We start from the raw sequence: 72,089 nt of genomic DNA, 5'->3' as shown, positions 1-72,089 counted from the left end.
GTTAGTAGAGAAAGATGCGTAACTTCATATTAATGAATTTCAAAAATTAATGTTTAATTGTCGAATCCATGATGAAGGACACTTGATGATGTTTAATATAACTTTGAAAGGACGAGCTGTAGTATGGTATCATAGTCTAGAGGTTAGAACCATAACTACAATTGATTTATTCTTTGTGGCCTTTTAAAGAGAGTTTGCCCCTGAAAGAGGAGGTCAATATTGTGTACATGCTCTCAAAGTAACACATCAAGGACCTCACAAGAACGTTTGAGGCTATGCCAAGAAACTAAAGGAAGTATTTCGTAAGTTACAATCCTATATTCCCATTCTAGCTGCTGCTCAGCTACAATACTTTTTGCATAGGCTAGACTTTAAATTCCAAGTGCAGTTGAGCAGTGTTGCTCTTGATTGCTAACATTGATACAACTATTACATGAGTAGAGGAGGTAGAGTCATGATTACAAGCGGTCTATACCTCTAGAAAAAACTAGAATCCGAGTTTGCGTGCTGGAAATACTTGCCACCTACTACGAATGAAGGTCAAGGGACACCCATGAGTACTTCTAATGGGAGAGGAAGCATGATTCAAAGTGTTCACATGTTGTCAGCTCCTCCAATTATAGTTAGATGGCTATGCCTATGGGTAGTTAGATGGCTCAACCAATTGTTGAAGGCCAAACAATAAATCCACCAATTTCCAATCAAGTGGTTAGAACAATGGAATCATAGGTAGACAATCGTGGCCATGAGTCAAGTACCTCGAATGTCCTTGGTGAATATAATTATAGGATGAAGCACTATACTAACATGATCAATGAATAATATGGCCAAATAGCTATTGATGTCAATTTTCTTAAGAAGCAGCAAAATTTGATAGGGAGTGGATGCCCTGAAGAGGGTGCCCCCTCCTCAAGATTCAATTGTAAGTGGTGTGGTAACCAACACTTCCCTAGAAATTATCCAAATGTTAAATGTAGCATATATGGAAAGTTTGACCACTAAGCTAGTAGCTCTTAGAGCAAGATTAGGGGAGCTACCTAGTGGCAGTGGAGTTAGTCTTATTGAAGCTGTATGTGTCAATGGCACTAAAGATTCTAACCTATGGGTCATTACAAGAGATCAAAAGGGTAAAGATGGTGATAAAGATAAGGTAAAACCTATCGAGGAAAACCCTAAGCAAGATGATAAGGAGACGTAATTCCTTAATCTTGACACAGAAAGTGGACCTCTAAAAGTCATTGATGGTAAAGCTGATGCCAAGAAGGATAAGGAATTGCTAAAGAAGAAGAAAAAATCCAAGAAAGAGGCACCAAAACCTATTCAAAGACCAAAGAAGAGAATATTTTGCAAGTTCTCTTTTGTGAAGTTAAGCTAGATGTAAACCTCTTGTAGTTGATTAAGTTTTCTCCAAGAGTGCGTAAGGAATTCAAAAAAAATTTGTGCACTAAATGTATTATGGAGCCCTTCGAAATAGCGTGGGTAGGGGATGATTGGTTTGAGCATGCTAAAAAGCACTGTCCAATGGTGGCAGTATATGTTGATGGCATATTAGTGGATCATGCTATTGTAGACACAAGATCCTCCGTCAACATTATGAGTTCAGACTTGATGGAGAAGCTAGGGTTAGAAATTTTTAAAAATGTCTCCATGATTCTCCGAATGGCTGATGACAGTTTAAGACAACGTGAAGGGTTCATTACTAAAGTCCACGTGACTGTCACAAATGTAAAAGCATTCTGGACTTTAGGGTGATAAGGTTCGCGGGGCGGCCTAGTTATCAAGTATTACTAGGTAGGCCATGGATCTTACAAGTGGATTGTCAGGTTTATATACCTGCTAGTTGATTGACTTTTTGTAGAGATGCAAGATATGTAGTAGTAGATGCCTATCCTGAATCACCTCAAAGTGAGAGGGTTGCTTTATCCTCTACAAAGATATATACATTGGAGGATGCAACTAGTAGTAAAACATCATCAAGTGACAAATCCAATGAGGGATCTACTATATACGATATCTGTCAAGTAACTTTCAATGAACTAATAGAGGCCCAGGAGAGGATAAGAGATGTGGACGTAATTGAGTTGGACCTTGGGACGATGAATGATTCAGGGAGAATAAAATTAGGGTCCATGCTTAGTTTGGAAGAGAGAAAGGACTATGTGTCCTTGATTCAGGAATTCTATGACATCTTTGATTCGAGTTATGAGTGAGGAGCTAAGAGGTATTCCTCCCAACCCAATTGTTCATACCGTTCCCTTAAAGGAAGATAGCCACCCTATGTGACAAAAAGTAAGGCGTATGCCTTTTGAGCTAAGGGACATGCTATTTGAGGAATTGATAAAATTGTGGAAAGTTGGCATGATATTTTCAGTACAACACATAGAGTGGTGTTCACCAGTTGTTATTAGGAAGAATAATAATAATTAAATTCAGCTTTGCGTAGATTTTCAAGAGCTTAATAAGTAGACAGTTAAGGATTACTATCCATTACCATTTATTGATCAGATTTTAGATCAACTAGCGGGTAGAAAAAACTATTCATTTATGGATTGATTTGCTGGATACAACTAAATGGCTATTGCAGAGGGAGATAAGCTAAAAATAAGACATTTATCATTGTCTTTGGTTTGGTACCATTGCATATCATGTGATGGCCTTTGGGTTAAGCAATGCACCTAGTTCTTGACAATGTACAACTGATAAGACTAACTGATAAGACTTTTGGTGACATCTTCCCAGAAGGTTTGATTATGAGATTAGGAGTAAGCCACCGAAGCTACAAGGCGGCATTGTGGAATATCTTGTCAATTTTTGGGAGCCAAAGGAAATTATGGCTTAAGGAAGTGACATGGAAGGTTTATTCAAGATTGATACACCTTCCATTGATCCTTCCTAATATGTAGCTATAATGCATTATCTATCTATAGGAGAGATTGGGGCTAGTTGGTTTATCAAAGTTTGAGGAGAGAAGATTAAGAAGGAAAGCTCTATGCTTTTCGATTATAGCGGGTGTCTTATATTGAAAATATGTGGATGACATTTATTGTTGATGTGTAGTACCTGATGAGGTACCATTCATTCTTGAGGAATGCCATGATTCAGTATGTGGAGGACATATTATTGGATGGCTTATTTCTTGGAAAGCTCTCCTTGTTGGATATTGGTAGCTATTGATTTTTTAGGATGCTTTTAGTTATGTTAAGCATTGTGATGTCTACCAAAGAGATGATACCGGGGAGAATTATAAGTGGCCACTGAACCCTATTTTAGTTATTTTACCCTTTAAAAAATGAGGTATCAATTTTATTGGACTAATATACCCTTTATCGAGACCATGCAAAAGCATTACATTATTGTAGCAATGGACTACTTTACAAAGTGGACTAAAGCTCGAGAAATGATGAAGGATAATGCTAGGTAGATGGTTAGCTTTATTATGGAATAGATTATTTGCCATTTTGGTCCAGCTAAGGATATAATGTCTGATCAAGGGACACACTTCTTGAATGAGGTTATAGTAGCCTTGATAGAAGCTTTGAAGATTAAAAACAATAAAGTAGGGATCTTACCCAAAATAAGGCTGAAAGTAAATGAGATTGGGATAAGAAATAGTATGTGGAAGTTTGGGCTTACAATATGACATCAAGAGAGATATAGGCCACACCCCGTTCAGCTAGTATATGGGGAAGAGTGTCTTACCATTGAAAATAGAGATGCCCACTATGCGATTTTCTCTCAATCATTCATTGGGTGAGGGAAAAGCATTGCAGGAAATATTTATTTCTCTTGTGCATCTTGATGAAATTCGATTGCAAGACTTATTACATCAAGAGGTAGGGAAGAAGAGAATGAAAATACTGCATGATCTTCAAGCAAAGAAATATAAATTTGTGAAGGGCCAGTTAATGTTGTACTATAATGCTCCTCATGAGCTATTTTCTAGTAAATTAGAATCCACATGGGATGGGCCATATAAATTTGTATGCATAGGAAAGAATGGCTCTATATCCCTTTTAGCAGACTTGCAAGGGGAAAAGTTTAAAAATAAAGTTAACTTTAATAAGCTAAAGCCTTACTATGTGTAAGGGCTGATGTCAGACTTGGTACCTATGTAGGTCCTTCATGATTCACCTATGAGTTCAGGTTTAACTTAAAGTAGGTACCAAGACAATCAGATGGGAATAATCATTCCTTATCTTGAGCATCTGTATTTAGAGTAGCATTACCACCAAGATCAAGTGATTTGGTGAAGTAAAGGTTATAAGGTTATTGAGAGGTGAGATGGATCTTTCACGTGGGATATTAAAGTCTATTGCCACCATTGTCATAGAATTCTGACTACCATTCCTATATTGAGTTTAGCGAGGAAGGAGGGATTGTACTTGTCATGCATCCACTCTCAGCTCAACTTTGATTATCATGAGTATGAGTGAGCTAATCAATATGATGTGGCCTATCAATGAAGATTGGGTCTATGCTTTGTATTTCAACGGAGCTTCTAGAGGGTTTGCTAAACATACGAGTGTTGGTAGGATCATTAAAGATCCCCTACATAGGGTTGTTATGAAAGTGGGAGTATATCTAGGACATTCTTTTACTAATAATATGACAAAATAGAAGGCCTTGATTATGGGGTTCAATAATGTAGCCCGATGTGGTGGTATCTGTCAGTTATTGGTGAAAGGTGACTCACAAATATAGTGATCAACCAGCTGAATGGGACCTACAGTGTGTGCAGGATCTCATCGTATGGATGTATTGTCATGCAGCCTTCAATGTGTTGCATATTTTTGAGATGGTGACTTGTCAGCTAGTTCCTCAACAATGGAATCGCTTTGCAGATTCCTTGGCCAATTATGCTTTTGTTGAATATATCTTTTTCAATTCTGGTCCGAGGCCACTCTTACAATTATCTTCTAACATTAGCCCAAGATTACTTTGGGGTCTTCTTGCTGACACGTCCTATTTTGGCCATCAATGGCTAGTTTGGGTTATGAGTCATGCATAAATTAACACCATATTGGGGAATATGGTAATTTTCCATAAGTTTGGGATACGTGGTCAAATATTTGGATTTGTCATAACTTGAACACTATAACTCCAAAATGAGCACTCTATAGCTCAATAGATTTCATTTTACAAGTACTTTCCAATGATAGGTCACATCAAATGGTTTTGAGAAACTTATGGGCATGTTATCCCGGTGCTACCTTTTTAGTATTCAAAAAATGGAAATTGGGAGATTCCCAAACTCACTAATATTATGTTTATTGACAACCTTCCTATTTTTTCATGGACACATAGGATTGTTTATCATCATATTTGTCGGACACCTCTTGCTATTTATGCAAGGGGATTAGCCAATAACCTAATGCATTTAGTGTAGGGCCTGAAGATTCCTTATCATTTGTTAGTCTTATACTTCAATGAAGTTATGTTAGGACCAAGGATTTGTTTCTATTATAAGATCCAAGATACACGCTCGACCTTCTTATATACTTAAAATATATATGGTGAATATTATGCTGGAACAAAGAGAGAATAGATGAAAGAAAAGAAAGATGTAGAGAGAAAGAGAGAGAGAGATAGAGAGATTGACAACACACTAGGGATTGCAAGATGGGCCAGTCCTCCCCCTTGTGGAGTTATATTATTGACAAGGAGCAAGCTCCTCTGTTACACATAAATCAGTTCTTAACTTGTAGATCTTTGGAACAAGATCACAGTTCCTTGCACGGTATACAACCGGCTAACACTTGCACAACTTGGAAGTTGGCACTTTTTGATCCTTCTTGAGTCTCTTTTTCTCTCCTACACAATATGTGTAGAGCTCTCCTCTTCGAGCTTGATTTCAGCAGAGCTTCCGTAGCATTTTCACTTTCTTTCCTACACAATATGTGTAGGGATCTCCTCTTGGAGCTTAATTTTAGTAGAGCTTCCACAACACTTGCACCTTCTCTTCTCCTCTTGGAACTTGATTTTAGCAGAGCCTTTGCAGCAACACTTGCACCTTCTCTTCTCCTCTTGGAACTTGATTTCAGCAGATCTTTCGTAACACTTTCTCCTTCTCTTCTCCTCTTGGACGCATGCAAAGTGATGCTTTCTTCACCTCCTCCACACCCAAGGAGAGCCTCCCTTTTATAGACTCCAAGAGCTTCTCTTCTTGGGAGTACCAAGATTGGAAAGGTTGATCTTCATGCAAGATGTGGTTGTTCTAGGACCTACTCTACAGCACCAATTTTGGAATATCTCTCTATGTGTTGCTTGGATGGAAAAATATCCAACACAAATGTTGTAGATCTTGCCGTTTTTTATAACCTTGCTGAGCCATTTTTAGAGATCGGATGTCTATCGTGAGATACTTTAAAAATGGATTCACCATGTCTATTTTAAGAAAAGTAGTTTTTTAAACTCTACTCTTAGCTTATGGTCCATGCAACCACCTTGAGCCATAGATAAGGAGATTTCATTAGATTGCCTTGGGCCTCAAACTCAAGATTGACTTCCCACAAAATATTGTGTTATCTTAGACCTTAGAAAGAGAAAATCACTTCTCTCCTCACTTCCAGAGGATCATGTCTCTCGTCTTTCTTAGTGAGAGAATTACCTCTGTCATTTTTCTTAGTAAAAGAATTACTTCTCTTCATAATTCATTAAGAGAGAAAAGACCTTAAACCTTGACTTGTATGGGAGAGAATGACCCCAAATGAATGCAAGGTTCATTACACACAAGTAAATGTTCCCACGCATCCCCTGATGCACACATAAATACATATACACAATGCTAATGCACTTGCTCTTCTTAGAATTCAATCCATCTTCATTTATGTGTAACTCTTTGGTTCTTGTGTACACTCTTACACTTGGTAGACACTTCCTTTTCCCTTCATAACTTGTACTGCATGTACCAGATATCCCCGTCACAGTGCTTTGATCACCCCATTAAGTGATGCACTAGGAATACTGGTCTCTAAATGGTCTCATGGCCAAGCTAGATCATCATCAACATTTAAAGAAAAGTGGGTCATTAATTTATTGATATAACTTTACTAAATAGAGAATGCGTAGTAAGCAATCAATTTAGTGACACTTTCAGCAATATGCTATTGGATGGTCGTTTTGTGAATTATTTCATTAGGCTAGAGGGCCAGTCATTCTATAGTGAGATGTCATATTTCATTAGGCCAAGAAGGTCATGTGTTTGTTTAGTGTGGTGCGGTTAATGGATTTTGTTTTAGTGTTTTGCTAGACAGATTTAGCAGAACTTGGAGGGAGTCTCTTGCTGCACAAAAGCTTCTAGCCAAGTCCAAGTGATATTCTTCCTTTATAAGTACTTCTCTTTCATGCTATATGTATTTATGTACTTGGGAAGGATTGTTCTTTTGTTGGGGACTGGCGATCAAGGCATGAAGTCCCAGGTCTAGGCTAGGTATATCTATCGAGTAGTTGTCTACCTCTTGTAGTGCTGACATTGTCAAGCATTCTAAGGCATGTTTTTAGAAGGCAGTCCTAGTGACCCTATTTTGCTAGCTTGCTAAATAGTTTTTCTAGGAGTCCTTGCTAGTGTGAGGCAGTTAGAGAAGCTTGCCAAAATAAAAAAAAGAGAAAATTCTGAATACATCTGAAGTATAAAAAATATAAAGGTGTGTAAAAAGGGGTTCTAACCTCTAAAATAGAAAAGAAAAAAAATCCTAAGAGCAGTTGATTATTTCCTTGTAAAGACTTGCTAGGTTCCTGAGGACGAGTCAGTTGGAGGGCCGATGCATTGTCTTCCTAGAGATGGTATCTAGCTAGAAAAATACTAAGAAAGGTTGGAGCAAAAAAAAATTTGAGCAAAAAGGAAAAATATTTAAGTGTCGCCTAGTGAGAGCTTGGTAAGTTCTTGGGGATCGAGTCATGACACGTGAGACCGATGCCATGTTCTCTTTGTGTCACTATGCTCAGCTCCCTCCTTTTTACATGCCCAAGTATGAAAATTTGAAAGAATAATGTGTGAAAAGAAAATATATGATAACCAAGCTATAGGAGTCCTTGCCTAGTAGGAGTTCCTAGTCCCTTTATCCTAGGTTAGGTAGGTAGTACTGCATGCCACCACCTAGACTAACTTCCTTGATGATACTTTTTAGCTAGGCTGTGTTGAAGCAATTGGTTAGCGACTTTCTCTAGACAAATTATTCTAGGCCTATCCCTTCAAGATTTTCATGCCTTGATTTCTATCAAGGGTTACAGTGCGAGTTGTTCTTGTGCTTTGTTGTGTATTCTGTTTTGTATCACCTTGATGCTTTTTATGGTTGTTGCTTTACGTAGATTAGTTCGTGGGATTCGATAGGTTGAGTTGCCCTATCTTGTAGATGCCACAATGAGAGTGGATTTTTAGAGCCCATTTTTAATGCAAAAAAGTGCTTAGGAGGCGTAAAAGACCAATTTTTCATGTATAACACAACAATCTCGTTTAGAGTAAAGGCATGAAAAGAAATGTTTTCGCATCTTCACAATGCTGATTGCTAATAAAAGAAATGGTTGAGCACTATGAATCATTCAACAAATGCATTGCATGCAACACATGGTATCATCCTAGATACACAACAATTGTTTTCATGAACAATGACCTACGTTGAGAAGGCGAGGTATCCTAAGCTATAGGGTTAGCAGTTCTTTTTCTTTGGGAAGTATTCAATGAGGCATGTATTACATCTTGTGAAACAATTGATTAAAAGAGTGTAGCATTAATTATATGTGTTCTATGTATGTGCAGCTCAATCTCACGGCCAATCCCCAAGGTGTAGAAGAGCCGTAGTGGAGCCATGGCAATCAGGCAAGGGGCACTCTCTTTTTCTGTACTTACGTGATATATTACACCAATATGTGCAGGGACTCCCTCCGGGGAGTGTGGGAAGGGTTATTTGTTAGATTACAATCCATACAAACGCAAAGTGTTATATCAAAGGTTAGGGTACTATACCCTATAGATACTCTTGGCCGCCCGCGAGGCCACAAGGGGTAGTTTGGGTGTGTAGTAGAGGCCCCGCTAGTGCCATAGAGCCACTGTTGGGCCCATTTTAGGTCTTGATAACAAATCTAACTTACATTTGTTTAGCTCATTAATAGTAGCCTCAAACAAAGACCTTACAGTGCCATCACTCACATGTCCAATGCCATAAAAACTTGTTTTAGGAATGCAATTAGCCTAAAGATATGATAAATAAATAACTATATGTCCATGTGAGGAGATATCATTAGACCCATAAATTAAAACACCAAACCATAGACTAGCTGAAACCTTTTATATTATACTTTTTATAAGAAACAATGCCATGCAAAAATCATTTCAGCGCATGCCTTGCCATCATTATAAAGACTACTAGTATATGGGGAATGGCAATCTTGCAATAAGCCTATCATTTTAGAAAAGACATAAAATTGTAGATTTTGCTTTGCAATCAAATATGTAGTTTTGAACAATGAAAGTAACGCCTTGTCTTTTTATTTTTTTAACACTCTTTTCACAATGGTGTCTTTTTCTTTGAGCAAAATAGCTTCCATAGCAAACTTATGACATGATATGCGAACATGGGATTTTAAGATACTAATTTTAAAATTTATAGAACCCCCTTTCAAATATATACTATGTGGATGAGAATATTTCAAACAAAATTTACAATACATTTTTACTTCATCTCTATCATAAACAATCTATTTAAATTGGTATAGCAAATCCTCTTGAAAAAGTGAGTGTCCTTTTTTCTTTTCAAATTCAACCTTTTCTTTAAGTCACATGTTATCAGAAGATTCACTTGAAGATAACACATTAATTGAAGTTGAGCCCCCAACATTATGAGTGTTTTCTTTTACTTTTTTAGAAGGATGTTTGACTATATTCTCAATCCTAACCCATGCAAGAAGGTTTCCTTGTCTCTTATCTTTCAATTTAGGTGCGACTTCTCAAAAATAGAAAGAGTAGTTACAATCTTACCTTGTTTTCTTATCATCTTTGAGATTTGGTACCTGTTGTTATGTGCTCGTTTCAACTTTCTTGTGAACATGCAAGCTACTGCATCCGTTAGCCTCCATCTTCAACGTGCAATGTCTCTAGAGTTCACAAAGCTTTAACCTATTAACAACCACATTAAAAAATAATTTAATACTAATGTTTTTTCTTTAACATATTAGTCATCATCACCAATAATATTTGTGTTCAAGATGTGTGTGTGTGAGAGAGAGAGAGAAGCTACTTGGGGATCATTCGAAAGAGCTTAAGCGCGGCGAAGCAAAGAGCCTTTAACAGCTCTTTGAGGTTTACTAAAAAGTTTTTTGGTTTTTCTTGAAGTTTTTTGGCTGTCTTTTTCCGAGAGACCCTCGCACGCCACCAGCCACCCTTTCCTGAGAGACCTCCGCCGCGCCGCCATCACAGACATCATCACAAGTGTCTTCGACGCTTCGTCGCTTCCTCACGACCATCATTCGAAGCAACTCGTCGCTCAATGCCGGTCACCAGTGAGGGGGGCAATAAGAAATCTATTTTTTCTTTCAAAGCCTCTAAAGCTTTTAAGCCTTAGAAGATAAAACTTCTAAGACCCTTAACAAAGTGATGTAATCTCAAGGGCCTTATGAAAGTTTATGTTTATTTGGTTATCAAGATGTAATGTATTTTGCAATGTGGTCTAACTATAGGGAATGTATAGTTCATGTTTTTTTTTTGCATTTCTTTCTATATTTGTATATACATGGTCCAAACAAGATGAGTGACATGCTGTTGGTTCTTCTATTAGTGGTTTTGCATCGTACTTTGAGAATGCTTTAGGCAAATTGTAAGTTGCTTTTGTTTGTTTTTTTATGTCTGTGTGTTGAGATCTCCAATAACAATGAATGGAGTATTGTTTATTTGGTATGGTTGTAGGATTTTTCCTATACTTTCTATTGCAAGTTTATAGTTGGTTTTGCTGGTGGCCAATATAAATTTATGATTGCAATAGTCATGTGGTTATATTTGACTGTAGCATGCAATGCTTCCAAATTATTACTTAGATTTTCCTTTGCATTTATGATGTGTATTTTAGGGTGGTGGTGTATTGTTAGTCTATGGCCTTTTATTGATGTGTATCCTATATACCCATTAATGTGAACTTGTTAGTCTATGGCCTTTTATTGATGTGTATCCTATATAACCATTAAGGTGAACTTGTTCATTCTCTGTTGTTTTTGTTCCTTGGAGACATAATATTTTAGCTTGTATGATCATGTAGTTAGCAACGAGATCTTCCTTATGTTGGTGGAAGCTACAAATATTTAAGGACACAAGTAATAATTTTTTTGGATTTAGATTTGTAATATCTTGGTTTATAGTTTTCCATGTTGCATCTAATCATAGTCTTTCTATTTCTTTGTTGACTTCTTGGTCTAGTTTTATTTGGGATGTTTGGATAGAACGTAGCAAGTAGAGATTGTTTGGATCTTTAATGTGTGATAATGCAGTGTATACTAGACCATGCATTTTTATATGTTCGGGACTAGATGCAATTGTTGTTTCAATTGTGAGTCCTTGTGCACAATGTATTGTTTGCAGTGCAGCTAGTTGTAATGGGGTTTGTGCTTGGCTTACTCTGTTGTTATGGTTTAGTCCTATTTGAAACTCTTTTGTGGTTTGAAAATTTGTAGTCCAATAAGGAGATATGTTTGATGATCTTATCATTTTTTTCTCACTTCATAACTTCATTCGTATGCAAGTTGAGATGAGTTCTGCCCAAATTATTATTCCATTCTGTACTTTTATTCATCCTTTAAAGTATCCATCAGCAACATAGTCCATTTGGCACATCTATGTTGCTTCCACAAATTTCAGCGTGCATGTTTTCCTTAAGTTATAGAGTGTAGTGTAGTCTAGTAGTTTCTTTTCGGTGTACAGGAAGCTTAATTTTTTTATTGCATGTGCTATATTTCTTATCTATTGCTATGAAAACTTCTAGTACTCCTTTGATGTTTTTGAGAAGGATCATGTTGTGGCCATCCTTTTATTTGTTAGTGTATAAAAGTTGGGTGATCTAATTTGAGGGTGATGGAGTACAAACATATTTTTTATTTATAAGATCTAAATCATCCATGGATTGTGTTCCCATTATTATCTTATTTAATATGTTAATAAATCCTTTGTTTTCTTGCCACATTATTTTTGTTAGTTCATATACTTTAATATGTTGGTGCCAAAATTTATATCCAACTATTGATGTTGGATCTTGAGATTTCTTAAAGATCCAATTACTTTTTATTGGACTTGCTTGACATAGATCACGAAAAAAAATGATATCGAGTCCTCCAAATGGTAAATTATGGTTACATTTTATTTGTGAGAGTCTTCTACCTACCCTAGTGAGCATTTTTTGGTCTAGTAGTGATATCTCATCTATAATTAGTACTTACATATTTTTGTAATGTGTGGACAAAGTATCTAATTTTTCTGTTGATAATACTTTTGTAGAGCAGAGTTTAATGTTCTACCATCAATATTATATGCACCTTTGCCAATATATGTAGTGATCATAGCAAGTAGTCATGAGTATGAATGTTTTTTAGTTCCTACACTATGTGTTAGAAATATATATTTTTTCTCATTTGGTCAGACACTTTTGCATGTTAGTAAATTGTTATATATATATCTTTGTTATAAATTTATATTTCGTATATCTGATAGATGTTTGCTATTAGGTTTGCATGTGTATGTTTTTTGCAATGTATATTCTTGATAGATTTTTCTTCCTTCGATAATTTTGATATTTAAATCATATTGTTCAGAGGATCTGTTAATGCTATTTTTACTCATTATAATTCCTTTTGAATTGTGGGATGCATTGGATATAGCTACATCTGTTTTTTCTATGTAGATGTCTTTCCAAAAAAAAATTCCTTGGAGATAGATATTTTTATCATGATGGAAGGGTAAATATATTAAACATGGCTCTCTTTAAAAAAATTTAAGGTCTTTTTCTTTATTGTAGTGAACATATCTTATAACACACATGGTTTACTTTGCCTATTAATGATTGGTCAATACTACTGACATCACTTCCTATAGTCCTTCAACAAGAACTTGTAGATGTACAAACAAAAAAGCTATCTAACTTGGGATACGGAAAACATGTAACTTTAATTATCTTTAATACACGATGAGCATTCTATTAAAAATTATGTAAACATACTTTATGCTAAACGAATAAATTTTACATTTCAAGTGTATGGATCCTTGACTATCAACAACATCAATGTCAACTTAGTTGATCTTCTTTGTCATTCTTGCCTTAGTATAAGATTAAATGAACAAGGCAATCACACTTTTATACTAAACATAGTATCACAATTTATAACCAATGGCTTTCACATATACTTTTCTTGCAAAACAATCCAAACCCACAAGAGCACTACTTTCTAAAGAGTAAAGAAATTGAAGAACAACAAACTGATAGCTTACTATATGGACTAGACACAACTTAACAAGTTATTGACCACAACAATAATATCAATAATATTATTCTCTTCGAAGACTTTTCTTCAGCCTATTTAGTGATGGACATTGTGAAGAGCTTGCATTTCCACATCTATTTATAGGTGATCTATCTATCTATCTATCTATCATTGACCACAACAATAATATCAATAATATTATTCTCTTCGAAGACTCTTCTTCTTTAAGCCTGTTTAGTGATGGACATTGTGAAGAGCTTGCATTTCCACATCTATTTATAGGTGATCTATCTATCTATCTATCTGTGGGAGCTTTCACTCAGCCACCAAGACCCACAGACCGCTTATTGTTTCAAGTGTTCCAAGCAAGCTCTAATGGCTATCGCTCACCTAACCGACACTCTGTTGATCCTACGAGTGTATAGTGAGCTTACATTGATGCTGATATGAGTTGCCTCCTCTCTTGCACACTGCGGTAGCTCCACGATCCTAGATGCTAGCTCAAGCATCCTCAAGCCTCCTCCATCTCCAAGCTCCATCCACTCTAGCTGCATGCGCAAGAGAAGAGAAGAGGAGATGGTGAAGAGCTTCACCCTCTTGATCCCTCACTCCTACACACTCACTCTCTCACACTCTCACACTCCCTCTCTCAAGAGCACACACAAGCAAGGAGAAGAGAAGAAAAGAAGAGCTCTTGTTAGCCACACACCAAAGAATGAGCTTCCATTCACTTTTTAAACTTTATATATACAAACCCTAAAACCCCATGGGCGCCCATCCCTTTTTACATGACCGGCCATTGTGGCAAGGTCCCTTTTTCTAATTCCCTCTTCTTGCTTCATGCCCTAAGCCTATATCCGTCTATTCTTTTACAAGTGGCACAGGAGGGAGCTTGGTGCTCTTTTACAAGAGTTTTTAGAGTTTTTGAGGCGCCTTTCATTTAAAACTACGTTTTTGGCCCCGGCTTAGCTTTAGAGGCTGCCTGAGTGTCTTTACTTCTTTTCCATATTCTTCTCGCTTTTTCAGTCATTCTTCCGCCTTCTCGACTTGGGCATTCTTCCGCCTTCTTGCTTGGGATTAACATTACCCCCCTCCAAGACGGGTGCCAATCCCATGGCACTCTTGGCAACTTTTGGGGTTTAAGAGGTAGTTGGTGAAGTAGTTGTGTAAGGGCATGGCCACGTGGAAAGTTGGGTGCTCGTGGAAGCTTGGTAATAAAGGTTGTTGGAGAAGCCAAACGGATAGCAAGTGGTTGACGGAAGCCTTCAAAGTTGGTGGTTGGTCGCCTTTGTGATGCTTGGGAGGAAAGGGTGCAGTGCTCTACCTAAGGGGATGTCTACCTTATTGTGTCATATATTGTGCTTGTGTTGGTGGGATGGGGAGTTGTGTCTAACCACAGGTTAGCCTGGGTGATGTCCCACGCTTGAGGACCCCATTCAAGCAAAGGGAGGTGCAGTGCAAGTAGCTTAGGGTGACACGTCTAACCATAGGCAAGTGTTACCTCCCTAGGTATGTCCTGCCCTTGATAGTCCCTAAGCGTGAAGTGGGGGAGCAAAATGGGCTAGGGGATTGGAAGAGAGCGAGCCGACCAAAGCCATCGAGCACACCTAACTTGAGGACCCTTAGGTGTAGTTATCGTGCTTTATGTGGTGCTAAGTGCTTCTGTAAGTGAGTTGTTTTGTCCATTCCATGCGTAATGTTCCTCTTGCTCTTCCTTGGATGCTTTTTCTTTTTCTTTTTCTTTGTTGTTTCCTTTTCTTTTTTGGGAATAGTATTACACTAGTAGAACAACAGCCTGTACTTAATCTTCCTCGTCTGATTTAGGTGGAGAAGGGGGTCGAATGGATTTGCTCAAAAATTGATGGCTTTGCATGTATCCTTTGAGATTCATGTGAACGTGGAGGGAGGTGGTAGAGAGGAAAGGATGGTTGCATCTAGTGAACTGGTGGTTGTTCATATCCTCTAAGAGAGCTAGGCAAAAAGAGGGGAGAAGGCTAGCTCTCATCATTAAACGCGCCATGGCACAATTGTCGATGGTGTTAGGGTCAAAAAAGAGGGGAGGTAGGCCACATTCTTATGGGGTCGGGTCCTGCTTGAGTAGTAACTTAAGTAACCAAAGATAATTACAGGTAGTTATAAAGGCTGGATCGGGGCATGAAGAGAAGTCTGCGAGAAAACGCATCAATGGCAACAAAATCCACACCTACCCTATGAGGATACGCCATGAATGTGGGGTCATTCCTCTCATAGGGCAGGGTGTTACAAAAAGCTATCCAGGTGAGCATGCTAATGTTGCACACTCACATCCTCCATAGGGGTTGGCAGTTGTAGCCCTGTACAGTATGTGGTATTTTAAACACCTTGTTTTGCCAAAACTCTGCTTCTTCCTTTCCCCACACAGTGGGGGTCCTCTCCCTTTCTTCGAGCCATTTCTGTCCCAATTGGCCGCTAGTCGCGATCACCTCCTCCATCATCTTGATCGATAGGACCCTCGCAGGCTGTTAGGCATGAGGAAGCTGAAGGTGAATGGGTCTTTTTCTTTTTATTGCCATTCCCAAATCACCAGCTCCGCGTGGAATCCAGCAAGGAGGTCATTGAGGTACGGTGGGAGGGGTGCGGACGGCTGTGTGACCAGTTTGGCTCTTAGCTACTTCCTGATTTCTTCAACTAACTTTCTCTGTCTCTCCCTTAGTGCCGCTTGTCTTTCCGCGGATGGATCAATCTCTTGTTGTTCTTGGACATGCGGCGAGGGGGGTTGTGGGATTACCTCTTCTCTGATTCTCCCCATAACAAATTCAAGGTCAGTCTCCTCCCTTTGCTGGTCTTCTAGTTGTGCTCCTTCTTCAAATCCCATTGCGTCCATTTTCTGGGGAGTTAGGCTGGCTAGTAGGTACTTCTGTTTCTCTTCTAGGCTTAGCCTAACCTCCGCAAGTTGGGGTGGCATTTGTAGCCATGCATGCATGGCTCTGCGTGCCATGCTCAGTTTTTTCTATACCACCTCCAAGGACTCCTTTCCCTTTGGGCGGATCGTGTCTAGTAGTGTGTTGATGAAGGCCTGTTGCTAGGCAGTAAAGGCTGTCTGGGCGCGGTCTACTTTACTTTTTGTGAGGATTTTTTCTTTCTCGACAAAAGCGAGGCACCGTGCCAGTGTCTTCATCTGTTTTTCGTTCTGCGCTGCCCATTTCTCTGCTCTCTTATTCATTTCTTCCATGCTTTCCCCTACTTTTGTGCCAGGGTTACGAGCTTTTGCTCTTGGGCTTTGAGTTCCCTGTTCATGTTGTCGTGCTCTTTCCTTTCCAAGTGTAGCTGATCGATCATAGACTCGATCCCTTTTGCTGCTACATCCTCTTCTGCCTTCTCTTCTCTTCTTTGGCATTCAATTCCTCCATCATTTGCTCGATGTTAGCGGTTTTCACCTCCAATTTCCCATGTTGCATCAGGAGGAGCTTATATTCTCTCTGCATCTGCACTAGTACTTGATTCTCATCCTTGAGCCATTGCTTGTAGCTCTCTTCCATGTCCTCCTTTGCCTTGAATTCCTGCTTGAGGTCAAATATCTGTCGTTGTTGCATGGCTATTGTGTGGGTTTTTTCAAGCTGGAAAGTGGCCATTGACTTCTTTTCCACCACCAACTCAGCCACAGCCATCCTCTTTTCCTCCTTAGCCCTCTCCAATTGGGAGAGCAACTCAGCGACGTACTCATCATAGTTGGCTAGTGGCGTCATTGTTGTGTGGATAGGGGTGGTTGAGGCTTCCACTCTGTGATGCTTCTGGTCCTGTCTCGACTCAGCATCTGTGGCTGGTCTCTTTTGCCCTGTGGCTGTGGTCTCTATACTCTTTCCCTGGGCCATTTCTTTATTGATAAAATATTGCATCGAGGCCACGAAGTTGGAGACCTCCATGCTGGTGGGGATGCTAGGGGGGAGGGTGGTTGGTTCGGTGCAGGGCACCATGAGAGTGGGGATAGGATGGAGAAGGGCCTTGCCTTTATCTTCAAGGACAACGAGAGGCGTGACTTCTGGTACCTGCGTGCTAGAACTAGGCCCTTCTTCCCTCAGCGGACTCCAGGCTCCTGAATCATCAGCCCTACACTCCTTCTCAATGGACCATCGTCTAGCTTCGGCCAAGTCCTCCTCCTTCCTTCTTAGTTGCTCTTCTTCCTCAGCAGCTCTTCTTTGCCTTTCTTCTTCAGCTTTCCTGTACTCTTCCTCCAGTTTCTCTTTTTCTTCCTATTCTTCCATTTTTCTCTTCTCTCGACCTCCTGTTTTGACACCTTTTTAGCCTTGTCGACTTCTTCCTTTGTTTTTTCTTCTTCCTATTTCTTCTTCTTCTCCCTCTCCTCGGCCTCCTTGCGGGATTGTCTTTTTGCATTTTCCAAATCCTCTTTCTCCTTCTTGCAACCTTTATCTGGCTTCTTTTTCTTTTATGACGTCCTCTTCTTGGGTTTCTTGGCCTGCATTTTGCTCGATTGTTCTTCTTGTTCCTGCCCTTCCTTATCAGTCTCGTTCCTGTCACTAGACCTCTCTTGGTCCTGGCGAGGGGGTGACCTATCAGCCATTTCTCCTTCCCCTTCTTTTGCATCTTGTGTCTCCTTTACTGCCTCCTAGATGAGAGCAGTCAAAATGCTTCCATAGGCAATAAACGAGGCCTTGGACAAGGCCTTCTTTCTTTCTGTGGCCTTGGAAGCTAGGGACTCTCCTCTTGCTGATGTGCTTCCTAAATCCAATGCTTTAGCCACCTAGTCGATGGTTTTGCGTACATACTTGTTCCAGTCGACTTCATGTAGGGTGTGAGGTGCTATGTTCTCCAACACAGACACGATGATTCGATGCATTAAAGCATTGTAGTGCTGGCTGGAGAAGAGCGCATGTACTAGCTTCACTTGCAGTTTGGCTTCCGCATTAGGAATGTCCTGGATGTTGATGCCGTCGTTAGTTAGCACATCCTCCTTTTTCGTTTTCAGCATGGCATATACATCCCTCTTCTACTTCTTCTCTATCTTTGGCTCCAATCTCAACGCCTTCTCCACCAAGATAGGAGTTAAGTGAACTTGTACTTGTTTGGCATTTTCTCCCCTTCCTATCGTGACTGTGCTACCCTCATCGACAGGGTTATAAGTCCTGAGAAACTCCACACACTTTGTGTGGTCAGGTTCTTGCTCAAAATTTTTAAGGTACTTAGTGAAGTTGCATTGTTCAATGACTCTCTTGGGCGCTTCCTCCTTGGCCACCACACCCTCTACATTGTGAATGGTTCGAAACTTAAGCTGGTTGTAGGCGTGGCTTTCAAGAGTGATGCTGTATTGCGCTCTTTCCTCTTCTATGAACAGAAGTCAGTGGGCGCGGTCTTGCTACAACATTATTTGTTCCTATCATAATTCCAAGTTTCCATTAGTACTTCCAAATTGACAATTCGCAAGAAAAGTTATAGTTAAAAAGAAGGACTCTATATGTTTACTGAATGAAAGCATTAAAATCCCATCCAATGTAGAATCTTCCCTTCCGACTTTAACTTTTTGCCCTTTATTTCAAATTTCTCTTTCCATTTTCCTACCTCACTCATTGTTTACGTGTTTATGCATTTTGCTTTATTTTTCTTGGTTTTAATTTGATTCACCTCACTCCTTGCCCCTCCCAACTCGAGAAGAATCCTTCCTAGGAATTGAAGGTTTTGGAGGTTAAGGACTGTTAGAAGACAGGCATAGGAACCCATTATAAGCAAGGGAGTATAAGGGCAGATGAGTGTGAGTAGCCCTAAGCGCAGGGAAAACCCTAACCCTAGCTTGGAAGAGGCTATATAAACAGCCTATGGGTTACTATCATGTGTGGGAGAGTGTACCCAAGTTGTACTCTAAGCAACTTAGTAAGCAAGATTTTGTTCTTGTACTTTGAGCTCTCTTCTCCCTCTTGTGCACACATTCCAATGCTACAACTCTTATTTCCAACATGGTATTAGAGCCACCTCTGATCTCCTCAATTTCCCTGAGCCTCATCTATCACTAAGTGCACATGAGCCTTTATCTCTTTCATCTTATCCCTCTTTCCTCCATAGTTGCCTACAACCTACCTCCATTGGAGGACTTGGGGAGGACAAAGGAGGCCATATCTCCTTCCGGTTTCTTCTAGGAACTTCTTCCTATCCCAGGGAGACTCAGCTTGGTGCAACAGAGGCGGACATTAGTCGACATAGGAGCTGACATTGCGTGTTTTCCAGATTTGGTTCAGATTTTGTAGGTGACTGGTTTGAGCTGAAGCATGTCTGATACAAGGCGCATTAATGTCAGCTATCTTCGAGCTTTGATAGCCCCCCTAGTGGGCCATCCTCCCACAAGAGGGCTTCCAGAAATTCCTCCCACAGAGAGAGATCTCTGCTAAACCCTAATTGTGTATCTTGTGGTGGCAGCCATAGCCAGTAAGCTCTAAGCTTGACATTTTGTCATTTTTTTTCACTCTGAGCTTCATTAACAATGATTCTAGTCACTGAAGCATATTCTTTGAAGCCTATTCCAGATTCAAAAGCTCTTGGGCATGCTCAATGGACATCACTAAGTGTATTGGGAAGCTGACTTCTAACCAGGTTTTATTCAAGCATTTCACTAAGCTTGACATTAGTGTTTCTAAACACTAATCATTAATCATCTAATCATTTGCTTGCTGGGTATTCACTAAAATCTAGTGAGTTCTTTATTCCTCTTCGTATATTGTTGTAAGGTTATGTGTACAATTATAAACACATAGACCATCATACACTAGAAGTGTATTACATACCGTGAGTGACTTTGTTTCAAGTACACTGGTCAATGAAATCAAAAGGATGAGTGTCATTGTACTCTCCTCGGAATCATCAGCAACAAGCATTGAGATCATATACCAACCTTGTCCAACACAAGCTTCATCCACTAAGCCATGCCACAAGGAGGAGCCTAAAGTCCAGTCTAGGTTTACTTCATTAAAACCTAAAAAGACTATTAAACCTCGGAAGAAGTTTGCACATAAGAAAGGACCACCACAGTCATACCTTGAAATATTACATTTATATGATTTTCAGCCTTTCTCTTCATTGCAACTTTGATTTCAAATTGTCTAATTTGCTTTCGCATTCACTGGAAAAATTGTAAGGGACTAGACACTGCCCTTGTTCTAACAAGTGGTAAGACCTTCCCAATGACCACAACATATGCTGATATTCGTCCTCAAATTCGAAAGTTTGATGGCAAAGATTTCCACCCATGGCAGGTACTTATAAAATACAAAATGATAGGGAGAGAGTATTGGCCTCTCATTCAAGACAGTAGAGCTGTAAACTCTGTAAATCTGGTTGATATAGAGGATGACCAACGTGCTCAAGCAATCATAATGTTACACTTAGATGAATCCATGATTCATCATGTTGATCAACTAAACACTGCTAAAGAAAAATGGGATGGGCTTGAAAAGCTCTATGGAGCCACTGGTAAAAATAGTAAAATCTTCCTTAAAATGGAATTCTTTAGCTTGGAATATCAATCAAGAGAAGATTTGGGAAAATTCATCTCTCATATGAAGGGACTTATGGCACAACTTGCCTCTCTACAAGCTCCAATACATGAAGAAGATGCTATTGCTGTTCTCCTAAAAGCTGTAAAAGAGGTGTTTTCTACTCTTGTAACCACTCTCACCAACATTCCAGATCCTACATTGGCAAGTACCATTCAATCCTGTTTGGATGAAGAAAAGAGGAACCACAAAGAAAGTAGCAATAGCCAGGCATCTTCAACTTCTCGTGATCAAGTATTGGTACGTACAGCTCTCACTAAATATTCTTTCTGTAAGAAAAAAGGACATCTCGTAAACAACTGCTGGAAGAAGTATCTTGAGAAGATGAAATGTAACAAATGCAAGAATACAGGGCATATCACTAGTAAATGCCCCAACACTCTTGATATTCCCAAAGAATTGGTGGCCAACTATGCCGCCAATCCATCTAAAGATCGACTGTTTTGACTCTTTAAAATCATCTACCTAAAAACAACATTGTAAGCCTGATTTATAAAGGCATCCTGAGAAGGAGGGGAACTTCTTACATGCCTTCTAATCCAATGCCACCCTGGCATTGAGGGGGGGTTGTTAGAAGACAAGCATAGGAGCCCACTATAAGCAAGGGAGTATAAGGGTAGATGAGTGTGAATAGCCCTAGGGGAAAGGGAAACCCTAACCCTAGCTTGGCAGAGGCTATATAAACAGCCTATGGGTCACTATCATGTGTGGGAGAGTGTACCCAAGTTGTACTCTAAGCAACTTAGTAAGCAAGATTTTGTTATTGTACTTTGAGCTCTCTTCTCTCTCAATTGCACACATTCCAATGATGCAACTCTGATTTCCAACAAAGATATTCTGCAATGGGCCTTGGAGTTACCGGTGTAGGAACCAAGTGTAGAAATCGGGGTTGTACTCTAACTGAGCTTTGCAGTCTAGATCAAAAGGTCGAGTGCCCACGTGTGTAATGTAAGTGAGAACATCTATTAGAAAGTCATTGGAGGTGACACGGCTAGCAATATGTAGCTCTTCCTTAGTTAGTAGATGATCAAGGTAAGCGTGTCCCTTGATGTGCTCTTCTAGGGGCAGTCACGAAGAGTGGTTAACACTCTACGAGGTTAATGAAACATAAGTGGGATCGTACTCTACTGTTTTGATTGCACAGTGTTGCTCAGCATTTGTCATGACTCGACACCGTTCTACTTCCCATTGCAACTTAAGAGAGTACCAGTGCCTCAAGAATGGGGATTCAATCTCAGCAAGTTTGGATAATTCTGAAATTTCTTGGTCAGTGATGGCAGAAGTGGTTCGCTGATCATATGACATGATGAGGCGCTGTGTAGCGTTCTAAATTTCTTTTTTCCGCATGAAGTACCTCCATTAGGAAAATAATGACATAGCAATTTTTAAGGATAAATGAAAATTTTTTATTCCCCTCATTTCCCCCCAGTCGACAGTTGTGCTGGAGGGGGAGGGGAATAGAAGGTTTACGAAAGCTCCTCTGTGGAGCTCACTGGAGAAAAATTGCTATGCCTGCTGCCGCATAGGGGAGGGAGGAACGTCTCCGTTCCTCCCTCCCCCTATAAAAAAAGGGGGAAACACAAGTTTGAGGAAGGAGCCGGGATGCTGCCAGTTTGAGGAAGGAATTAGACGAAATACGTGAGGAGTGAGGGCCCATTCTAAACGCTGAGGAAGAGAGAGGAGGGTAAAACTAAGGCCGCTGCCGTCTGATTGTGCCGTCCTGTTGCAGAAGGGAAGAAGGGAGGAGCCGCCTCCATTAAAGCCAACGCCGCCGCCTGCATACTACCCATTGTCGCCCTCGTCAACTAACGACCTTTTCACCCCCCCCCCCCCCCACGTAATCGTCTAGAAGTCACAAGCTTCCAAAAGGGTGGGGGGCCTCCTCAACACCCCTTTCTATACCTTAATCCCCCTCCTGGTTTTAATCACCTTAAGCCCCCTTTCACCCCCCTTCTTGTGCCTCACTAAATTCTCCCTAACCCCCCCCCCCCCCCCCCCCCCCCCCCCCGGTTTTATCCTCTTAAGGCCTTTCACCCCCTATTGTGTCTTTCAAAAACCTTATTATTACCCCCGTATCCTAAGACCCCCTTCTTATGTTTTTTGGAACCTCACCCTCCCCCCTTGTATTTAAAGGATCATAAGCCCTTTTTTTTCCCCCTATAAAGAGTGGGCTTAGAGGTCCTTTTATTACCTTTCCCCCCGTGCTTTTAAAAGTCACGTAGCCCTCTTTCCTCCATGTTTAAACCTTCCCTAGCCCCTCCCCTTGTGGCGTATTGAAACCCCCTTTTCCTCTAAGTTTGACCTAAGGGTCCTTCAACCTTTCTTATAACCTTTACGGTTACTATATTCCCATGGAGTTCTCTCCAGCACCTTGTGTCTTTTCCATCCCTTTTTTCGTTCCTTGTTTGAACGAGTCATTAAAAGGCCATTAAGCCTTCCCCATGGCTTCAATGGGTCTTAGTCGTAAAAGACTCTGAAACACCCTTTCGAATTTTACCCGACTTCCAAGGAGGGAGCCTTCCAAAAACTACTTTCGACGGGCGGTGCAAGGGAGCGACAGTGGAATTCCTAGGATGAATTGTAAAGCTGCTTCCACGTCCGAAAAACTACAATTGCGATGCCTCCTAAGAAAGTCCAAGGCGCAACCACGGGAGGGTCATCTCCCGGTATCCATGTGGATATCACAACCCAAACCCAAGTTTTCCTTCTTAATTTTTATTTGATATTGTTGTAATTCAAACATGCAAGGTTAATGATTAAAAATAGGATATATCTCGTCCTAGTTGTTCACGACGAAGGAACTTAGTCATCAATACCTTTAAATGAAACATGCAAATGAAGAAAACATAAACACATTTCTAGTAAATAGCTTATGCATCGAAATAAATTATAAGACTAGGTTATTATCCATTAAAATAATGTAGTTTGATTAAGCCTTGAAGTATAAACTGCGTCTCGCACTATTAACACATATCGCAATAAATCATTATGGAAAGTGCAAAGCATGAAACGATTCTTACGGTGCATAAACTCTATGAAATTATCGTTGTCAATAGCATAAATTATCCAGTAAAAGGTTGCTTGTTTAGCATAGAATTTTTTCGCAAAGTGTAGAAGGATTATTTGGAATTAACTTAACCTCAAATCGATAAATTTTAGGATTGAAAAATCAATTTACGCATAGACCACGAATCATGTGGAAGTAATCTCGAAATTATCTTCTAGAGTTAACCAAATTGACATAAACTTAAAACACCTATGTTGCAAGATACTCGTTGGGAATGAGTTAAATTACAAGAAACACCTATACCTTAAATACTTGCCACATTCCTTGAATATAGAGACTATGAATTGTAATCGTAAAAGGAACTAGGGTTTGTCCCTGAGAATCTTACAAAGATGAAGCTTGGAAACCCTAGGTCTAACGACGTCAGCTTAAAGAACTTGAAACAAATTGTTTCATGACTCCATTGTCTCATAGTTCTATGCGACACTTGCGTAGCAAATGCGGAGTCATACGATCTTGTGATTGGATCACAAGACAATGGCCAAAGTCTCGCAATGGGGTTGGCGGATCCTTACGCAAGTTATCTTGCAAAAAGGATGAATACTTTAGTATCCTTCTTGAGTAAGGAAGATTAATTAGAAATTAAATCCCAGAAACTGAAGTACCCAATGAAGGTTTGACCAAGTTGGGTTAATAGAGTACGCCCTAACCCAGGATATAGGGAATCTTGCCACGTTGCAAGTCATCCCGGATCGAGTGCTGAATGCCTTCGAAAGGAAGGATTCATTCCTTAGTAGTTTGCCAACAATAAAAACGGTCAATGGAAATGTTTATGCTTGCTATAGATTCTAGAGTACTGTTTGACCTTGTTTGATCAATGAATTAAAAGATAAATGGATGTCTATACTTTAGGTTGAAGTCCTGAAGGGAGGGGTAGCTTCAGTTACCCCCGACTACCTGCGTGACCCTAACCAAGGGGGTTGTTGACCGTGCCAGGAAAGTGGACCAAACCCGCCACGAGAGGTCTCTCCGTTGAGCGCTACTTGGAGCAGGAGGACGCTTGGGTGGCAGGGGGGCTCTGGCCATAAATCCCTTGCCTTTCGGGTCCTGCACAAGAGGCTAACGTGACTCGGGATTGGATCTCGAGGCCCGCATACTAGTCTACGGGCGAAAACTTGGAATAGTGATCCCTGTGGATTACTGGATAGCCTTCGGGCGGATGGTGGATAAGCCTACGAGTTGGAATCTTTGTATTTCAAAGATAAATATGATGACCTATTAATAAGAAACTTGTCTGATATTGTTTTTCTATGTCAAGTGATAAGATTACGTGAAGAAACTAGTGCCTAACGGGTTAATTAAAGAAGCTGGCTGTTACATGTCCAACTAATGTGTTAGATAATTAAATAACTAAAACAACCCGAGGAAAGTGCGCAGGATGGGCCATAGGTTTGTCCTATGGATGGGTAGTCCTGGTTAGCCGGGAACTTTTCTCAAATCACGAGGAACAGCGAGATGATCGTCAAAGGATACGAACAACAAAAGCATTGACCTAGAGTTATGATTAAACCCGATTTACGCTGTTTTAGGGGAATGGAATGGGACTATGCCTTATGGCAGAGAGGTTGAGCTTTGCATCCCTCTCATTTTCCGTTCTCCTTGAACCAAGTGCAGCGTGAATCCGCTTCGGACCTGGCGTTTCTACGTAAAGTAGTTCGCTTGGGTCCGACGCTAGTTCCTGTTAGGAAATGACCAATCAGGAAAACCCTATTTCAGGTCGATCTTAAGTGGGAACGGCCGAAATACTTCCACTACATGTCAGATGCGGAAAGCCCTAGATCGCAAACCCCGTAACATTCCATGGGAGTGCCAGGCGGAGCTTTCTAGACATCCTTTCCGATGGACTACTAAGACGTGTCTTGGATGATACTAGTGGATACATTACAGTTGGTATCAAGGCCAACCAAAAACGGAATTGTTTTATGAAATCTTAATAAGAAGAAGTAAAGAAAATGTTGATGTTCCAAGCATTTCCTTATCTTCATTGCTGTCTTGCAGAATTACGAAGCGTGGAACAAGTTCTTGGTGTTTCGAGTCATGTTTATGACCGCAATGCATTCTCCGCATTATCAACAAAGGGTTGAGATGATGAACATCTTGGAGCAAATCTATAATCCATCACCCTTGTACAATGAATGAAGATGGACGGGTGCTTCAGGAATCTACTATATAGCTGCCCACTGGTTTGCTTATCTACAGACCAACCTAAAGAGGATCAAGTGGTTGGAAGACCTGAAAATCGTGAAGCTGTTCATTTTTGTGGAAGCTCACGTAAACTCAACTTTACATATTAGAGGTTGGAGGGTTGAGATGAACTCATATGTATATAAGGAAGTTACTCGTGTAATCCCCGCCGACAGGATTAAAGTGTTGGGCCGCCATGAGAAGTATGGATTCCAATGGAAAGGATATTCTAAACTTCCAATGACTTACCGATTCTTGAAGATCCATGATTCGAAACCATACTATTATACAGTTCCTATAGATAAATGTAATACAACGTTGTTCTCTCCAAAATAAATGTAACAGTTGGCTTATCATCGCAAGAAATGCTATATTCCGAAAGGGCTATGCCCATATAAATACAAATAAAGACTTCTTTTTATCAATGTCTGATTGTGCATAAGAGTTGATAAAAAGTTAAGTAGCTACATTGTTTACGTGATAGCAGAATTGAAGATGTAATATAAATCAATAACGATTATTGTATAATAACGTTAAGAAACCTTTATCCAGGCACAACCCCAAGTACAGGTTCCTAGTTCACCTTCTACATCAAGTACTGCTGTAATCTAGGAGAAGAAGTTCCTTCTCAAGTAGATTAAGCCACCCGAGTTTGACAGGAGAGGCAGATTCGTCCAAGCTAATGCTGAAATTTGGATTGAATCCATGAAGGACTACTTCGAAGCAGTTGGTATTGCACCTGCCAATCAGGCTATGCTCGCCAAGCTAAAGCTCACCGGCGAAGCCAGGCTTTGGTGGAAGTAATGGTGCAAGGATCAAGGGATCACGAAGGGATCTATTACTTGGGAGAAGTTGAAGAATGCCGTGCAGGGAAGATATTTGCCACCTGCATATCGCACACAGAAGATGAATGAGTTCTACGAGCTAAAACAGCTGGGGCTCATGCTTGATGCATACTATTCTAAATTTGTCTCACTTCTTAAGTATGCACTGCAGATGGACATGACATAGCAAGTGTCCAAATTTTGTGCGGATTTAAATTCACCAGTCAATAACTGTCTCGAATCTATGCGTCCATCAGATCTTCAGGACGCACTCATTCGAGCGGCACCTATAATTCAGGAGGTGCAAGCTAGACCAAGGGGTAACAAAACTTGGTCTTATAATGACCCGAACAGAGGAGCATTTAGACCTCAAATGAAGAGATTTCAAGGTCATAATAAGGGACAAAGAAAGAAAGCAAGGACGAATAACGTCAACAACTTTGTTCCTACCCAAAGTAATGGTTGAAACCTCTGTTGTTTCCACTGCAACAAACCCGGCCACTTCAAGAGGCAATGTCCCAAGCTTGGTGGAGGACATCGCCAAGCACCTTTCCAAGGAACAGGCCATGGTCAAGGAGCTACTACCTGAGGCAAAGGAAGAACCACCTACATTGCCAATAGGCAAATGTGCGAAGAAAAAGAAGATCCGACCATGGAAGTAGAGTTTGAAAGAGCGACAGTCCATGCCGCCCTACACAAGAAAGGGCCGAATCGCTAGTTCTCGGTGATTCAAACACCATCGGACTATCAAGGTAAAAGTTTCAAGACCTTGATTGATTGTGGCAGTACACATTCCTTTATCTCACCAGCTTGTGTAAAAAGATTAGGAATAGTCACAATAGAAGCACCTACCCTGCTTGTGGAATTGGCAAATGGTTGTGAGGTTACTTGTACCAGGCAAACTGCTAAGGTGGAATTCTTTCTGGGAGGAAAGAAGACTTTGGTCAAATTCAGAGTCATGAATTTAGGTATCCATGAGTGTCTACTCGGAATGGATTGGCTTAAGCCTAACGACACCCACATTCATTGTGGAAAGGGCCAAGTTTCCTTTCGAAACTCTGAAAGGGAATTAGTCACAACTCAAGGTGAGGCTGGAGTGCCGAGAATCCAATTGGCCAAAGTATCTTGGATCATAAAAGGAGTCAGAAAAGGATTACTTGTCTACTTAATTAAGCTCAACAAGTTAGATCAGAAGCAAGAGTCTAATGAAGGACCTTCTTGGCTAAAGGAATACACGGATGTATTCCCTGAAGAGTTGACTAAACTTCCACCTCAAAGAGAAGTGAATCATGAGATTAAGTTAGTACCAGGAGCTGCGCCAATTGCAAAGAGACCTTATAGAATGTCCACACCAAAAGTAATTAAGCTAAAAGAACAACTCAAGCAACTGCTAGATCAGGGCTACATCTGTCCTAGCAATTCACCTTGGGGAGCTCTAGTACTATTCTAGAAAAAGAAAGATGGGACACTGCGACTATGTATTGATTACCGAGGATTGAATCAATCAATGGCCAAGAACAAGTACCCTATTCCTAGAATAGATGAGCTTCTTGATCGTCTTTAAGGTGCAAAGATCTTCTCCAAGATTGATCTCAGGTCAGGTTACTATCAGAAAAGAATCAAGGAAGAAGATATCCCCAAGACGGCCTTCAATACAAGATATGTGCACTTTGAGTTCCTAGTTATGTCATTCAGACTTACGAATGCACCTGCCACCTTCAATAGGTTAATGCAGGATATCATTAGGCCATATCTTGATGATTTCGTGCTTGTCTTCTTCGACGACACTTTAGTCTATTCTAAACATGAAGAAGATCATGAACCCCAACTTCGGACTGTCCTTGAGACAATGAGGTCACATAAGCTGTATCCTAAGATAAAGAAGTGTGCATTCTTCAAGCGTTAGATTGAATACCTAGGATTCATAGTATCAGCGGAAGGAATCTCAGTGGACCCAGCCAAGGTCAAAGATGTGCTTGAATGGCCAATACCAACATCTGTCAAAGAGATACGCAGCTTTCTTGGATTGACAGGATGGTATAGGGTCTTCATAAAAAATCATGCTTTGATTGTAGCACCCCTGACGAACTTATTGAAGAAGCAAAATTCCATTGCATGGTCAACTCCCGAACAAAATAGCTTCGACAGATTGAAGCAAAGTTTGGTATCAGCACCTATTCTAAAACTTCCAGACCTCAATAAGGAGTTCAAGGTAGTAACTGATGCTAGCATACTTGCCTTGGGATGTGTACTCATGCAGGAAGGACATCCAATAGCATACTCTTCAAGGAAATTGAGGAGTCATGAAAAGAATTATGCTATGCATGATCTGGAATTGTTAGCTATCATCCATGTTCTAAAGCTTTGGAGACACTACCTGTTGGGTAACAAGTTTACTCTAGTAACTGACCATAAGAGTCTCAAATGGATATTTACCCAGAATGAGCTCAACATGAGGCAACGTCGGTGGATGGAGGTAAGCTCACTACACTCGTAGAGAGAGATAGTGCATCGACTATGTGAGAGGTAGCCATTAGTGCTCGACTTGAAACACTTGAATAGTAAGCAGTCCGTGGGTCTTTGCGAAGAGCGTGAGATCGCCTCTACATTTTGGGGGTAATGTTAACCCTAAGAAGAAAAATGTGGAAAATCAAAAAAATCTAAATCAAAAGACAAGGCCAAGGCAAAAGTGAAACAGAAGATAAAGGCGTACCAAGAAAAATCTAGAAACAAAAGTGTAAAAAGTCCTAAATCAAGGAGAGAGGCACACAAGAAAAAGTGCAAGTCAGTACTTTAGTAAAAGATCTCATGGTGCACCATGATTTATTTTGTAAAAGAGCACTGGGCTCTCACCAGTGCAAATTGTAAATGGTTAGAAGAATGAGTTTAGGCCATGCCAATAGGGAAGAGGAGGAGAAGGTTGGACGGACCAAAAAGGGGATGACTCTCCAATGGGAATTAGGGTTAGGGTTTTGTAGAAAAGGCAAAAAGTGAATGAAGAAGCTCATTCTTGTGTGTGGCCAAAAGTAGCTCTCTTCTTCTTCTTTTTCTTCTTATTTCTTTCTTGAGCTTGTCCTTGAGAGAGGGAGTGTGAGAGTGTGAGGGAGTGAGTGTGTGAGGGTGAGGAACCATGATGGAGAAGCTCTCCATCTTCTCCTCTCTCTTCTCTTCTCTTCTCTTCTCTTCTCTTGCTCGTGGAGCTTGAGGATCGAGCTTACTTGAAGCTTACACTTGGATCGTGGAGCTACCAGAGTGCTCATTAGGAGAGGAGGCAACTCAATCGGGCGTGGAGGTAAGCTCACTATACTTGTAGAGAGAAATAGTGCATTGGCTATGTGAGAGGTAGCCATTAGTGCTCGACTTGAAATTCTTGAAAGAATAAGTGGTCAGTGGGTCTTGGAAATTGAGCGTGATCTCCCACTACATTGTCTTAGAGTTCAACTCAAAAGTCTACATAGATCCATAGCTTTTCGTTCTTCTTGGGTAGTATGAGGATTGGTGAGACTCATTCACTATTGGCCACTAGATAGATGAACTCAACTTCTGGGAGCTTTAACAAATTTCCTCTCACTAGGACTAACTAATTTGGATTCATGCACCTTTATGGTTACCTTACACGCTTCGTATCAGGTTCAAGGTGGATGTGATGCTTACACACTGTAGGATCCATCCCCTTAAGATCTTTATGTAACCATGCAAACACATCCAAATTCTTCTTTTATTAGGTCACATAGGACCAATGTCTCCACTTCTAGAAGACTACTATCCACCTTTAAGTGACACTCAATACCATTTATATCCACAAAAGTTAATTACTTTTCACCTTACACTTCATGGATGAAGTTCCTGTGAATAGCTTTTGACCTCTTGACCTCATCAAATGCTCCACTAGAAGCAACTTCTTCCTTCCATGGGGATTTGGTTGGCTCTTTGGGATGTTGAAATGGTATCATGACTATTTCTGATTTTTTGGGAGAGTTAATTACTTCTTGACTCAAGGTCTCATCTTTTGAGGATGCATCCAGAAATGTCACATAATAGGAACCATCTGAGTTCTGTTCAAGCTAGAGAACTAGTGCTTGTTGGCAAAGTGTGTCATCATCATTCTTTCTTGAGATGGATAAATTAGGGTGATAAGAGCCACTACTAAAGGAGAATCCATTTCTTATAAATCATTTTCATATATTGAGGTCCATTTACTAGTCCAAAGGGTACCATCATCATTTTTTCCCATAGGATGGGATCTTCAAATTTAGAAGCCTCTAGAGCCTCATTCTCTAAAGGGTACCATCATCATTTTTTTCCATAGTCCAAAGGGTACCATCATCATTTTTTCCCATAGGATGGGATCTTCAAATTTAGAAGCCTCTAGAACCTCATTCTCCTTTCTATCCTTCTCTGTTTGGATAGCTTCTTCCTTGTTGCTTTCATTATTTGCATCTTGACTTTTATCATTGTCCTCTTTAGGTTAGTCTCTTTCTCTATAGGGGATCTGTAAGAGAAAAATAGGATCTTTGTTGCATCGTCTGCTTTTTCATTTGCTTTTGACTCTGGCTCTCCTATTGCTATGTAATAGGGAGAGCAATACATCCATGCTTCTATCTCATTGTTGAAAGTAATTTTTGAAATCATTCCCACTTCAAGCAGAAGATATTCACCCATTGAAAATGACTTTTCTCCTTTTAGAAGTTGGTCTATATTGCCCACTCTCAAGGATTGTGCCTCTATTTTCTTGGGAAATATTTGTTTAATAGCTTCTTCATTGGCTGATGTACCATCTATCACTTTCTTGGAGCTGTTTGTTAAGACTTTGGATAGAGGTGGATCCATTACCTTTTTGTGAGCCCCCATAAAACTTTACTACCACCTTATTGGGTCCTATGCCTAGGGTCATGGTTCCCTTGAACCAATTTGTGTGTGCTCTTACTTGAAAAAACCATGGTCTTCGTAGTAGCAAAGGATAGAAGGTCCTACTAGGAATTTGGTTTCACCACCATGTAGGTTAGTCAATAGTCTCTTCTTGCCAAGCTTGTCTTTACATATGATAGCATGCCCAAAGGCTTAATGTTTCTCTAGTTTTCTAGTCTAATAAGCTACTATGTAGGCTATATATCTTGTAGGCCTAGACCCTTTATTGTCACATCATTATATTCACTAATGAGCCTCCATCAAACAATGCATCTACAATAAAATATCCTTCAATCCAAATGCCAATCTTTGGGGTGTCAAAATCCGTGAAGGCATTAGCCACATTTACTTCTTTTATTGGCTCTAGGGTCTTATTGGACTTAATGGCAGTTATGGGAGCAACCTTTAGGCCACATCTTCTTGTTAGTATACTTTTGGGTACATACTTCTGTAATTGTCAGTCCAATCCTTGTTCTGTTTACATAACTTCTTTTGGGTACTATTCTATAATTGTCTTTTGGGTATATACTTCTATAATTGACAAGAAGTAGTATTTTATTTTGTTATCTTCTTGGATCAAATTTTCATGTGGTAGAAATATTGTGAGTCTATCTAGCAGTGCAACATATCCATGACTTTGTATGTTTGTTCCAATCTCGACCACAAATCCATTGTGATGCTTTGGAAGTCTTAAAAATTGATCCAAAAATCCCATAAATAAGCTTCAAATTCTTCTCTTACCTCTCTTGATCTGCAATAGTAGAGATATGGGTGTTCTATAGTACCTTCCCTCCTTCACTCCAAGAATGTTGTATGTTCTTTTTCTCCTTGTTTATGAATGCAAGTGCCACTTGGCTATGGCTTCCTACTCATTCTCCAATGGTTGGGTTCTTTGTATTCACATATTCTCAATCACTCTAAACATAAATTTTTATTTAAGTGAGAAAGGAACACACCCACTCAACCTATAGTGGGCTTGCTTTTATACCATGCCAATAATATAACATATGTATCATGCACTCATAGACTCAACAAACAAGATATTGTGGAAGAAAGCTTCTTGGGCCCTGCTCTCTTCTATCATTTTGGTGTATTATGACTCTTTCACAATGAAAATGACTAAGTGTGCATGGGCACTACACATACATGTTATGATTCATAGTGTGGGTAGCATATTGCTAAATCTATCGCTTATTTATTATGTGCATTACTCTACCTTATCATGTACAAGCTGGTGGATATAGCATGGCATCGTGTGTGCCATATATGTCAAAATTGGCATCATGTGTATCATATATATTAATCGTAGTGAAGTTAGAAGAGACTCCTCAAGAGGGAGAGTAAGGGAGAGGAAATCCCAAAACCTCGATAAGGATGGAAAAAAAGAAAGTATTTCTCCAATAAATATGGAGAGATAGAGAAGAATGCTTTGAAGAAGAGGATGTAATGAAATAAGCAAAAGAGAAATCCAAGAAAGTAGAAGAAGAATGACAAGCCATAATTTAAAAAGAGGAAAATGAATGCTGAAGAAAGGAAGAAGAAAAATTGAACCTAACCATAAAAAATCTATGCAACAACCCAATAGAGGAGAAGAGGGCTCAGAGAGAATGTCTAGAGAAGTACTAGCAAGGATACCCATGTTCATGAAAGGCAAAGAAAAGAAACCCATCGAGTCTCTATGTCTCTCTGTAGCACTACAATGCTCTGTCTTGTACTATTTTATAATGTACTATTCTATTTCTCTATTGGAAGATTGAACTTCACGGTTTTGGTTGAGGGAACATTCTCTTTTGGAACTATTAATTCTCTTTTCTTAGAACTTCTTATTGTGGAAACTCCCAATTCCACCAAGTTGGAGGTAGATTCTTGGGCTTTAATCTAACTTTTAGCAATATTGGCCTTAACATTGGGATTGTCTTTTGCAATGTGGCTTTCTCCTTTGCATCGACTATATATACATAGCTTGTAATCCATCAAACTTCTAGTGTTTTGACAATTTGGGGAGATATGTCTCTTTTCTCCACATCTATAATACTCCACTTATGATCGTTGTCCACCTCTGTAACTTTGGGTAGGGAACCTCCTTGAGCCAAAATTAGGACCAAACTCTCTAAGCTTTGGATAATAACATGGGTTGTCATCTTGGATTCCAAGAGATTGAATCTTGCTTCTACATCTTTATTCCTTATTTTATGCATCTTTTTTAGAGAACAAATGTCTTCTATGTGGTTATTTCTTATGTAGTATGAATAGAAGACTCCATGGATAGTTAGTTTTCAAATATATTTAGTAGCTAAATGTCCCACTTGATGGCACTTTTTATACCAAGAAAACAATCATCTAAATCTATGACTTAGGAAACCTCGCACTCAATGTGGGTCATTCATTCAAAAATAAGTGCCATACATCCAAGAGGTAATTCTCATGATATCATATATATAGAATGCAGATGCAAAGTGTATATCATGAAGTGCATAAACAAGTAAATTTATAGATCAAAAAGTGTGGATCATGCACAAATAATTTTTTTCATGTCTTCACCCTAATGCAAGGGGTTGTTGCTAAGGTAGCATCAAAGTAATTTTCGCCCTTCTTTAAAGCTTTAAAAATAATAAGTCCTAAAATGTTAAGATATGCATAAAATCAACACTCCACATGACATTCATCTTTCCATGGTCCTTTTTCCCCTACCACTTATGATTTTGCATTCAATGGTAGGTGTAAAGAGTTTTTGTTTTGTGGTTTTTGTGTATAAAAAGCAATAAATATGCACTGTAATATAACCAATGGAGATAAGCTGAGGCTAAATCTCATGCCTTAGCCCCACTATACATTCATAACTTTCTATAAAATTTTCATGCATAAAATCTATTTTTTATTTTATTTTATTTTTATTTTTATTTATTAATGGTTTTTTAATTTTCAAACATGTAGAGCTTGCATAAACTAAAATACAATGTTATGCTTCATATGACTCCATGTGAATACCAAAAGGACCATGAAAACACATAAAACCCTCAAATTTTCCAAAATCTTACAATTCTTGCATTGTAGTTTTTCTCAATCCTAATTTTAATTATAGAAACAACAAGAAACCAATTGAGAGTTCTTATTTTTCAAGCACTAGAAATCATATTCAGTCATTTAAAATCATTTTCCAAATTATGGTTAAAAGAATCATTATAAAAAATATAAAAAATGAGTACTTATGTATTTAATTTAATATGAAGCCAAAAGTATTTCAAAGTTGAGAAGCCACTGATACTCTTCCATGGCCCGAAACACATCCTCAACCTTTGATTTATGCTCCCTAACACATCAACATCATCACACGTTGTCAAGTGTTTTTTTGAAAACTAAAACCCCCTAGTCAAACGGTAGTTAGGTTTGATTTTTGCTAGCTTAGTTATTTGTGTGACAGTTTGTTTTGTTATTTCATAATTGGATTTCTTGTGTTTGTCTAGCTTAGGATTTGTTTCTGTCATTTTGTTTGGTTTGTGTGAAACTTGATAGCCTTGGTCGAGCTTCGTATTTTTTTGGATAGGTTAAAGTAGGAGTTTGTTATTAGCTACTGAACATTGAGGAACAAGGTATGTTTTCTTGTCGATACTCTTGCACATCACAGGGATTATTGGTTCACGAGCACTTCATGTTGCACTTATTGATGCACTACACTTGAGGGTCCTCTCCTAATTTTCTTAAATACTTCCATGCCATGGGATGGGGATTAAGCACATTTTGCACCATCATAGAGCACTAGCATGGCATGAGGTCTGCTGCAGCTATATGCAATAAATTTTAGAAGCACACACACTTGAGAGAGCACCTTTCATTGAGCATGCACATTTCTTGCACGCACGATATTTGGGATGTTCATCACAAAGTTAGGAACCTCTAGTTGAGTGGGTAAGGTGGTTGGGTGAGTTAGAGGGTCATGAAGGACACCACCAACTATGAGATGGGTTATTCTTATTTGGTCAACATCTTAAGGACCATCATTTCTAGAGCGATTGTGAGATTATGGGTGGGTAGAGTGGAGATTGATATTTTCTTACTAAGAGTTGAGAGGAGAGGCTAAGGATTAAAATAATTAAGGAACTTTTATTTGCATTTTCCATGACACACGATCACATATAGATAGGTATCCATATTTTTTTCATGTGTAGCATTGATCGATTGGTTGCATATCATGGATCCAACATTGTATATTTTTCCAAATCATGAATGATTGGGCACGGAGTTCATTTAAAAAATCATATTCTTGCTAGGACACACTGCATTAAAAAAATAGGTTCATATCCAGAGAATATTTATTTTGAAGACTCAAGGATCAAAGGAAAAGGTCGTACGTTTTACGTCGTCAGCGAGTATTTCTTGAAGAAAAAGAGGACATGTGTGTTGAAAGCGTGTGCAATTACAAGAACAATAGGCCAAGGAAAGGAATAAGTCGTCCAAGATAAAAGATAGAGAAAAATGATGTGATTTACAAATATCATTATTTTTGCCCATTTTTAATGGATTTTCGTAATTCTGCCCACTCAGGCTTGTCGACCAGATGTGTTCCAATTGTTTTGAGTACCCGAACAACTATATTCGGAGTTCAAATGACGAAGTTATGATCCAAACAAGTTGCAAACAGGCATAGAGCAGAAAAAACGAAAATAGTAAAAAGTAGTAGAGAAGCAAAAGCCAAAAGTTGAAAGTGAAAAGCCTAATGTATGTGAGTGTGGATAGAAAACTATATAAGGAGAGGAGATTGAAGAGTTAAGGGCCTTCCCCCTCTTGTACAATTGTACTTTGTGAGAGAGGAGAGAGGAGGGTCACATGTTAGAGTAAGCTCTTGTCATGCAAATTTGAAGGTTGGAGTTATTGGATATCAAGGCGTTGAGTGTCAGCTTTATTTATATATTTCAGCATACGAGAATATATTTCACTTTATTTATTTTCAAATTATTGGTTTTTTTGTTGTGTTGTGGTGTTGTAATGCTCTACCCGAATTTGGGTTTGAATTTTCTTAAGCTATAAGAGGTGTTGTTTATTGTTTTGTTTATTGTTTTGTTTTTCGTGTGTGGTTCGTGTGGTGTTATAACGTGTCCGCTCGTTCGCTTGTGGGACACGTCTTAGCAGCCCATTAGGAGGAGGGTCTAGAAAGCTCCGCTTGACACTTGCAAGGAATGACACAGGGTTTGTGATCTAGGTCTTCTCGAGTCTGCCCCAAGCGGAAGTGTCCGGCCATTCCCACTTAGGATCGACCTGAGGTCAGGGTTCCTTTCCTATCAGCAAGGTCTCTAGGAAGCAGCTAGCATCGAGCTCCTGATGAACCACTTGCGTAGGAACAACAGAATCGAAGCGGATTCATGCTGCACTTGGTTCATGGAGAGTGGGAAACGAGAGGGATGCAAAGCTCAACCTCTCTGCCTAAGGCATAGTCCCATTCCTTTCCCCTAAAACAACGTAAATCGAGATTCTATATTTACTGATACCAGGTCCTCATAGTCTCGTTATCTCGTTGTTTGAGAAAAGTTTCCAGCTAACTGGGACTACCCTTCTAGGATGGCGGACCTAAGTCACGTCCACCACACTTTTCTCAAGTTGCTTTAGTTATCTAATTACCTACCACATTACGTTTGACATGCAAAAGCAGCTTCCTTAATTAAACAAATTAATCACAGGTTCCTTCATGTAACTTAGGCACTGACACAAAAACAAAGTCAAATAAGTTTCTTTTTCTCCAATATCTATTCTTTATTTATCATAATCCCGGAGTACATCCAATATCATGCCCGAAGGCTATCCCAGCAATCTACAGGATTACTGCTCCAAGTTCCGCCCCCATTGACTAGTACATGGGCCTCGAGATTCCATCTCAAGTCACGTCGGCCTCTTGTGTGGGATCCAGAGATAAGGGATTTACAGCCAGAGCCTCCCCTGGCACCCAAGCATTCTCCCGCTCCAAGTAACATCCACAAAGAGACCTCTCAACGTGGGTTAGGTCCATATACCCGGCGCGGCTAACAACCCCCTTGGATAGGGCCAGGAAAACAGTCGGAAGTAACTGTTTCGGCCTCTCCCTCTAGGCTTTTAACCTGAAGCATTAAGTGTTTTTCCTTGAATTAGTTCCTTCAGCAAAGGAGATCAAATAATGTACCTAAGTGTACAATCACAAACATTTTGGAGGCCGTTTGCATGACCAATTGCTAAGGTGTGATTCCTTTTCTCCGGATGCTCCCAGCATCCGATCCTGGACTTTTTTTCCCGGATACTCCCAGCATTCGATCCTGGATTGTTCATGACTTGGCGAGATCCCAATAATCTCAAACAAGATTATGCAAGCAAATGTTCTTGGTGAGTTAACTTATTTTGACTTGCCCTTTCCCTTGGGTTTTACCTTATGGTATCTTAACGTAACCCAAGCATTAACTGGTCAATCAAGGCAACAGACATGCCTTATTCACAACCCAACCAAGGGTCTTTTTTTCTTCCAGTTCTAACCAAGTTCAGTTAACACACTAGGCAACGCAGGATTCTTCATCTAGGTCTTCAGGATAGGTGGTACTATGCAGAGTTTTCTAATCATCCTTACCCATCATGCACATGGTGTGTTTAGTATATTTGTACATCCTAAACAACCTTTAACTCTGGCAACGAATACTTATTCCTATTGCACTGGATCACATGTGACTAGCATATATGAAAGTTTAGGTTTTTTCCAATGGTGCAAAATGCATCTTACGAACGGAAACTAACATTTCATGTGTTTCTTTTAATCATGATTGTGAAGCATGAATTCTAAATGACTATTCATGTCCTGAACTAGTTTAAAAGTGATTAATTTATGTGAAATAATGCAAAAACCTTATCATTTTATATGTGTAAAAACTATCATTTCATGCATATAAACTTATGAAAACTCCCTACTCTACCATTTCATGCATATAAACTTATGCGAACTCCATACTCTACCATTTCACGCATGCAACTTAGCACTTAGAGTAAACAAAAATCCTAAGACTCGCCCTTGTTCCATGCACGTAGCTAACCCCTTCATTTCTTCCACGAGAAATAATACACAATTAATTATATAGCTTAAAGAACATGGGTTTGATTCGTGATGGTAGGGGCATTCGTTGCATTGGTCGCTCCACTTGCCTCTCCTGCATTACTGGTGCCAACGGTAGCTTTGGCACCTACACTTCCCGTGACTTTCTTTTTGGGAGCCATTTGCCACGTGAAGTTTGGATAGTCCAGCCTTCAAGACAACAGGCTCGGGTAGGAAAAGTCATTAGATGGGGACCTTCGCCAAGGGGGTGGCTTGAAAAAGATAGCTTCACGAACACGGCTCCTCGAGGGCTACTCACTAACTCTCACTCCCTCTCTTTTTCTCTCTCTCTCACACTCTCTCTCTCTCTTCTTCTTCTTCTTCTTCTTTTTCTCTTCTTCTCTCTCTCTCTCCTCTTCCTCTTCTACTTCTTTCTCTCTTCTTCTCCTTCTTCTCTTCTTCTTGTCCTTCTCTCTTCTCTCTCTTCTTCTCTTCTTCTTCTCTCTCTCTCCTTCTCTTCTTCTCTCTCTCTCCTCTTCTTCTTCTACTTCTTCTCTTCTTCTCTCTCTCTCCTCTTCCTCTTCTATCTCTTCTTCTTCTTCTTCTCCCTCTCTCTTCTCACCTTCCCCTTCTCTTCTTCTCTCCCTCTCCTCTTCTTCTTCTACTTCTTCTCTTCTTCTCTCCCTCTCTTCTTCCTCTTCTTCTTCTTTCCCTCTTCTCCTTCTCTCTTCTCTCCTTCTACCTCTCCTTCTAACTCTTCTTCTTCTTCTTCTACTTCTCTCATTCTGCCTCTTCTACTTCTTCTTCACTCCTCCTTCTCCTTCTCTCTCTCTCCCTCTTTCTTTCCTTCTCTTCTTCTCTCCCTCTCTCTCCTTCCCCTTCTCTCCTTCTCCTTCTCTCCCTCTTCTTCTCTTCTCTCTCCCTCTCCTTCTTCTTCTCTCCTTGTCCTTCTCTCCCTCTTTCTCCTCGTCTTCTCTTCACTCTCCCTCTCCTTCTTCTACTCGCTGATCACAGGGGGAGAGTTTCAGAAGAAACGAGGAGGGAGGTGGTGGAGTACTCTAATGGAGCCCCAGGCGCCGTGCAATAACCGAATGGAGGGGGGAGGAGTTACTGTCAAACGGCCTAGGGCCACTGCTACTGCTGCTGCAGGGAGGAGGTGACGAAGCAGGGAGGGGGGACACTCTCTCTATAGATGAGGGAGGGGAAGGAGCCTCCCCTTTTATAGGAGGGGGGGAGGTGGGCATGGCCGCCACTCCTCCCACCTGGGGGACTGCATGCCCTCCATTACCAACACATCACTCCCTCTCTCTCTCTCCCCGACGTGTTGTCGGCAAGGAGAGAGAGGGGGAGTTAAAAAATTTTAAACTAATAATATTTTTTTTTTTGAAATTAAGGGGGGAGTTCCTATGGGGGAGAGGCACGGGCATGTTACATGTGTCTGTTAAAATATTTAAATTTTTGTGTTGTGCATCCAACAAAGTTAATTACCCCAACCAGCACTCCTTATCGTCTCGTTATCGAGTTGTGAGAGTGAGGCTTGCTCTCGATCACTGCTCACGTAACAACGTCATTCCAGGTAACAAAAAGTCATGGGAACAAGGTGCAAAGATTTTAGACAAGATGATCACCTTGTTCCCATGACTTTTAGACGTTGTTCGTGTAAGATTTTCTCTATATTCAAAAATTGCGTCTAAAAGTGCGTCTATGAGGCCTTTTTGTTGTAGTGAGTGTTCAGGTACATGTATATAACTCTATATTTAAAATTCAAGACTTAATCAATTGCATTTTATTAATTCACTTATTTTTTCAGGTTTAACCACGTCAGGATATCATGTATGTCCTATTTGCGGTCCCTCTCTAGTTTCCTCTAGGCCGGCACGTTTAAAGGAGGTTATCTACGACAATCATTATCCATTTCTTTCTATTGACCATCCCAAATATGTTCTTCCTACTAATGGAATGACTCCACAATCTCTAACCATTCGAGAATGGAAGGAGAGATGGATTAATGATGACAGTCACCCTCCACTCGGCATGAGTCGGTAAGAAGTGCATTTCTCTCGATTGACTTTAAAGTATTTAGCATGATGAATTGTTTACATAATATATTATTTGTTTGTTAGGTTCTCTATATTTTTTCGTATTCCGTACAGGACTGAACTCAAGATCAATCACCTGTTGGACCCCATGCACATATTCAAAAATGTTGTATCTACATTATGGGATCACTTGATAGGGGCTCGTGATTCAGTTAATGTAAGGGAGGATTTATGTAACATTGGTCGCATGAGACGAGCCTGGCCACGCATTGGACCCAGAGAAAAGATTGAGCTACCCCATGCACCTTGGATGTTGTCAAAGAACGAGGAAAAAATAGTGAAGGAACAAATATATAGCTTTCGAACACCCACAGGATGTATGAGATGTCTCAAGGGAGCCTTCATAAAGAAAAAGAAAAGAGGTGTGGAGCAACTATCTGGTTTGAAGTCCCACAATTGGCACAAAATGATTCAAGTAAGTGTATCTCTAACCATGAATATAGTAATTAGTGGAGTAACTATGTGTAAACTTTGGGGTATGATGACTTTTTTCTCAACTAATCATTTGATCTATGAATATTGTTTACATTCAATTCGTACTTCCTACTAGCATATCCCATTGTGTATCCAAAGATGTACATGATATCATTTACAAGATGGGAGAGCTTGTGAGGTGTGTATACATTGTATTTTTTCATTATATATCTTTGAATTTCTACACAAAAATAAACAATTCTCAAATACATCTTGATAGATACGTGAGCTCGAAGGAAATTGATCTAAACACATTGCAAGATGCTTGAGTATTATCTGTTGAGGTGGTTTGTTTGGTGGAGGAAATTTTTCCTCGATCCATTTTGACTACTCAATTATATTTACTCGTACATTTCATTGATGAGATCACACTTTGTGGGGCAGTTCATGTAAGGTGGATGTTTTTTCTTGAGCGCTTCATGAAAACCTTAAAAGATTTTGTGAGGCAAAAAGCACGGCCTAAGGGAAGCATGGCTGAGGGTTGGTTAATGCAATCATCCCTTATTTATATCTTTGAATATCTTGGTGAAGTGGATCCCTCTCAACCACGACTATGGAAAGATTATGAAGACTTGAGGATGACCTCTATAGTTCCTCACGGAAAAGGAATGAGTAAAGTGCTAACAAAAGAAGAACTTCGTAAGTTAAATAGTTTTTGTGTGCTCAATAGTGATATAATGAGGAAATGGGTGACACTATATAATGAAGCAAGGGCAAGAAAAAAAAGCGAAAGACAAGAATTTCGCACTAGATATGGACATAATGTCTCATTTCCAGATCATCTAAATGCGCTCCCACATCATATTGATATAGATTGGTTACATGAGGAAATGAAGAGAATGGAAAAAGAGGAGGAAATTAATATATCTCAAGAAGAGTGGGAATACGCACGAGGTTGCTTATTATCAAAGGTGAGACATACTATCAATTAATTTGTTTCTATAAGTTTTATTTTATATAAATAATTGACATGTTTGATCTTTTATCTTTTACTACTAGTGCATATTATTCAATGCACTTTGGTGTGAGGGTAAACATCTTCGAACTCAACGTATAGATGAGAAGAGAAATACCCAAGATTGTGGTATCCTTGCTCACTTCGAGAATGCCAATGGTACCATGGAAGGTTATTGTGGCTTGATCCAAGATATTCTGAAGCTTGACTTCAGTCGATTCTTTATATATGTACTAGATGTGAAGTGGTTTAAAAAAGTGGTAACAAATGGTGAGCATTGCACAACCAGACGTCATCCAAGTGGTTTTGTAATCATTGACTCTACAAAATTTCACCAAAATAATAATGACACATTAGTACTACCTCAACAATACGAGCAAGTATATATGCAAAGGCTAATTTTTTAATATGTATACATGTGATACATATACACAATATAATAAGTATTTAAGTTTCTTGCTTTTATTTTTCAAATACAGGTTGTGTATCATCCAATGGTAAACAATAACCGATGGTGGTATGTCATCCCTATATCTAATCATTCAAAACCAATATATGGTAATATTACCGACATGGAGATAGCAAATGACAATCCAACAATTAATGATGATGTGCATGATGATACCATAATGGATGATATGCGTGATATAGTACAAGATGAACCTCACGAGGATGTTCAAGGAAATGCAAAAGAAGACAATAATGTGATTGTCGATGATATTGATGAAGTTATTGAGCAATATAGCAACACATCTGATAGTGGGATAGACTTATTTGTTTCGTTACCTCTTGGTAACATAGACCTAGAAGTAGATAGTTTAGCAAGGGCTGATCTCATTGAAGATGAGATGGATCATTCACTCTAATATATTTAAATTGCTTAATGATTCAATGTGTATTCCTAATTCTATGGTTTTTATCATGCGCACACGTGCATACTCAAGAATCAATAGTCAAGAGGAAGTATTTTTTATCATCTTCAAGTAGAGAAATTACGAGATACATATTACAATGCTTGCTACTAATTGTAAGGTTTCTGTCGCTTGTCGCTAATTACTTATATCAAGCTTGTCAACTGGAGGAACTGCCATTCATTAGAGAGCAATGAAAAAGTATAAATTATTAACTCTATTTTTTTAATTCAATGATTCAATGTGTATTCTTAATTCTATGGTTTTTATCATGCGCACATGTGCATGCTCAAGAATCAATTTTAAGTGGTTAAATAATTATTAACTTTGGTTTTTTAATTATGTGAATTCCAATTTTAGGTGGTTAAATAATTGTGTCTGCTGGCGCGTCTATATTGGCATCTATTTGCGCGGATATATAGATGCAAAATTCGTGTCTATTTACACGCATGTTTACATGCACTTATAGACACGCCTGACTTTGCGCGTCTATGCCTCGTTTCTGTTGTAGTGACTCTCCGTATCCTGGAAAGTCATGCATGGTCCACAACAACGTGGCCTTCAATGTGAAATCTCTAGAGGATGCAGATGCACTTGTATCTTACATCTCAATACGTTCCCATAACATTTCTAACTCTTCAATCAAAGGCTCTAAGTAAATATCCATGTTTTTTACCTTGTGCTTTCCAGGAATCAGAAGGGACAACATTACATGTCCCTTTTTAATTGCCATGGATAGAGGAATATTATAGTTCACCAATACCACTGACCATACACTGTATGATGTGCTTTTGATGCCAAATGGATTGATTCCATCCATACCTAAACCAAATATCAAATTTCTTGGCTCTTCTTTGAAAACGGGCTACAAATTATTTATATGTTGCCATGCTGGTGTGTCTGCAGGGATCCTCCATTTTCCATCACTTGAACGATGACTAGCATGACATGACATGAGCTTTCCAATAGACTTACACTTGAACATAAGTTTTATACGTGGAACAATCGAAAAATGTCGCAAAACCTTACGAGGCACATCCATTGACTTCATCTCCACTTCGTATCTTGATTCGCTACAAACAGGACACTCTCGTGCGAACTCATGAATCCCACGAAATAAGACACAATCATTGACACATGCATGGATCTTGACATAATTGAGACCTCCTAGAGATGTCAAGTAATATCTTGCTTGCTCTCTCTTAGTTGGCAATTTATTTCCTTTTGGAAGCATTTGTGATAATAACCTACATATATTTTTAAAAGTGAGTTAAAAAACCACCAACATATATTTTTGTCTGATTTTAAAATAGAACAATTAATATTATGATTCATAAGCCAAACTCAATTGATACCTACTTCAATAACGCATCCAAAGTGACATTACTCCATCCATAAATTATTTGCAAGTTAAGTATCTCGAGGGATGCACAAAGAACGGAGTACGTACAACCTTCATACAACGGAGTAGATGATGCTACATATAGTGGATCATCTGGCTTCGTAGAGTGACCTTCTCCCTGAACCGGTTGCGAAAATAGATGGTGTACCATGTTGTCCAAAATCTCATCCTCTACAACTTGATGGGGCATTTCATGAGGGCTACTATCATAGTCGTCAGTCTCTACTCTTCTTGAAGACTCTGCCTCCTTGCATCGACGTTTTGCAGCCTCTCGACGCCAGGGAGGGAGCATCTGAGGATGTGCCACCGCATCCTGCTCAACCACAAAAGGGAGTTTCATGTACGTTGATATATAATTCCCGTAACATAGACTAGCAATCTTAGTGGTAAAAAAAAACAATGAATACCGGTGATTTTTCTCAGTCCCATTCTCCATACAAGCTGAGGTGTGACATTGCAATTCGACATGCTCGAAAAATACACCCTCGACAACGATCACACATGCATTTAATTTTTCATCGTAGCCATGCATCTCAATTATGAAGACGCAATGTTTCATCCTCACTTGAGGATGTGCTCATTGACTCATCAACATGCACCGCATTAGGTGATGACGACGACATGATTCAACCTAATTCATGACAACATAAAAATATTTATCATTCATATGTTTACATAAAAACTTAAAGCTAGCGTATTAAATATTCTAAGATCTCAATTTTAAATACAAAAAAATCATCATAAATACATTAAAACTTATGATAAGAATTCACTATCAAAACTTATCTTAAAAATAAAAAATTATGATAAAGCGTCTATATTAGCATCTATTTGCGCATCTATGTTCGCATCTATACTCGTGTCTACATGAACAATAGACGCGCATATACACACCAAAATAGACGCACACGTCAAAATTCAAACCATACTTAAATCATTTCTTTTTAAACTGCGCCTTTCCTTTCCTGCATTTTTTGCGGTTCTGAAGCTTGAGTTTAGCCGACATGCAGTCTCTTCATGCCTCACCTAGTCTCTTCATGCCTCACCTCCTCATGACTCACCTCTTCTTTCATTTCAAACACACAAGAAGGGAAAAAGGAAAGCCAAGGAGAGGAAGAAAGAGAGAAGAAGAGAGAGGAGAACAAGAAGAAGCAGCAAGCAAGCATCAAGGGAGGGTAACTTACCAAGGAGAGGAAGAAGGAGAAGGAAGAAGCGCCACCACCCACCACACCAAACACCCAAGGTGAGTCTCTCTCTCTCTGTCTCTGTCTCTCTCTCTCTTTGTCTCTCTCTTTCTTTCTCTGCTCTGTCTGTGTATTAGGATTTCTGATTCCATTATGTATTGCATTTTGTAAATCATCAATGGCGGTCGTCGGACTAAAATCAGCCGACTGAGTGCGTCTGCTAGCGCATCTACATTTCAGTGTAGATACAAAAAAATGTTTCCTCTCATTGCGTCTGAGGACGTGACTTAGAGCACGTATACTGGCGCGTGTGCTCTGCAGTCTACATGCGATGATACACATGCACGCAGATTGACCTGGTATATGCGTCTGACAGCGCGTCTATACTGCATCCAGATGCGAATGTAGACGCGCTGAACAGAGGGTTGACTTTAGGAGCACGTCTGAGAGCGCATCTAACCTGCAATTGAGACGCGGTTATACACGCGGCAGCTCTCCTAACTCTGATAAAAAACAATATATTTTTGCAATGATGAATGTTACCAATCCCATATTTGTGTTTATCAGTTTTCTTGTTTATGAGAAGCATTAGCACTTAAGTTTTATGCTCAATGTCTAAAGAAAGCTCTTTGAAAATATAGGTAATATATGATTTTTTGTATGCAAACAAATTTATCTTTTTCATGTGTTTTTTTTGCAGATGTCGTATCCTAGTTCATCTAGCAATGACCCGGATTTGGATCGCATGAATGATACATTGGCCTCGTTTGGCAAGGGGCTCAATGCATTTTTTGGAGGTTTTCCTAGTAGGAAAGACTTCATGGGAGAGATGACCAGACACCTTGGCCACTCTCCCACAGCGGACGAGGTGTTCAGTGTCATGTCTGGATAGCCTCTGACGTCTTTGCCTAGCACTACTTTCCAAACTCCAATTGCAGGTACTCCACATGCAGGTACTCCATATGCAGGTACGAGGCTTGTGTGGGGGTTGCCTAGGAGGTGGCGAGCGACTAGTAGATCATGTAGAGGAGCTTGTACGCCAGTACTATAGAGTTACAGATACTGGTGGCATCTTCCATGATGATGAAGGAAGGGATGTAATGGCGTACATGAGGAGCGTCGTGTATGCGACGTATAAAGATTGTTTCATTGCCTTCAAAAATCAGAAAAGTGGCTTGTGGTAGGAGGTGTTGAGGGCAGTCCATAGGAGGTACCCAAATCCTGAGGGTCAGGGATTCTCGGATGATTGGGGATGCACAAAAGTGAGGGATTTGCTTCACAACAAAAAATCCCACCTCATGACACGCACCAGGGACTCACTACGGAGGCAGGAGGAGGGGCGTGGAGCCTATAGCCAACCACCTATATGCCACTGCATAGAGTGGAAGAAAGCCAAGAAGAAAGCAGCAGAGAAAGTGAAGAGTCGCCAGCACGCAGAGGCGCGACAGATCCAAATGGAAACCATGGGATCGTCGCATTACGGATGAGGTGGTAGAGAGTCGTGGGAGGCAGAGTTTGTAAGTATATTTTGATTTCTAGTTTTTTAAAATTTATATTTCTTTCAATTATTTATATAATTTGTTCTAATATATTGTGTCTCATAATTGCTTGTATATATCATAATTGTTTTGTAGACTACTATCATTGGTAGGATACCTACTCCTAGAGGGGTAGGTTACCATCGAGGCCATAACCGCGCAACCACATGGCTTCACTTCTATGAGGAGGGTCTCATCACTGAGGACCAATACAACCGGGCTATGAGGATTCGACAGCCAGAGGAGGTATGTTTTTCTTAATTTTCTATTAAAAGTATAGCTAATTATAACTTTTTCTCCACCATGTCTACGTAAGCAACCTTGATCTTTTGTGTGTGTAGGCGAATCCAGATGTGGAGCATAGCGAGGAGGGGGATAGCGACGCTAGTAGCCATGGTGGTACTAGCGAAGATGTTTCTTCTTCAGATTCGTAGAGAAGCACCATACCTCCTCTATGGCCTTGTTTTCTTGTATATGTATGATCCATCTTTGAGCCTACTGCTTGCAGCCACGCTTTAGGTCGCAAGCACTTAAACTTTCCATGTAAATGCTTTTAATCTATAATGAATACATGGACTTTTATTTTCAATTCTCGTGCTTTTAGATCCATTGTCTTTTTCCCAAATGCACAATCTGATGTATGGGAGGGGGAAAAAAAATGCTCTTTAGTTTTTTTTTTCCAATTCTGTTTTGCGCGTTTATTCGCGCGTCTAAATTGCAGAAAATGCGCGTTTATAAGCGCATCTACAATGCAGAGTACACGCGCTAGATAATTCAAATTTTAAAAAGAAATTAAATATATTTTTAAACAAAATGAGATTTCTTGTTTTCCATTCGCATCTACGGGTGCTTGTAAAAGCACGTCTATAAGCGTGTCTATATGTCCATCTAACTGCCAAATAGACGCGCTAATAGACGCACAAAATGAATTAAATAAATAGCAATTTTGGTTTATTATGCGCTTGTATTCACATGTCTATATGTCCGTCTATCGCGCTTCTATTTTTGCGTGTAAATTCGTTCATACATGCGATTATAGACGTGACATGGTAGACGCGCAAATAGACGGGCGGATAGATGCACCTATAAGATTTTCTCTATATTCAAAAATTGTGTTTAAAAGTGCGTCTATGAGGCCTTTTTGTTGTAGTACTAATTACTATATAGGTTGCCTTTCCAAGTTCCACTTTGAAACATGGGTTAAGATTTAGCCATATGGCCAAATCTTTACCCCTTATTTGAAGGTGGGACTTGGGAGGTTCTCAAATTCTCTAATATGGTGTTCTAGGCTATATAAGGTATAAGAGATGTAGTTTATGGCATGCAGACTTAATAAAGAACTAACTTTTCACCTTCTCCTTCAGCTTTCATGTCTTCCTCTGCCTTCTCTCTCCTATTCTTGGCATTCTTTCTCTTCTCCCTATCTTTCTCTCTCTCCTCTTAATCTTTCTCTCTCCTCTTCTTCCTCTCTTTCTCTTTATTATGCTTAGTCTCATCTCTCCTCTCAACCTCTTTCGTTACAACATTAGGGATAGGCCTCTCAATTCATAGGGGTATGATTGCACCCAATTTGTGTGGTGCTCTTCTTGTGCTATGTGAGGAATCTAGATGTAGACCATACATGACTTTCTTGGGCATGGAGATTACTTATCTATAGATCACATGTTGTATCAATCCTTGAATAGTTAACATTGTTACATGAATATGCAAAAAATTATTCAATGATGCAACATCAAGAAAATGCAGCTTGCATGTATATACACATGTTAATAAATGCTACAATAATAATTTTATGAAGGGCAGAAAAGTGGTTGCAAAGTGAATTTGGGATGAGGCAAATGAGCCAAACAAAAGGAACTGCAACAAGTCATGCTTTTGAGTGGCTCCAAGTAGGCTAGAGAACACCTTATATAGAGAAGATGAGACACTTGGTATGATCTATGATATTCAATATGGATCACGTTGTTGAATAGTTCCAAGTAGGCTAGAGAACTCTCCTCCTTATAGAGAAGCTCCAATTAGGTTTGTATAAGTCATCCAAAGCGCTAGGATAAGAGTGAAGAAAATGAGCATAAATATGAGTAATGCAAGAAAAGGAATGCATTGACACTAATATTTAGTTGGAATGGCAGCGGCGACGGTCGATGGGAGGTGGACAGGGGTGAGAATGAGGGGGTAGCCATGAAGGGGCATGGGGGTGGGATTCATGGAGATGGGCTCCTTGGGGTTGGCCAACGTCCATTTGCATGACAGAACCAGGCGGTGCAAGTAGGTCAGCATGGTCACACGAGCAAAGTCGATACCCATGCACGTGTGGCCTCCCCCGTTAAACGGCAGGTACGTGTAAGGCTCCAGCTTGCCTTCGAAGCGCGACGGATTGAACACGTGCGGATCCGGGAAGTATTTAGGGTCCATGTTACAGTCGGCTAGGTTCAGTAGGATCTATACGTCAATAGAAACAATGGGTTATGATCCTTTAGAACAAATCATAAAAGGACTATCGCAGTAGACATCATCCCATAATCATGAAGTTTATTCTGAAGTAACAAACAATCCATGCATCCATGCACAAAACTACGATTATTCATTAATCCTATGGAGATTAATTACCATATACCTTCCAGCCGCGCGGTATCAAGAAGCCTTGATACTGGAAGTCCTGAATGGCCTCCTTGTAGCCCCAAGGGATCATCGGCTGCATCCGCAGGCTCTCCTGCACCACTCGCCACGTGTACTTCATGTTCTGTATATCCTCCCATGTGAGCTCGTATGAATCGGATTCCTGGTCTTTAACCTTCGCGTTGCGGATAGTCACATGCTCTGCCGCAAGCATAAACATGTTACAGGCATTGAAATCATATTCAATTACGCCTTTCCACAACCCGGTCAAATCGGTTCAATTACGCATCGTTAGGAATGTCGCTATGCTTCAAAGTTGAAACATTATATGTCAGAGAAAATAAAAAACATTATATCGCTACCGACGTTATGTCCTCTAACTGTTGAATCAGAAAAAAAAAAATTAAAACCATAGAAATACGTGCCACGTGGTGGTCTGTCAAGGTGTAGCAGAATCCAGATTCCAGATACAGACAGAACTGTATGGCAGCTATACAGTGATCAATGCTTGACTGAGACAATAGATGTTTTCTACAGAAAGGACTAGAAGGTAACAGATAGATATTCAATACACAGACGTACAACAAGAAAAAACGCGCACAGATAACTATGGCGCCGAAACTTGAAAGCCAGATCAAATCTCCTGCTGGCGATTCGTGCTCGAAAAAAGTCTAGGTATTTTTCAAATTCCGAGATTTTGAAGCTGGAAAACCTTCCAACTTTTGAGAAATAGATGTATTTCGAGAGCGATATGCGGCCTTTCCATTCAATTCCTATGAGGTACTAAGAGAAGCTTTTTTTATGGTCGCGATAGAGTGTGAGAGGCTATGCACTTATGCAGTTCCTGTACGAAGGTGCTGTCTACACGAGGGATCCTTCGGATACCTACAGGCATCTAGATGCAGCTTTCGATCGAGTTGGACTATCTAGTAGCTGGCGCGCAACCGTAGTCGAGTTGGACTATCTAGTAGCTGGTGGCCAACCCTACGGTTCAACGCATCGCGTCAGAGAAGAAAGAGAGAGAGAGAGAGAGAGTGTGTGTGTGTGTCTCTCCGTCTGTCGTTTTATAATACCTTGCAGGACCTCTTCGTAGACGTCGGGGTGCCGGGAGATGAAAGCGCACGTCATAGTCAGGGTGGCAGTGGTCGTGTCATGGCCGGCGAACAGCAAAGTGATAAGGTTATCGATCAGCTCTTCATCGCTGAGGGGCTCGCCGTCCTCGTCCCGGGCGGCCACCAGGACGGACACCAGACTACTCCCGACCGCGGATCGATCCCCGCCGTCCTCGCCATCGCCCCGGCCAGGCGTCGCAGATCCGCGCCGCCTCTCCTCCTGCACCATGGCCAAGGACAGCCTCGCGAGCTCCCGGCGCGCCACGAATCCTTCGTAGTAGGCCGCCCCGGGCACGTACACGGGCAGCGTCATGAATCCCGCGACAAAGGCCTTGAAGAGCTGCCCGATGCGGGCGGTCGAGCGCGGGTCTTCCTGCTTGCCGAACAGAAGCACGCAGGCCACGTCGAGCATGTGCGTCTTGATTACATGGTATAAGGACTCGACACGTGCGCTCCCGCGGAAGTGGCGATCCACGTGGCGCCGTGTGAGGAGGTCGGCCTGTGCCACGGCCCCACGCCGTAGGGCCTGCGGGGAGAGGCACGTTCCTACAAGGCGGCGCAGGCGGCGGTGCTGCGCGCCTGTCTGGGCCACCAGGCTGGTCCCGCCGAGGAGCTTCTGGATGGGGGCCGGCCATGCGTCGCGCACCAGCTTGCCCTCGTTGGCGAACACGAAGCGGCAGGCGTCGGCGCCGGCGAAGACCACCGTGGGCTGCAGGAAGAGAGACGTCCGGATCACCGGCGCACCGCCGTGCCTGGCCTTCCGGGTCGTGATGAAGTCCTGGGTCCGATTCGCCTTCATGAGCTTCATGAAGTCGATCGTCTCCCCTATCAGAGGCAGGCCCGACGACCCCGGCGGCATTAGGGCTCGCCGCCTCCTCAATAGCACGACCAACTGTTGCAGATACACCATCACCAAGCTTACGATCAGGAGAACCGCCAGCAGTGCGAAGTCGGCTTTGCCTATATCCATCCTAGACATCCTTCTTTTTCTCCTTCTGCTCAGCTGCTTGTGCTTCTCCTCCTTCAGCTAGTGAGCTTATTCGCCTTCTTGCTCTACCGGTCCTAGTGAGTTTCTTCTTCTTCTCCTTGTTCTAGTGGTTCTAGTATAATGACCTTGTTCGCCAATCGACAGCTTCTCACTGACCTTGCAATACCGGTCTCTCTTCTTATTCTTCTCCTCTTTCGCCTGCTCAGGAAGCGTCTTCTAGTTGCTGCGTCCTCTCCTCCTTGAGAGTTGAGAACCCTCGACTGACACTTCCCTTATAATGGGAGGCACAGGTCAACTGGCATAATTACTGAGAGCACCTCATTGACTGACTTAAACACGGTCAGCATTATCAAACCGCAAGTTGGTAGATTATGCCAGCTGGGCGTGCGCCGTGCACAGATGAGTCTTCCAATCCAAAGGTTCTTCTACATGTGAAAGACATGTAGCAAATTGCAATAACTACTCTCGTCTTGGATAGTGTTATGTAACATGAACGTTCTTGTGGATTTTGAAACTTGAAGAAGGTCACGACTCACGACTCATTACTCTCTTCCCATTGAGTTGACTCTATTTTCACGGATAATTTATTTTGACCCTTCCTAAGGACAAAGACACCTTCGAAGATAAGCCTTGTTTCTACTTGGCGTATTGACAACCAATCGTCAATCACTTATCACTTGTGAACTAAACCTTACGAGGGGAATGTGATTCTTAGATTGACGTTCCTTCCCCATGAAAGGCAAACGATACAATGTCACCAAGCATGTGAAATGGCACGCTATTACAGCTACACTCCGTGTGCACAAAGGTGCTGTGTTCAAGCCTCAAGGGAGCCCTACGACCACATGTTCTACTCTACTTTTGCAATGAACTTCTTGTCAATTTCATGTACTATGTTCAAGCCCCTAGGGCTCTCCTCTACTTTGATAGCTAGCATTTTGTCAACTTGAGGGCTACAATTGTAATAGCCCTGCTTTTTTAAATCTTTTCAGCATGACAATGGTGGCTGGCCTATTTGATATCATGGTCTCATGGTAAACAAATTGATGACTCAGCAATCCTTTCCATCAACTCTAAAATGATGTGCAAGTGAATGCAAGCAATATGTTTAATCTAGTAATACTTGCTCACATGTCCTATTATCTTACAAAGTAATAAGCCCCATATTCATTTACATGACCTTTAAACCCTCAATCTAAATTCATTAGACTATTAAAAATGAACATTCCAAATATTAGTAAGAATGAAAACATTGCCACATGTGGTACATAGCTAATGGGCTCTCATGCTCGAATGAACCTTACTAGTAAAGGAACTTTTTTCTAGGAGACTTCCATAGTTGTCTTCCATGACTAGTAAGGTTTGACTTGGAGCTATGGGTATCTATTATTAGAGGTGTTCTAGGGTTTTGACTGAATGCGAAGGCCATGGTTGGTGCAAATGTTTGAGATTTTCTATATTGGTAGTGGAAGTAGGCATATCATCACGAGTTGTATGTGATAGCGTAGAAGATCAGACGTCATGCCTATGGGGCTAGTTTAAATCATGTTAGAAAGCTTGATGACCTAGTGGTAGCCCACTCTTTTAAATATGATGGATTCCTATGGTAGTATTCCATTGTGGCAAGCATATCATATACCTTGGATTGAGGTAGATTTGATGACATGGTGGGATGTTAACATGAGAGTGCAATGTAAAATTAGCACCATTTAAAGAACGTACTAAACAAGGTAGTGGAAAAGTAGCTACTTGTTAGCTTGCTTTAAACAAGGAAAATAAAGAGAGAAATATGATCGTTTTTGAGATAGTAATGATGTCAACAATACAGCTAGAAAGTAAAAGTGATCAAGTGGATTGGAAGGCAATGACTATAGCATGCTCTTTCAATTGTGGAAGAGGTGAGAAAGCTAGGCTCAACTAGGTGGTATCAATGTTGAAGACAAGACTATAAACACTGTGGTGGAGGTACTAAGTATGATTACAGGCCAAGGTAGTGAATTGTGAGAAGTTGAAGTTGAACTGGTGTTGTTTTAAAGAAGGCAACAAATTTTGTGGAGTTAATAGAGTATGAGAGAGATTATATAGGCTTGTATCAAAGGCCCGACACAACTATGAGTATGTATGTGGAAGTATGGAGATTGCTCATGGATTTGGGAGTTTTCCTTGAGGATTGTGAGACTTCAGAATTGAGATCTCTTTGAAAAGTTGTCGATGGTTTTTACTTGTCCACTTGCTATGGAGTTAGAGGATCATGATGTGGATGCTCTTAGTGTGCTTGGGTTGGTGGAGCATTTGATTTCTCATTAGAAACAATTTAGATTTAAAAATGGGCCCATAAAAATAATATAGTTTAAGATGTGAGCCTTTTGGATTGTCCAATAGGAGGAAGGCTAGATGTTGACATCCATGGAGGGTGAATCTTCTCTCTCCAAATCTTTGGTTTTTTATTTAAAAAGAGGTAGTGGGGGATTTTAAAAAGGGGTGAATAAATAATACACAAAATTTGAGTTTCTCTAACCTTATACTTATCCCCCTTTTTTGAAAAATTTTCAATTCTTTTTTTTTTCTCTCATGAAATCAATTTGACCCAAAAGTTTAGTAGTAGACTGCTTTCCTTCTCCTCTCCATTCTAGGGAATTTTCATCTCCATTGAAGCTCTCTTGTGAGAGTAACTACTTTTTAGTGTTTTATTTATCTCTTCACTTACTTCTTATTTTTGCAGCTTCTGAATTTGGGAAAAATACAAATGCCCATCTCTCTTTGTGTTTTCTCTTGTTTGCTATTTTTTTGGTAGGGTTTGATAATGTTTCTTATTATTGTTGTTATTTTGTTACTTAGGTTGTTTTGGCTAGGAGGCACAAGTGCTCATCTCTCTCTCTCTTGTTTTTCATTGATGGGATCTCTTTTTCTCTCTCTATGTTTTTCTTTTTTCTATTATTTTTATAGTGCGATTTTCTTTCTCAAATATCAATTTGGACAAGTTTGGATAGATATTGATTGCTTTCTCTCTTCCACTCACTCACATACACTCTCTTTCTTCCTCTCTATGTTTTTCCTTTTCTACTATCTTTATAGTAGAGTTTGATGCTACTTCTAACTTTTGGATCGATTGATGTTACATCAATAAACACAAGGTAGAGTAGAGATTCTATAGCTCTAGGTTTTGATGAGCAACGATTCAATCTTATCTTCAGTAGATCAGCTTATAGATAATTTCATACAATTTTGTATTACTCTTATTCATGCAATTATCTAGATATTTTTTTAATAAAAAGGGTTCATCAAATCATCAATTTAGTCACAATTTTCTCATATTTATGATTTTAATTAGTTTTGATGATCGTAAGTTTCAAATCTATTATTGTTACTGCAATCAAGAGAGTAGTGTAGATATTCTACCTTATAAGCAAATTCTCAGTTTTATGTTGTAAGAAATCATGAATAATGAGTTATTTTGATTGCTATTGAAGTGTTATGTTTTTTTGACATGTAGGTATTATACAAGGTTTAGATCAAGCATAAAACTCTTGATCAACTATTTTGTTGTGGTGAGTGATTTCTTTGTGCTAGATAACATGGATCTGCTAGAAGTTGAGGTTCAAAAATCCTTTGATTTGTTGATCCTATGTATCCATTTGGATTTCGACACCAATTGGCTATGATATATGAAACTCTTGTATCATATCACCCATATAGCGCACAATGTGTTGAGCCACTGAATATCTCAAGTGAAAATCCAATGTATCTATTTAGATTTGCTTGCCATGTGGTGTAACACAATACTATTCTCCCCAAACTAAATGTAAACAGTTGCCCTATCATCGTAAGAAATGTTGTATTATGAAAGGGCTATGCCCATATAAAAACAATAATACTTCTTTTTATCAATATTTTTTTTGTCGATGAGAATTGATAAAAAGTTAAGAGGTTAGGATTCTTGGTTGATAGCTGAATTGGAAATGAAATATAAATCACAACGTTTATTGTGTAATAACGTTAAGAAACCTCTATCCAGGCACAACCCCAAGTATAGAATCCCAGTTCACCTCCTACTTCAAGTACTGTTGTAATCCAGGAGAAGAAGTTTCTTCTCAAGCAGATTAAGCCGCCTGAATTCGACGGGAGAGGCAGGTCTGTCCAAGCAGATGCTGAAATTTGGATTGAATCCATGGAGGATTACTTTGAAGCAACTGGTACTGCACCTGCCAACCAGGCTATGCTCGCTAAGCTGAAGCTCAACGGCGGCGAAGCCAAGCTTTGGTGGAAGCAATGGTGCAGAGATCAAGGGATCGCAGTGTTACCTATATATAGTCTGTCTATATATAGCGCCCTAGGTCCCCTCTATATATTCCTATCATGTGTGCTCAGTTGACACACTTCTGGGGTTCCACTTCTAATGTCTCATATCTCTCTTCTCTCCTCTCTTCCTTTCGTCTCTCGTCTTCCTCACAGTTACCAACATGGTATCAGAGCGAGGTTCTACAACATTAAAAAGAGCTTTCCAGCATTAGTGTTTACGCTAGATACATGTTGTTGGCATCGAAGACCTTCATGTTTGTTTTTCCCTGCGCTCTGTAATACCCTCACACTCACACACTCTACATCTATTTTTCCTCACCCTCATGCTCTTCAGACAGCACGGATCGATGCAGAGAACAAGCGAGAGACAGAGTGAGAGAAGCCTCGCCCCCTTAACGTCATGCAATGCACCTTGGCCTGGCAAAAATATCTGGAAGGCCTGTGCTGCCTCCCCCCTTCGAACTCCTTTCGCAACGGCTTTGGCGATGGATCAGGCCTATTAAGGTCTGGTTTCTTAGAAGAGAGCACCTCACGACCAAAGCCACCCCGGGTCATGATGTGGATGGAGGTTAGAGCCACCCCGGGTCACGACGCGGACGGTGACCTCTTGTCCTGGTTGGAAGATCTTCCAGAGCTTCTCGAGGCTGCCAAGAAATCCTAGATCCTGCGCGCCGGGAGATAGGCTTCTCTGCCAACACTAGGCATGGTGACCCAGTATCCTACTGGCATCGCCTTCCGGATTGTGGCCTGGATGGTCCCTGGATCGCCTGGCTTTAGTATCTTCTCGGGGTCTAGGTCGACCTCGATGTTGTCGTAGTAGAAGCTGCTGTTCTAGTTGCTACTGTAGTTACGGCGATTAGGGTTATCGGTTCCGTATGTCGCCGATATGCGCAGGGGTCTGCGGGCCGGTGCTTTACGTATGTAGCCGATATGCGCAGGGGTCTGCGTGCCGGAGCTTGGAGCAGGGAAGCATAGACTTGAATTGCCACGGCGAGCGGCCTGAGCCAAGGCGACAGGAGTGCCGGAGGGGGAGAAGGGCTTCCCTCATTGAAGGAGAAGAACGGATGAATCAGAATATATCCTCTCAGACCACAGCTCTCTATCCCTGGGGCGTTTGCTCGCTCGTTTAGGTAGACAGTTTGACATGTCAGGATCGTCACAACTGTTCTTTACAAAGCATTGGTTAAGTGCCTTGTGAAATCGGAAGATGAAGGCTGCACTCACGATATCAAAATATCGGTCCTCGAACGTAACATGGACCGTCCTTACAACAAGGAGTCACAGTTTGGGGCCCAACGGCATCGTCGTTGCTCCAGCCATGGCCTACAATCTTGAAGTGTCTGCATTTTTTGCATCTTCTTCGTCCTCATCATTTATTTGCTTCCATATCTGCGTTCTTATCTTTGTCTCGTCTAAGGTTTTGTGGCGTCTGGACATGAAAAAGTCGATGCGCCTAATTTGTCGTCGACGTCTGGACAGGAGAAAGTCGTTATGCCTAATTTGTCGTCGACCTCAGCAAGTTAGCAAAGCTGGTGCTATAATTGTTAAGAGTACAATCTTTTAAACAAGGTTATCATCGCTCGATCACTAAAAAGGTGTTGCATCGACTTCAAGTTTTATAAGCATTCCTACTTTACGAAGTGTTTCTAGAGCAATCCTTCTTTACAAGACGACACATGACGATGATTAGCGCTAAGCTGCTTACTTCAGCGGTTCAAAAATTAATCGGCTTGTAATAGCGGGCAACGGCAGCTCTCTCTACATTTCAACATCAACATTACTTTGAGCATCTATATTCTAGCTGATGATACATTGTTTCGTTTATATTCTTTCCAACTGATGGGGGTCTATTCCAGCTGATGACACATTATTTCGTTTATATTATTTCCAGCTGATGACCGTCTATATTTCAGCTGATGACAAATTGTTTTATTTATATTCTATTCATGGGGCCCCACATGTGTTATGTTGTCTATAGAGCGGCGTCGCGAACCGTCTCTATAGACCTTGTGTTGTTCTAATGTCACTGTAATGTTTTTCTTTAAGTTTTGATGTGACAGATATACTGCTTACATCCCCAGTTCAGTTGAAGGAATTTCTTTGAGATTTTATCTTTTGCAGTGATGTCACTTATCCTTATTTTACATGTTGCATATTTAGGAGTGATAAAGCTCTTTTGATGCCTATGAATAGGCTGTTGTAATTCAGGAGTGATGTAGCTCCTAAGCGATATAGCTCCTTCTCTGTTGATGTTGTAATTCACGAGTGATGTAGCTCCTTTGATGCCTATGAATAGGCTCTTGTAGGTTCAACTTTGTAATTTTATATTTTGAATATTAATATAGTGGTAGGCCTATATAGAGCTGTAGGTTTTTCCCTTGAGCCCCCAAGGGTTTTTTCATCCTCTAATATTCCGAGACACATGCGTGAACTGTCTCAAATAAAAAAGAAATTGGATTAATGAAATATATTTTTTTCCCCCTTATCCCCCCAGCCGACTGACGAGCTGGAGGGGGAGGGAAATAGAATGGCCAACAAAGCTCCTTGCTGGAGCTTCCTCATCTTTGATCGCTATGGAGTCACCACGCAGGGGAGGGAGGATTCCCCTCCCCTCCCCTATTTAATTCGAGGGGGACGAAGCTGGAAGGAACAGTCGGGGATGCTGGGCATCGTGAGGGGAGAGAGTGCTGCCGCTTGCTGTGCTGCGAGGAGTGAAGTCTCCATGCTGCTGACGGAGACGCTGTGTTGAAACTGAGAGGGTGAGAGAGGGAAGAGTTGAGTCGCTGCACCCACGGTAGCCTCTGTGGAAGGAGGAGGAAAGAGTGACGAAACGCCGTCGCCTAGCTGCCACCATTCCACCTCCTTCCGCCATCAAACTCCTCACCATCTGCCCACGTTGCCATCATCCTCTTCTTTCCCCCTCCACGTAACAAGCATCTCCTCTCTGCCACATAATCCCATACACTCCCCCTAGAAGCTTCTAAGAAGCTTCTTAGAAGCTTCCAAGGGTCTCCTCCAAGGCCCCCCTTCCTGTGGGCTTGGGGATTACTTTCCCCCCTTTTTTTCTTCCTAAGGGCCTTAGGCCTCGTTTCTATAGCCTTTAAGGCTGTTTTTTTTTCCCCTGGAGTTTCCTTTTGAAGCTTTGTAAAAACCCCCCTTCCCCCCCCCCCCCCCCCCCCTTCCGTGTTTTAGGCCTTCTTAGCCCCCTTTTCCCTTGGGCTTTAAAAACCCCTTTCCCCCCCCTTTCCCCCCCCTGATTTTAATCCTTCTAAGGCCCCTTTCACCCCCCCCATGTCAAAAACCCATTTTCCATGGGTATTAGAACCCCCCTGCGGGGTTTTAAAAACCCCTTAAGTCCCCTTTCACCCTCATGCTAAAACCCCTTTCCCTTCACGTTGGAGTCACTCCCCTCAAGAGCAGGAAGGACTTAAGGGTCTCATTGCTTTAAAAAAAAAAACCCATGTATAATCCCTAAAAGCCCTATCCCTTGGCTTCGGGATCACCCCCCCCTCCCCCGTGTTTTATTCCTTGAAACCCCTTTCACCCCCGTGTCATAAAACCCTCCAATGGCCCTACTTGTGCCTATTATTACCCCTCCCTTGGGATTTTAAAGTTCACTTAGGCTCCCTTTCCTTGGGCTCCCCTCCGTGTTTTTATAAACCCCTTAGCCGTCCTTGCCCTTTTCAAAATACCCTTGGGACTTTGGATTTTTCCCCTACCCGGAAAAAGAGAAGAAGAGTATTGAAGTGCAAGGGAGCGACCGTGGAATTCCGAAAAGGAGTATAAAGCTTCTTCTACGTCTGAAGGACTGCAATTGTGATGCCTCCTAAGAAAGTCCAAGGCGTAGCCGCGGGAGGGTCATCTCCCGGTATCCATGTGGATATCGCACCCCAAAACCAGGTTTTTCTTCTTGGCTTTAATTCGGTTTTAAGTTGATCATGCAAAGAGAAATTGTTAGGGATAGGATATATTTGTCCGAGTTATTTGTAATAAAGAATTTTAGCTTATTTGAATGAATGATAATGAATAGAACTTAGTTTCCTTCGAGTTGCGTCAACCATTATAAATTACGAGCGAGATTATCCATTTACTATAGTAGTATATTTTAGTTAAATCCTAAAGGTGTAGAAATTATATCTTGCACCATTAGTCTTATTCCTTTGGCAATGAATCATTGTAAATGGTTAAATTCATGAAAGGTTTCTTTCGATGCTCAAATTACTAGGAAGTTATATTTGCTAATTGCACATCTTAGCAAGGTAAATGTTGTTATTTGGCATGAGTTCATCTTTAAGGAAAACATAAGTTAAATTAAACTGTATTGACTGGAAAGTAAATTGTCACAAGGATAGCAAAACCGTGACAAGACGATTAATATTACCTTCCAAAAGATAACTAAACCAATCTAAACATAGAAACATTCATACCCTAAGCACTTAACTAAGAGTAAACCCAGTGTGATATGGTAGGCTCTTGATAGGGGCTTTGGCCAAAATTTTGTGGTAGTAATCCGGGTTGTAAAAAACCTTTCCTTACTGTAGAGACAATAAATTTGTAAAGATAAGGAACTAGGGTTTGTCCCTAAGGTTCTTAAAAAAAGAAACCCTAGGCTTGACATAGTCAGCTTAAAGGATCTAAAACAGATTATTCCATCGCAAGACTTGCGCAGCAAGTATGAAATCATTTAGTCTTGTGATTGATTCACAAGGAGGAAGGGTAAAAACCCTCATCAAGGATGGCAGATCCCTACACAAGTTATCTTGCAAAAGGACGTATTTTTGGATATCCTTTTAAATAAGGAAAAGTTGTAAACCGGAAACTAGCATATCTAAGGAACTTTAGGGCTGACCAAGTTGGGTTAATAAGGTACGCCCTACACCGGAATGTAAAGGATCTTGCCAATTTACAAGACACCTTGGGAACGAGTTCTGATACACTCAAAAAGGAAAGAACACTTCCTTAGCAGTTTGCCAAACAACACGGTTGATTAATGGAAATGTTTGTGCTTGCAAGAGATTTTAGGGCTCTGTTTGAATTATGAATTACAAATTAAATGAGTATCTATACTTCAGGTTAAAGGCCGGAAGGAAGAGGCAGTTCAGTTACCCCCGACTACCTGCCTAACCCTAACCAAGGGGGTTGTTGACCACGCCGAGAACGTGGACCGAACCCGCCGCGAGAGGTCTCTCCGTTGAGTTCTACTTGGAGCAGGAGGACGCTTGGGTGCCAAGGGGGGCTCTGGCCGTAAATCCCTCACCTTCCGGGTCTTGCACAAGAGGCTAACGTGACTCGGGATTGGATCTCGAGGCCCGCATACTAGTTTACGGGCAGAAGCTTGGAATAGTGATCACGATGGATTACTGGATAGCCTTCGGGCAGATTATGGACAAGCCTACGGGCGGAACTCTTTGTATTTTAAAGATAAAATAATGAAATGTAAAAAAAGAACTTGCTTAATATTGTTTTTTTCTATGTCACGTGATAAGATTACGTGAAGGAACTAGTGCTTAATGGGATTAATTAAAGAAGCTGATTGTTATATGTCAAGTTAATGTGTTAGATAATTACATAACTAAAACAAACCGAGGAAAGTGCGGAGGATGGACCATGGGTCCGTCCTACGGTTGGGTGGTCCCGGTTAGCCGAGAACTTTTCTCAAAAATCTCGAAGAACAGCGGGATGATCATCAAAACGAATAAGGAGAGCGATGACCTAGAGTTACGTCTTACCCGATACGCTGTTTTAGGGGAACGGAATGGGACTATGCCTTATGGCAGAGAGGTTGAGCTTTGCATCCCTCTTGTTTCCCATTCTCCTTGAACCAAGTGCAACATGAATCTGCTTCGAACCTGGCGTTTCTGCGTAAAGTAGTTTGCTCGGGCCTGACGTTAGTTGCTGTTAGCTAATGACCAATCAGGAAAACCCTAATTCCGGTCGATCCTAAGTGGGAACGGCCAGGATACTTCTGCTACATGGCAGACGCGGGAAGACCTAGATTGCAAAACCCGTAACATTCCATGGGAGTGCTGGGCGGAGTTTTCTAGACATCCTTTCTGATGGACTGCTAAGACGTGTCCTGGATGATACTAGTGGACACGTTACAGTTGGTATCAGAGCAACGGAATTGTTTTTATGAGATCTCAATAAAATGAAGTAAAGAAATTGTTGCTGTCCAAACATTTTCTCACCTTCAATGCTGGGAACAAGTTTTTGGTATTTCGGGTCATGTTTATGACTGCAATGCATTCTCCGCTTTATAGACAAAGAATTGGGATGATGAACATCCTAGAACAGATTTATAATCCATCACCTTTATACATAGAATGAAGATGGACAGGGCCTTCAGGAATCTACTATATAGCCGCCTACCGGTTTGCTTATCTACAGACCAACCTAAAGAGGATCAAGTGGTTGGAAGACTTGAAAGTCGTGAAGCTGTTCATTTTTGTGGAAGCTCACGTAAATTCAACTTTACATATTCAAGGTCGGAGGGTTGAAATGAACTCATATGTATATGAGGAAGTAACCCGTGTAATCCCAGCTGACAGGATTAAAGTGTTGGGCCGCCATGAGAAGTATAGATTCCAACGGAAAGGGTATCCTGAACTTCCAATGAATTATCGATTCCTAAAGATCCATGACCCAAAACCCTACTATTACATAGTTCCTGTAGACAAATGCAATACAACATTGTTCGCCCCAAATTGAATGTAATGATTGGCCTATCATCACACGAAACGTTGTATTCAAAAAGACTATGCCCATGTAAATACAAATAAAGACTTCTTTTTATCAATATCTGGCTATGCATAAGAGTTGTTAAAAAGTTAAGTAGCTACATTGTTTTCGAGATAGTTGAACTAAAAATGAAAGATAAGCTAACGTCGATTATCATATAATAACATTAAGAAAACTTTTAACCAGGCACAACCCCAAGTACAAGTTCCAAATTCGCCTCCTACATCAAGTACTGCTATGACCCAAGAGAAGAAGTTCCTCCTCAAGTAGATAAAGCCACCCGAGTTTGACGGGAGAGGTAGATTCGTCCAGGCTGATGCTGAAATTTGGATTGAATCCATGGAGGATTACTTTGAAGCAGCTGGTACTGCACCTACCAATCAGGCCATGCTCGCCAAGTTAAAGCTCACCGGCGAAGCCAGACTTTGGTGGACTTTGGTGGAAGCAATGGTGCAGGGATCAAGGGACTTCAGAGGGGTCCGTCACCTGGGAGAAGTTGAAGAAAGCCGTGCAGGGAAGATATTTGCCACCTGCATATCGTACGCACAAAATGAATGAGTTATACGAGCTAAAACAGCTAGGACTCACTCTTGACGCATACTACTCTAAATTCGTCTCACTTTTAAAGTATGCGCCACAAATGGACATGATGCAACAGGTGTCCAAATTTTGTGCGGGCTTAAATCCACCCATAAATACCCGTCTCAAATCTATGCGTCCATCAGATATTCAGGATGCACTCATTCAAGCGGCGCCTATAATTCAGGAGGTGCAAGCTAGACCAAGGGGTAACAAAACTTGGTCCTATAGTGACCCGAATAGAGGAGCATTCAGACCTCAAATGAAGAGAGTTCAAGGTCATAATCAGGGATAAAGGAAGAAAGCAAGGACAAATAACGTCAACAACTTTGTTCCTACTCAAAGTAATGGCCAAAACCTCCGTTGTTTCCACTGCAACAAACCCGGTCACTTCAAGAGGCAATGTCCCAAGCTCAGCGGAGGACATCGTCAAACGCCTTTCCAAGGTGCAGGCCGCGGTCAAGGAGCCATTACCCGTGGAAGAGGACGAACCACTTGCATTGCCAATAGGCAAAGATGCGAAGAAGAAGAAGAGGAAGATCTGACTATGGAAGCTGAATTCGAAAAAGTGACAGTCCATGCCGCTTTACACAAGAAAGGGCCGAATCGCCAGTTCTCAGTGATTCAAACACCGTCGGACTATCAAGATAAAGGTTTCAAAACCTTGATTGATTGTGGTAGTACACATTCGTTTATCTCACCAGCATGTGCAAAAAGTTTAGGAATAACCATAGTAGAAGCACCTACCCTGCTTGTGGAGATGCCAAATGGTCGTGAGGTAACTTGTACTAGGCAAACTGCTAAGGTGGAATTCTTTCTGGGAGGAAAGAAGACTTCAGTCAAATTCAGAGTCATGAATTTAGGTATCCATGAGTATTACTCGGGATGGATTGGCTTAAGCCCAACGATGCCCACATCCACTGTGGAAAGGGTCAAGTTTCCTTTCGAAACTCTGAAAGGGAATTTGTCACAACTCAAGGTGAGGCAGGAGTGCCAAGAATCCAATTAGCCAAAGTATCTCGGATCATAAAAGGAGTCAGAAAAGGATTACCCGTTTACCTGATCAAACTCAACAAGTTAGATCAGAAGCAAGAGTCTCATGAAGGACCTTCTTGGCTAAAGGAACACGTTGACGTATTCCCTGAGGAATTGATTGAACTTCTGCCTCAAAGAGAATTAGATCATAAGATTAGGCTAGTACCTGGAGCTGTACCAATTGCAAAGAGACCTTATAGAATGTCCATACCAGAAGCAATTGAGTTGAAGGAACAACTCAAGCAACTGTTAGATCAGGGTTACATCCGTCCTAGCAACTCACCGTGGGGAGCTCCAGTACCAATTGCAAAGAGACCTTATAGAATGTCCATACCAGAAGCAATTGAGTTGAAGGAACAACTCAAGCAACTGTTAGATGATGAGATTAGGCTAGTGCTTGGAGCTGCACCAATTGCAAAGAGACCTTATAGAATGTCCATACCAGAAGCAATTGAGTTGAAGGAACAACTCAAGCAACTGTTAGATCAGGGTTACATCCGGCCTAGCAACTCACCGTGGGGAGCTCGAGTACTATTCCAGAAAAAGAAAGATGGGACACTTCGACTATGTATTGATTACCGGGGGTTGAATCAATCAACAGTCAAGAACAAGTATCCTATTCCTAGAATAGATGAGCTTCTTGATCATCTTCAAGGTACAAAGATCTTCTCCAAGATTGATCTCAGGTTAGGTTACTATCAGATAAGGATCAAGGAAGAAGATATTCAAGCTCCAGTACTATTCCAGAAAAAGAAAGATGGGACACTTCGACTATGTATTGATTACCGGGGGTTGAATCAATCAACAGTCAAGAACAAGTATCCTATTCCTAGAATAGATGAGCTTCTTGATCATCTTCAAGGTGCAAAGATCTTCTCCAAGATTGATCTCAGGTTAGGTTACTATCAGATAAGGATCAAGGAAGAAGATATTCCAAAGACGACCTTCAATACAAGTTATAGGCACTTTGAGTTCCTGGTTATGTCATTCGGGCTTACAAATGCACCTGCCACCTTCAATAGATTAATGCAAGATATCTTTAGACCATATCTTGATGATTTCGTGCTTGTCTTCTTCGATGACACTTTATTCTATTCTAAACAGGAAGAAGATCATGAACCTCAACTTCGGATTGTCCTTGAGACAATGAGGTCTCATAAGCTGTATTCAAAAATGAAGAAATGTGCATTCTTCAAGCGTCAGATTGAATATCTGGGATTCATAGTATCATCAGAAGGAATATCAATAGACCCAACCAAGGTCAGAGATGTGCTTGAATGGCCAATACCAGTATTTGTCAAAGAGATACGTAGCTTTCTTGGATTGACAGGATGGTATAGGGTCTTCATAAAAAACTATGCTTTGATTGCAACACCTCTTACAGACTTACTAAAGAAGCAGACTTCCATTACATGGTCAACTTCCGAACAAAATAGCTTCGACAAATTGAAGCAAAGTTTGGTATCAACACCTATTCTAAAACTTCCTGACCTCAATAAGGAGTTCGAGGTAGTAACTGATGCTTGCATTCTTGCCTTGGGGTGTGTACTTATGCAGGAAGGTCATCCAGTAGCATACTCTTCAAGAAAATTGAAGAGTCATGAAAAGAATTATGCCACGCATGATCTGGAATTACTAGCTGTCATCCATGCTCTAAAGCTTTGGAGACACTACCTGTTGGGTAAGAAGTTTACTCTAGTAACAGATCATAAGAGTCTCAAATGGATTTTTACCCAGAACGAGCTCAATATGAGGCAACGTCGGTGGATTGAAGTATTGGAGGAATATGATTTTGAAATCAAGTACCGACTAGGGAAGGAGAATGTAGTTGCCGATGCACTCAGTCGCAAGGCATTCCTAAATTCCCTAATCTTGCAGAATCCATCGACGGCCAAATCTCTAGCTACAAAAGTATCTATGCCAAACAACCCTATACTTGAACTAGCTAGAGAGGAAGCATGCCATGATTTGGCCTACCAAACAATGATAAAGGAAATATCTACCAAGGAGCAGAATCAGAAGTTGCAAGCTAAGTATCAGGAATTTTCCATTGATAATGGACTTGTCTACTACAGAACAAGGCTGTGTATACCAGCAAGCCAGTCACTTAAGCAGAAGATATTATGGGAAGCTCATGATTCTCCTTTCGCAGGACATCCTGGCAATGCTAAAACTCTCAATGCAGTTAGGAAGAGCTACCATTGGGAGAGGCTTAAAGGTGACTTTCTCAAGTATGTCACTGAGTGTTTGTCTTGCCAACGTATCAAAGCCGAACATGTCATGATGCCAGGGAAACTGCAGCCGCTTGACATTCCCCAAATGAAATGGGAATTCATCAGTATGGATTTTGTTGTGGGCCTACCCCAAGTCCAAGGAGGATACAATTCCATTATGGTTGTAGTTGACATGCTTACCAAGGTTGCACACCTGATTCCAGTAAAGACAAACTATAAAGCCTCTGACATTGCAAGATTGTTTATCAAGGAGATATTCAAGCTACATGGATTACCTAGAAGAATCATTAGTGATCGAGATTCTCTCTTCACATCACACTTCTGGAAAGCTATCTTTGAAGCTATTAGGACTCAACTCTGTTTTAGCACCGCTTACCATCCCCAAACGGATGGCCAAACAGAGCGAGTAAATCAAATCATCGAAGATATGCTTAGGGCATACTGCTATCGAGAGCCGTAGAGGTGGATTCAATACTTGCCATTAGTTGAATTTGCCTACAATGCTTCTTACCAGTAGAGCATTCTGATGACTCCTTTCCAGGCATTGTATGGTCATGATTGTCGAAGTCCCCTAAACTTTTCTGATCCAACCCTAAGAGTTGAAGCGTCAAGACAGATGTTGGAAGACATGGATGATCAAATAAAGTCAATAAGAAAAGACATACAAGCGGCCAAGGATAGACAAAAGGCATACGCAGATTTGAAACGTGAAGATAGAGTCTTCGAAGAAGGAGACATGGTCTTCATTCGTGTACGCCCTAAAAAGAGTTCTCTATCCCTAGGAGAATGCAAGAAACTAAGTCCAATATATTGTGGGCCGTACAAAATCCTCAAATGCCTAGGACCCAATTCTTATAGATTGCAACTCCCTGAGAACCTAAAGGTTCACAATGTATTCCATATCAGCCTCTTAAAAAAATAGGAACCCAACCCTAATCATGTACTTGATGACCAACAAATTGTAATGCCTAGTCAAGGAGTCCTTAAACTAAGGCTGGATAGAATCTTAGATGTTAGGGAGAGACAGTAAAGATCTAGAACCCTGAGAGAATGCCTCGTCCAGTGGAAAGATTATCCCGAAGAGGATGCCACTTGGATAGATGAAAGCTCTCTCAACCATCAATATCCCTAGTTTATCTCGAGATGAGGACATCTCGATTCCTCCAAGGGGGAGAGAATGTAATATTTCGAGACACACGCGTGAACTGTCTCAAATAAAAAAGAAATTGGATTAATGATTTTTTTTTCTTCCCCCCTTATCCCCCCAGCCGACTGACGAGCTGGAGCGGGAGGGAAATAGAATGGCCAGCAAAGCTCCTTGTTGGAGCTTCCTCATCTCTGATCGCTATGGAGTCACCACGCAGGGGAGGGAGGATTCCCCTCCCCTCCCCTATTTAATTCGAGGGGGACGAAGCTGGAAGGAACAGTTGGGGACTCTGGGCATCGTGAGGGGAGAGAGTGCTGCCGCCTATTGTGCCGCGAGGAGTGAAGTCTCCATGCTGCTCACGGAGACGCTGTGTTGAAACTAAGAGGGTGATAGAGGGAAGAGTTGAGTCGCTGCACCCACGGTAGCCTGTGTGGAAGGAGGAGGAAAGAGTGACGAAACGCCATCGCCCAGCTACCACCATTCCACCTCCTTCCGCCATCAAAGTCCTCACCATCCGCCCACGTGGCCATCATCCTCTTCTTCCCCCCTCCACGTAACAAGCATCTCCTCTCTACCACGTAATCCCATACACTCCCCCCAGAAGCTTCTAAGAAGCTTCCAAGGGTCTCCTCCAAGCCCCCCCTTCTTGCGGGCTTGGGGATTACTCCCCCCCCTTTTTTTTTCCTAAGGGCCTTAGGCCTCGTTTCTATAGCCTTTAAGGCTATTTTTTTTTCCCCTCGAGTTTCCTTTTGAAGCTTTGTAAAAACCCCCCTTTCCCCCCCCCCCCCCTCCGTGTTTTAGGCCTTCTTAGCCCCCTTTTCCCTTGGGCTTTAAAAACCCCTTTCTCCCCCCTTTTTCCCCCTCGGTTTTAATCCTTCTAAGCCCCCTTTCACCCCCCCCATGTCAAAAACCCCTTTTCCATGGGTATTAGAACCCCCCTGCAAGGTTTTAAAAACCCCTTAAGTCCCCTTTCACCCTCATGCTAAAACCCCTTTCCCTTCACGTTGGAGTCACTCCCCTCAAGAGCAGGAAGGACTTAAGGGTCTCATTACATTTTTATTTTTTTACCCATGTATAATCCCTAAAAGCCCTATCCCTTGGCTTCGGGATCACCCCCCCGTGTTTTATTCCTTGAAACCCCTTTCACCCCCGTGTCATAAAACCCTCCAATGACCCTACTTGTGCCTATTATTACCCCTCCCTTGGGATTTCAAAGTTCACTTAGGCTCCCTTTCCTTGGGCTCCCCTCCGTGTTTTTATAAACCCCTTAGCCGTCCTTGCCCTTTTCAAAATACCCTTGGGACTTTGGATTTTTCCCCTACCCGGAAAAAGAGAAGAAGAGTATTGAAGTGCAAGGGAGCGATGGTGGAATTCCGAAAAGGAGTGTAAAGCTTCTTCTACGTCTGAAGGACTACAATTGCGATGCCTCCTAAGAAAGTCCAAGGCGTAGCTGCGGGAGGGTCATCTCCCGGTATCCATGTGGATATCGCACCCCAAAACCAGGTTTTTCTTCTTGGCTTTAATTCGGTTTTAAGTTGATCACGCAAAGAGAAATTGTTAGGGATAGGATATATTTGTCCGAGTTATTTGTAATAAAGAAGTTTAGCTTATTTGAATGAATGATAATGAATAGAACTTAGTTTCCTTCGAGTTGCATCAAGCATTAAAAATTATGAGCGAGATTATCCATTTACTATAGTAGTATATTTTAGTTAAATCCTAAAGGTGTAGAAATTATCTATTGCACCATTAGTCTTATTCCTTTGGCAATGAATCATTGTAAATGGTTAAATTCATGAAAGGTTTCTTTCGATGCTCAAATTACTAGGAAGTTATATTTGCTAATTGCACATCTTAGCAAGGCAAATGTTGTTATTTGGCATGAGTTCATCTTTAAGGAAAACGGAAGTTAAATTAAACTGTATTGACTGGAAAGTAAATTGTCACAAGGATAGCAAAACCGTGACAAAACGATTAATATTACCTTCCAAAAGATAACTAAACCAATCTAAACATAGAAACATTCATACCCTAAGCACTTGACTACTTTCCTTACTGTAGGGACAATAAATTCGTAAAGATAAGGAACTAGGGTTTGTCCCTAAGGTTCTTAGAAAAAGAAACCCTAGGCCTGACATAGTCAGCTTAAAGGATCTAAAACAGATTATTCCATCACAGGACTTGCGCAGCAAGTACGAAATCATTTAGTCTTGTGATTGATTCACAAGGAGAAAGGGTAAAAACCCTCATCAAGGATGGCAGATCCCTACGCAAGTTATCTTGCAAAAGGACGTATTTTTGCATATCCTTCTAAATAAAGAAAAGTTGTAAACCAGAATCTAGCATATCTAAGGAACTTTAGGGTTGACCAAGTTGGGTTAATAAGGTACGCCCTACACCGGAATGTAAAGGATCTTGCCAATTTACAAGACACCTTGGAAACGAGTGCTGATACACTCAAAAAGGAATGAACACTTCCTTAGCAGTTTGCCAAACAACACGGTTGATTAATGGAAATGTTTGTGCTTGCAAGAGATTTTAGGGCTCTGTTTGAATTATGAATTACAAATTAAATGAGTACCTATACTTCAGGTTAAAGGCATGAAGGAAGAGGTAGTTCAGTTACCCCCAACTACCTGCCTAACCCTAACCAAGGGGGTTGTTGACCGCGCCGGGAATGTGGACCGAACCCACCGTGAGAGGTCTCTCCGTTGAGTTCTACTTGGAGCAGGAGGACGCTTGGGTGCCAGGAGGGGCTCTGGCCGTAAATCCCTCGCCTTCCGGGTCCTGCACAAGAGGCTAACGTGACTCGGGATTGGATCTCGAGGCCGGTATACTAGTTTACGGGCAGAAGCTTGGAATAGTGATCACTATGGATTACTGGATAGCCTTCGGGCAGATTATGGACAAGCCTACGGGCGTAACTCTTTGTATTTCAAAGATAAAATAATGAAATGTAAAAAAATAACTTGCTTGATATTGTTTTTTTCTATGTCACGTGATAAGATTACGTAAAGGAACTAGTGCTTAATGGGATTAATTAAAGAAGCTGATTGTTATATGTCAAATTAATGTGTTAGATAATTACATAACTAAAACAAACCGAGGAAAGTGCGGAGGATGGACCATGGGTCCGTCCTACGGTTGGGTGGTCCCGGTTAGCTGGGAACTTTTCTCAAAAATCTCGAAGAACAGCGGGATGATCATCAAAAGGAATAACGAGAGCGATGACCTAGAGTTACGTCTTACCCGATTTACGCTGTTTTAGGGGAACGGAATGGGACTATGCCTTATGGAGGAGAGGTTGAGCTTTTCATCCCTCTCGTTTCCCATTCTCCTTGAACCAAGTGCAGCGTGAATCCGCTTCGGACCTGGCGTTTCTGCGTAAAGTAGTTCGCTCGGGTCTGACGCTAGTTGCTGTTAGCTAATGACCAATTAGGAAAATCCTAATTCCGGTCGATCCTAAGTGGGAATGGCTAGGATACTTCCGCTTCGTGGCAGACGCGGGAAGACCTAGATCGCAAAACCCGTAACATTCCGTGGGAGTGCCGGGCGAAGTTTTGTAGACATCCTTTCCGATGGACTGCTAAGACGTGTCCTGGATGATACTAGTGGACAGGTTACACATCCATAGTAAGGGACCTTTATTTGAGCGGGGGTGTTAGCTATATATAGTCTGTCTATATATAGCGCCCCAGGTCCCCTCTATATATTCCTATCATGTGTGCTCAGTTGACACACGTCTGGGGTTGCACTTCCGATGTCT

At 40.9% G+C, this 72,089-nt stretch overlaps 1 protein-coding gene across 1 annotated transcript; it reads right to left on the bottom strand.

The window, feature by feature from the left end:
• Positions 1 to 49,318: 49,318 nt before the first annotated feature.
• Positions 49,319 to 52,610, bottom strand: LOC148009720 (cytochrome P450 716B2-like). Its single transcript, XM_087673336.1, has 3 exons — positions 51,265 to 52,610; positions 50,190 to 50,392; positions 49,319 to 50,014 (listed from the first exon to the last, which is right to left on the bottom strand). The coding sequence occupies exons 1-3, from the start codon at positions 52,280 to 52,282 to the stop codon at positions 49,682 to 49,684; spliced, it is 1,554 nt and encodes a 517-aa protein (XP_087529462.1). The 5' UTR covers positions 52,283 to 52,610; the 3' UTR covers positions 49,319 to 49,681.
• Positions 52,611 to 72,089: the final 19,479 nt, after the last annotated feature.

The sequence above is a fragment of the Lygodium microphyllum genome, chromosome 30 (genome assembly GCF_053477565.2).
Source record: "Lygodium microphyllum isolate KBCC chromosome 30, Lygodium_microphyllum_v1.1.10, whole genome shotgun sequence".
NCBI lineage: Eukaryota > Viridiplantae > Streptophyta > Polypodiopsida > Schizaeales > Lygodiaceae > Lygodium > Lygodium microphyllum.
The sequence above is the reverse complement of the archived record's forward strand: the minus strand, read 5'-3'. Positions and strand labels throughout refer to the sequence as shown.

Excerpts from the sequence above, each read along its gene's own strand:
- LOC148009720 (XM_087673336.1), bottom strand. The coding sequence starts at position 52,282 with ATGTCTAGGATGGATATAGGCAAAGCCGACTTCGCACTGCTGGCGGTT. Across the intron at positions 50,393-51,264 it reads CTACGAAGAGGTCCTGCAAG|AGCATGTGACTATCCGCAAC; the intron begins GTATTATAAAAC and ends TGCTTGCGGCAG. Across the intron at positions 50,015-50,189 it reads TGATACCGCGCGGCTGGAAG|ATCCTACTGAACCTAGCCGA; the intron begins GTATATGGTAAT and ends ATTGACGTATAG.